The 56,981-nt window shown below is 41.5% G+C and overlaps 1 protein-coding gene across 2 annotated transcripts; it reads left to right on the top strand.

The window, feature by feature from the left end:
• The first annotated feature begins 20,970 nt into the window (after window positions 1-20,970).
• Window positions 20,971-38,824, top strand: HACD1 (3-hydroxyacyl-CoA dehydratase 1). 2 transcript variants are annotated; one of them, XM_074157753.1, is made up of 7 exons: window positions 20,971-21,273; window positions 25,139-25,256; window positions 26,523-26,541; window positions 26,623-26,711; window positions 29,409-29,530; window positions 31,804-31,982; window positions 33,428-38,824. In XM_074157753.1, the coding sequence occupies exons 1-7, from the start codon at window positions 21,146-21,148 to the stop codon at window positions 33,508-33,510; spliced, it is 738 nt and encodes a 245-aa protein (XP_074013854.1). In that variant the 5' UTR covers window positions 20,971-21,145; the 3' UTR covers window positions 33,511-38,824. The 2 variants fall into 2 exon arrangements, with proteins under 2 accessions (XP_074013854.1, XP_074013855.1); XM_074157754.1 differs by having other exon boundaries at window positions 21,006-21,273; window positions 26,629-26,711; window positions 33,428-36,133.
• The last annotated feature ends 18,157 nt before the right edge of the window (window positions 38,825-56,981 follow it).

Below are 56,981 nucleotides of genomic sequence, written 5' to 3'. Positions count from 1 at the left end.
TCCTTATAAATGAGTTTCTCTGCCCTACAAATTGAAGTCAGGTTACAGTTAATTAGTTTCTTATTCAGAACAAAAATGCAGAAAAGCAAAACTCTGTGTTTATGTGCTCTCAAAGGATTTCTGCCATATACAACTAGAATGATAACACATCAGTTGTACTGCCTGATGCAAGGAAAACAGCAAAAACGGAAACCCTAAATGGAAGTTAGTTACAATTCTGTATGTTCTCTCAGATAAAGTAAAAGACCACTGCCTCTTCTCTCTAAACTGAATCTCTTCTTTCTGAACTGGGGTGTGTGTGGAGAGAAGGAAAAACCCATAGCAGAACCACGAATTATACTTTTCATGCTTGTTATTTATCATTTTAATATAGCCAGCTCTCAGTCCTCTGCAGGCAGAAATCTTGTGCCACCTGTGGCACGACACCTGAACTGAATGCTTTGCGTAGAGCCATCACAGGCCAAGACAGTCTTCTGTAATCATAGTCCATGAGCAGAGCAGCTGCACTGCTTCCAAAGCCAGCCTCAAGGCTGAGGCATTGAAACTGCTTTTTTGAAACATGGAGCCCAACAACATGGAGTTGTACCTGAGCTGAAGGTGTGCCTACAAGACATTCCCAAAACACAAAAAACAGACCGCATGGAGGCAGTTTAGTTCCAGGACTCCACTGTTTCCATTCATTGCCAGTTCTGTTGGAGCTGGACCAGCTCCAGTCCAAGTGTGTCTGCATGATGCTCTCCAGAGCCGCAAGTTCCCACCAGGTTCAGAGCTCACACGCAGCCTCGAAAATCCACACCATTCACTCACGCCTGTTGTCGTACTTCAGTTAGTACATCCTTCAGCAGTCAGAACTGAGAAATCCGATGGAACGGAAACGTTGACTTTTTCCATTGTTCTACATAACAGACAGTTGTCTGTACTTCTGGCAACAATTGATCCTTCTTTCCTCACAATGTCATCAGAGAGAAATGGCATGGCAATTGGTTATGTTTTTACAAACCAAAAAGTAAACCAATGGATGCTTAAGGTTTAAAAACAACAGCTTTCTCTTCTGCTAATTTAAATAGCTTGGCTAAAAGTAAAAATAAGATGGTGATTGGTGAAATCCCCGATCCGTATCAAACACACTGATTACAACCTTCATTTTAATTCTCAGTGACAATATGTGGCAAATTCATCTACAAGTACAATTACAAGTTTTCTATCACAGCCACATTCCCTCTTGGAAGTTGAACTTAGTCCCATATAAAAACTGCCATTTCCTTGCAATATCTTCCCCCTTGGTAGTCAGGATGTTTCCTCTACCAGCAAACACTAGATAGCTTCCTCCTAAAATTTCAGTCTGAAACCCAGTTTCATTGTGCATTTTCTGTCTTCTGTAGAAACAAGCATCCATCAGTTCCCTTGGATAATAACATTAATTGCAAGACATGAGAAAAAAAGAATTGCCTCTAGAGTTTTAATTGAATTCTGTCTCAAACAAGGGCAGTTAAAAGTTAAGGCATACTGTGAATGCTAGCAGTACGCTATCTGACATTGACTGTCCACAAAAAAGGCCACTATCTCTGTCATAGCATTAGTGAGTGACTATCACCTTTCACCACTACGGGAACGAGAGCACCAAAGACGCTTTGACAAAATTCCTATGTTGCATCAGTGTTTTGTAGACAAAATTATGACTTAAAGCTACTTAAGTTAAATTACTTACACTATTATCACTTAAAATCCATTCATGGTCTCCCTTCTAATGTGAGGCACACATTCACAGCCAAAAAAAACCTTTCATGTACATTGAGTATTTGCTTACCCTGACTAACAGCTGGCACCATACCAGCCTTCAGGTACAGCTGACATGTCACTGTCAGACTCTATCTTAGTTCCAAAATGGACTCTGATAGGGAGGGAAAAACAGACATTCATATTTAAAGTCTTAGGGTAGGTTGGCACAGGAGAGAGAAGATAAAGTAGATATGTTCTTCATCTTGCATCTCTGATCAAAAATAATTCTGCCACAGCAATATTAATGTTTACTTCAGACCCTATCTCTCCACCTCATCATTGCTACAAAATCTTATTCAACTTAGTGAATGCCAAGCCAATTTCAGATAACATTTTAGATTTTACTAAAACAACTTTTAAAGACACCACTGGCTCCTTCGTGAAATCAGCGTTCTTTAAAACTTATTAATGCCATATCAAACACAAAGGAAAACAGGACTATGTGACATAGAGGTATACACAATGGAACTTTGTCTCTAGCTTTCCAAAACAGCTCTCTCCCATAAAGCTGTATCACTCTAATTTGAGGCATTGTTTTCCTAGCACAAGCAAGGCATACAAATCAATGTAGTAACTTTAGCCAGTGCAAGACTATAAAATCTTACTCAGATTGTAATTAGTAGTTTTCAAATTTTACAACTGCTTTTTCTTCCCTTTTTTCATGCCAGGTCTTCAACTTTCACCTTTATTTTTCTAGGAGTTATTTAAAATTCTTTTTCTTACAATTAATTCCACAAAGACAGACACACAAAGTGGTAAGCGCCGCCATTTCAGAGGAAAAGGATACTCAGAACTATGGCTTCTTTGGACAACAAAAATAACAGCGATTCTGCACAATATGAGAATATCTTTCCAAATAACTTCAACAATTTATTGAATTCCTAAAACAAAAGCAAGACACACAAAGCAAATATATTGAATTTTCAACCACATTTTTTCAGGCACAGAGCATGGGATCATTAGGCTTATAGAATCACAGACTCATAGAATGGTTCGGGTTGGAAGGGACCTTGAAGATCATCCAGTTTCAGCCCCCCTGCCATGGGCAGAGCCTTCTCCCTTTATACTTCTTCTGTACTCAAAACACTAATCATATCGAGCCAGACCAAGTCCACCTTGCCCAACATTCAGTCTCTAATATATATTATACCTAAAGAAGCAGATGCCTAGGAAAACATAAAAAATAATAAGGTAAGCATTAGCTGTACTTCCCTATAACACACCTTTCAGTGACCAACTATTTGCAGCTTCCTGACTCCTGAGTCAGAAATGTTGCATCAACTGCATAAACGTAATCATAAAATCACGTATAAAACAAATTACTAAGAAAGCGTTCTGAAGCAAAATGCATCTCTTCTGATAGAAATCTCAGCTGTGTCTGTATATTCAAAATTTCTCAATAATTTCTAGAACATAATCTCCTTCAAATAAAATATCCATATGGTGAAATCATACTTCCAAATGTATTTTCTATCTTTTTTTTTTCAACTAAACCTTTACATCAAATTTATACAAACCTGAACATCATCTGCCTTGTAAAGAAAATGCCATTCCTTAGTATAAATTGTGTCTAGTCTCACTGAAATACTGTACCAAAAACCCTGGAGACAGTGTTACGCCTACCGATCAGAAGCCAGGCCAGAAAGATCTAAATACACGAGTTACATTACTTACGCTTTAGTTGTGATGAAAGTACATGGGCTCTTTTGGGATACCTACAACCTCTCCTTGTGTTGTACAGGTTCATTAATATTTGTTGAGGCCCCATCTTCCTCCAATTTACAGAAACGTAAAGGCTTGGAGCATCAATAAAATTCTTTTTTCTCCTTTGGTTTTGTGCATTATTTAGAAATTATAACCTTAAACTTAAAGACTACTCATACTAATAGCAGCATTTCAGAGGGAAGTCTTGGCAGGTTTTAGCTTTAGATTTTACTGACATTTACTTTTTAAAAAATCAAATCTTAGAACTGAGCTATTTTTCTGCTACAAAGTCTCAAAGCTGTTAAAACTACCTAGAATTTTAAGAAATAACAAAACCAGACCAAAACACTCCCAAAGCCAACACTTAAAATGTACATGATTTGAAGCAGTTAAAATAAATGAGTAAAAATTGTCAAAATATTCTACTAAACTAAGGACATAATTCTATTTCCCCAGTGCACATCTCTAAAATGAAATACTCGAGTTCTCAGTCATTGAAGTTACAAAGAACAGAACGGCTACAGAAAGCCTTCAAAAGGACTGCTAAAGTCTTCACTCACAGACTAAAACTTCAACCAGTTTCCAGCATGTCAAAAAATCCTCAAAAAATCCTCAAAAAATCCATTATATCAACGTAAACACCATAGAATTAACAAAAAATTCAACACTCCCCTCAGCCTTCTCTTCCCCTCTCCCACTGAAAGTCTTGTTTTCTTCACAAGGCCAAGTGAGTTTCCCCCTCTCTATATAAATGCAAATGCTAAAATTCCAAAGCATTGTAAAAACATAAATTAACTACTTCATCTCTTCAATATAGTTTAAATAGTCCTGAAAGACTGAAAATGATTGCATGCTTTTCTTTCTTCTTGCAGTCACTCACCAAGAAATTCTGATTGCATATGGTTCCACATCACTGAAGTTAAAGAATTTCGTTCTTTTTGTCTTTCAAATAAAATGAAGAAATGCATTTGTTGGCCCATTCTACAAAAAGTACCACTTTAATATTAACCACTCTGCACTTCACTAGCTTGCTCAGAACTGCACAGAAGAATACGTCCAACCAGATTCCTTTAGACAAGATTGAAAATGACCTCTAACAGACAACGCCAACACAGAAAGAAACTAGAATTCCCTGTTGAACCATTAACTTCAGTAAAGCTATTAACCAACTTCTTCAGTTTAACCGTATCCCCATTTACAGTATTCCTAAAAAGTCCTTATGGGAGCACTTGTAGAAGGTGTCCTATGAAAGAGTCACTAGCTGATCCAAGGCAAAGCAAGCAGCAGGGACTGAGCCGACACGAGGCCACCTCGACTTCAGAAGACTACGTAGGATCTCACCATGCCTGAGGCAGCCTAGCCAAGATAGACATTGCTCAACTCAGTAAGCTGAGCAGAATGAAGACAAAAGGATTCAAAGTCTGGTAAGACAATGCTGAAAACAACAGTACAACAAGCGGGGCGAAAATAATTTAGATGTTTAGACATCTTACGGCAAACTAACACATCCATGGAACTCAAACTACCTTTCACCCAGAAATATTACAGCAGGGCAGGAAGGTGAGCACATTAGAGATGTGTAATAATGTGTAAGAACAGTAATAATTACTCTGTAAATAAGGTGTATCACAGGCACGTTATACTAATAAATGGTGCCAGGATCTATTTACAGAGCCCCACAAACCAAGCCACAGCAGAAGCTGCATTTCAGAAGGAATATCAGCAAGACACTTAACTTTTCAAATCAAATATCAGTCTTATTTTTATCTGCTAAAGGAACAGATTTTACATGTTAGAGAACTACTCTGATTCTTCTGAATTTTGATATTATAATGCACGCTGTCACAGCTGAAATGAGGGGAAGCACTTAAAATGACAGCTCTTCCCTGGGAGGAAAGAAAAAGAATTACTGGGAAAGTACAACCTAAAAAAACTCCTTTACCTATAGAACATACCATGTTGGCTTCAGATTGCCCAGCTGAACTCAAAGTCTGGTGTTTCATTTTCAGAAAGGAATACTGGAAAAGATTTTCTTGTTGGCTATTATACAGAAGGGATATTCCACTCATTTTTATCCTGTCAGCATCACTGTTTTTCAGGCTGGCAAAAAAGTGCCAGCCTCATGACAAGCTGAACCAATCTGGGAAATTCTTTCCTTGAAGCCAGAAGTAAACTCACAGTCTGCAGTCTGTACAATTAGCTGCGGTCAAGACTCTCCTCTGCAACAATTTTCCCTCCTTTTGACAAACCTGGCCTAAACAGAAAAAAGCCCAGCTCAGAGAGATGTGTAATTGGATTGTTTTGAAGATGTTGGCTAACCAAGGGGATAAATCTCAAGAATAGTGAGTTTAAATAGCAAGAGTATTTTATTACAAGAAATTGCTCCATGGGAATCACAGTCAAAGCATCTCTTACGTTCTAATACATCAATCTATATGCTGTCAAACCATAACATCCTTATTTACTCACATGTAATTCATGCATATTATTAAATATCCAAAGAGTCGTGAGCATAAAATGATCAGTAACTGCTATAGCCAATAAAACACAGGAAAAATCATTTCAAGTCACATCAGGTTGACAGTTCCACTACATTACTAAACTACCTGCTTTTACTTCCCTATTGCTGTTAAATAGTAAGCCTGAATCTTTCCTTTCTTCCCACTCCTGTGGTGCCTCAAACCACTACACCAGCTACACTTAGAACTAGACTAACATCCAAAGCAAATGTGAGAAGCGCCTTCATCCCTTACTGTGCATAAGCGAGAAAAATCATGCAAACCCCGCCCATGTTTCTTGAACACCTGCTGTTAATCTCATGTGTGATTTTATGAATACTCACACCAGAACCTGTATTTACCACAGCTTATAATACTTCAGAAATAATAAGCTTACAGCAGGAAGTAAAAAAGTTCTTCCAGTTCTTTTCTTATAACGTAGATTAAGTTTACAATGCTTGACATCCAGTTAGAATAAAGTATGCACTACATTAAGTCCAGAGTTACAGATTTTATTCTTGAGATAACATCTAAATGACACTTCAGAACTGCTTTAGCAGTAAATTCTTCATCAAACCAAGCCTAACCACCGAGACAGTACTAATTAGTCTGTCATGACTGATTAGCAGACAGTCTTTTGGTTCTTAAAGCATGTTTCACCATTACTTTGCCTGCATCAAACACAGATAAACCTGCATTTCTCAGAAACAATTCTCTGGGAGTAATTTTATTACTAAGGTTGTGAAATATGGCAAAAATAGACTTCCCATCAGACTAATAAGAACACCACTAATTCTAACTCCTTAAATGGAGAGTTAGAGTCTCTTAATTATAACCTCAGCGGTGCAGAGTCTTGAAAGTTTTTTTTCTTTTGTTAAATTCCAATATTATGTTCCTTACTTGGACATACTGTCAAAAGGTTCCCAGACTTGATTGTGAAAATCCACACTGACTTGTGTCACCACTGATTAGTATACCTTCCTAGGAATATCCCAGGAATATTGCTGAAATATTCCTAAATATGGTAAAAAGAGTGTTCAGAAAACAAAAAGTATCTGGAACTCACCAAGAGATTTGGACTCTTTGAGGATGACAATGGCTTACCTCCTCAGATCTCTGGGCAGATTAAAGCATTCTTTAATATTATTAGTTTAACAGTAGTCTTAATCAACATTCTTTTGCCAATCACACCTAAAGAAAAGGTGCACTCCTCAAAAACCTCTGTATAAAGTTGACACTAAATGGTAAGCTATTATGGATAACCAGGTTGCACAGCAGGAGCATGCTAACAGGACTAGCCAAATGCTGATGACGAGCCAAACTGAGAAATTTCTCCTTCTGAACTGAGAGATACTTACGCTCCTCAAAACAATGGAAAACAATGTAGTTCCAGATGTGTTCTCTGCAATCCATCACCCTAAATGGTTCCAAAATCATTTCTAACCATTACACAGTACTGATTAGCTGTCCAGCAGATGAGAATGCACAGCCATCACAGCAATGTCCAAATTTGTATGAAATTAAGAACAGCTTTTGACTGCCCTCCTGCTTCAGGAATCTGATTTTCAAAAGAAAACTTTCTTCCTGGGCAAGAACAAAAGCAGAGCACTCAACTTTTATTCTGAGAAAAGAACTGAAAAATAACACTACTGCTTGACAACTTTTCAAAGTTTCCCGAGAACATAAGAGCTTACTTTACAACTGACGTTATCATATGAAGCCTGCCAACAAGTTCATCCAGATAATAGCACATCCCCAAGGGGCCTCAGGGAAGAAGGGCCCAGGGACACTTTCTGGGAGACTTCTTCATTCCCGTCTCCCTGGCACAAATCCAGTTAAGTGATGGATAAAGGCAGTAGGCTCCTGAAAGTAGGCTGCCACTAACTGAACAGCCTGCTGCTCCTTTAGTCTCCCCTCAGGACACCACAAAAGGGGCTAACGGAAGGAATTTGGTGAAATTTGGTGAATGTGGTGAAATTTAGCCCGGTGCTCACTATCTTCCTTTCCAAGAACAATTTGGGATTGACTGGTTATTTCCCCGTGCTCATACAGAGTCATACTTTTGAAAAATATCTACTGGTGATCCTACTAGGCAAGCACAGCAGGTATGGTGCTGGCATCCTCTGCACCTAGAAAACAGCAAATAACCCACTGAAGTAATGGTTGGGTGCTACCACTGCATTATGAAACTTGCAGTGCTAACAAGCACATCTATCGGACCAAGCGCTAGAGAAACCCACTCAAGCAGTCTGATCTTCACCGCTAGACAGTGGCTGTAGAAAGTAAAAAAGTGAACACTTGCCAGAAGCTCAGCTATCACTTTTAAATCCTATTAGTTCAAATAATTCTCACAGATAATATTACCAACATTTCAATCCTCTAATGGCCCATGGAAAATTGGCAAGCAGTGCCATCTCTTGCTCATTTTCAACTGCTAAATTACACTAGCAGAGAGCAAAACAATTAGGAAAAATTACTACTTTTCAAAATAAGTCACTGTCAACTTTGCCACCAAGAAAATCATAAGTTGAAGGGCAGTCTTTAGCAGAAAAGTGTTCCTAACTGTTCAAAATTGGAAGAAAAATGTTATGCATTATTAAGATACAACAGACTAAGAAATCCTGTTAACATACATACAGAATTTGTGTCACAGTCCTTCATTTAAGCACTAACCCTTCCCCCTTGAAAAGATACATACTTTTCAACGTTTTGAGTTGGTTTTTTTTGAAGAGCTGGAAGAATTAGATTGGAGCCCTGAATTCTAAAGTTGGATCAACATTAAGAAAGAAGCAATGTATTTGTATTTGAAAGCTACAGCAAGCATAAAGAAATTTGTTCCAAATAAATACAGTGTTACACTGCTAGAAGAAAATAATTCAGGGGAGGGGGGGAGGGAATGTACTTATCCAAATATGAGAAAAAGTCCCTTTATATTATGCTGTTCCGCAGGCAAAGCTTCTATCACTCAAAGTAAAACAGACGTCAGCAGCAGGTAGGAGACAAACCTTATTGCACAATCACAAATCAGACGTGCAAAACACATTGTTAACTGCCTATACATTATTTTACCTTCAGCTTGGACACATAGCATTAAACATAATTTTTGTCAAGTAAAAGCCAGACATTTCCTCTCCATCTAGTTGGGCCTTGGAAGGAGCAAGGTGGGGATGAAACCTGATCACAGCACGTCAAGTTTGACTTGAAAGGGAAAAAGAAAGCTCCCGCAGGAATTCACTTTAAAGCACTGGGTACAAAACGCTTTGACAGGTTTCTCATGCCTGTCTGTGAATCAATTGTGGATGGTGCTTTTACTTTCCATCCCTTCAGCAACGCTCCAGCATCAGCTTTTCTCACTACTTGTTTTGCTATGCGGCAACGACACTTCAGCTAAGCAGGCCAGCTTGACTCCCACAGGCATCCCCGTACTCGCCCCCCTCGCCCGCAGCCCCACGAAGCCAGGCAGGGCCCGCAACACCCCCCGTGCTGTCACCGACCAGGCCGCAGCCATCGCCGCCCGCTGCCAGGAGGCGCCCCCGGCCCGGCCGCTCCCCGCCGCACCCTGACCGCCGGCCCGGCCGGGCCGCCGCTGCTGCTGTCCCCGGCTCCCCGCCACAGGCGAGGCCGGGCAGCAGAGGGCTGTGGGGGGAGAGCGGGCCGGCAGCCGGCGGGGGCGGCGCGGAGGCGGGAGCGGGGTCGGAGAGAGGGCCGGCCGCGGGGTTACCTCAGGGGGAGGCCGGGGCGCAGTGGGAGCCACTCACCCACATCCTGGTCGAAGGGGTTGGTGGCGAAAAGCGGCATCGCGGGGCGTGGGGGGCGGCACGGCCACCCCTCCCCTCCCGGCAGCGGAGCGAGAAGACCTCGGCGGCGGGGGCTCCTCCTCCTCCCGGCCGCGGTACCTCCGCCGCCGCCTCCTCCTCCCAGGGCCGGGGAGCCAGCCCGCCGCACAGCATGCTGGGAAAGCGGGGCTGTCCCCCGCCGCCGCCTGACGGCCCATGGCGATCCCGCCACCCGGCTCCAGGCCCCGGCCCGCCCGGCGGCGGCAGTGGCGCGGCGGTCGGGGAGCGGGGCACGGCGGGGAGGACGGCCCCTCGGGCCCTTTCCACAAACACCCGAGCTGTGCCTGGCCCTCGCTGGGCCCAGCAAGTGGGTGGGTGGGCGGGCGGCCGGCCCGTACTGGCCTGGCCTGGCCTGGCCTGGCCTGGGCTGCGACCTGGCTCCCTGAGGCACCTGCACCGTACCCTGCTGCCCCCAGGCCCGGCCCCGCCGCCCCAGGCCAGGCAGCTTAGGGTCGGCAGGGTGGCTCAGTTCTGCCGAGCTTCTTCGTGCCTCCCTAATTAGGAGGTGAGTTGGTTCCGTGCTGAGACACGTTCCCTCCCTATAGGAAATTTTCAGAGCAGCCCTATCCATGGGGCTGACCGAGTCTTTTCATTGCTAACGCGTCATGCTTCTGAAGGAGGTGGCCTGACAGCGAAGGTGCACGGTGGTGGTGACGGCAGCACCTTTCACAGCATGGCATGGGAGCCACTAACCACTTCTCCAGGGTTAGATCCTGTTGAGACCAGTAGCTGTGTGTTGTTCACAGGGCCATGAATACCTCGTGGCCTTTGGCTGTGCAGTCGTATCTTCTTGCTTCACTTTGTACGAGTGTCGTCTTGGCTTTGATGGGATGTATCCCACGTTAACAGTTTGACTCAGCATACAGAATCATGGAATAGTTAGAGTTGGAAGGGACCTTAAACATCATCTAATTCCAACCCCCCTGCCATGGGCAGGGACACCTCCCACTAGAGCAGGTTGCTCAAAGCCCCATCCAGCCTGGCCTTGAACCCCTCCAGGGATGGGGCATCCACAGCTTCCCTGGGCAACCTGTTCCAGTGCCTCACCACCCTGACAGTAAAGAATTTCTTTCTGGTATCTAATCTAAATCTCCCCTCTTCCAATTTAAAACCATTACCCCTTGTCCTGTCACTACACTTCCTGACAAAGAGTCCCTCTCCGGCTCTCCTGTAGGCTCCCTTCAGATATTGGAAGGCTGCTATGAGGTCTCCCCGGAGCCTTCTCTTCTCCAGGCTGAACAACCCCAACTCTCTCAGTCTGTCTTCATAGGAGAGGTGCTCCAGCCCTCTGATCATCTTCGTGACCCTCTGCCGGACCTGTTCCAACAGGTCCATGTCCTTTCTATGTTGAGGACTCCAAAGCTGGACACAGTACTCCAGGTGGGGTCTCACCAGAGCACAGTAGAGGGGTAGAATCACCTCCCATGACCTGCTGGCCATGCTTCTCTTGATGCAGCCCAGGATGCAGTTGGCCGCCTGGGCTGCCAGCACGCACTGCCGGCTCATGTTGAGCTTCTCATCCACGAGCACTCCCAAGTCCTTCCTGCTGCCGCATACAACTCAAGTCATTAACCTTAAGATTTTTAGTACTGTTTAATTACTCTGAACTAGTTGGGTCACAAATTAAGCAAAAAAGGGCACATGCACACACATGAGAGAAGAGTCATAGACATCTAAAACAACACAAGTGCAAACAAGAAATGAAAAAGATACTGCTCGCAGAGCAGAAACACTAGATGCAATCAATAGCACTAACCATGCTCAATAATGAATGTGATTGCATGCATTAGGCAGAATTCTGACACATCAAATGAAAATGGCACACCAAGCCTCTTCCCACAGGGATTTACAGTCATTAGGAACTTCCTTATTTTACTAAATTTTTTTCCAGGATCTCAAGTTCTGCTTTTTCCCCTACTCACAGCAACTGTTTTCAGCAGTTGATGTAGGGCAGTATTGATCTACTTCTTGGGACTGACTATTTTTAAGGAATTGCATGTTTTCTTTGGATTCAGCCTCAGTTCAACGACATCTGCTAGATATTCTCAAAGGATGCGTTACCTCCTCACCATTCATCATCCCCCGTTATGTTCACAAAAGACATATGGTAGGTGTTCTCAGAGCCTGTTTTATCCGCCCTTTTTCATCCCTTCCCTCTGATGGGTTTCAAAATGAATTGTAAGGATCCTTTCAAAACGGGCAGAGCTTTTATGCAGTAGTCCTGAAGTTAGAGCAAACCCAAGAGATAGATGTGGGGAACTGGGGTTTTAGACTGTCTTCAGCCTGAAAGGATTACAACCCAACCTTACAACCTCATTTTGAAAAAGGTAATCTATACTCAGGCAGCACCGTAAGGATATGTTGTCATGGCTCATGTTTTGTTTCTGTAACAATTTTTTTCTGTTGAACACTGTGAAGTACAAGAGTCCTTTGAATACCCTGTATTATATTGTATCTCCCTCTTTTCCCTGTCCCATGGCGCTAGCATTCTTCCATGCCACAGCAGTGGGTGGTGGTTAGACCACTCTTCCACAGAGCGTGGGGTTTACCCTCTCTGGCACAGATGGCTATGGAAACCAGCTTTTCTACCTTACGTGTGAGTAGTATAATGTGTATGCTATTAAATAGAGGTGTATTAAACTTCCTTTGTTTTGTAATATTGAAATAATACAAAATGTTTGTATTATTTCCTGCTGTATTTGAAATGGGACTCGTGCTGCCTAGGCTAGCTATCTAAAAGTAAGGAATATAGTTCAAAGGTACGGTCTCAAGTTGCGTCTAATTTCAGGGTAACTACAGCTGATAGAGAATGTAGCAACACTGCACTCCCTGTGCCCACAACTATGTGCTGCCACCACATTTCTCATATTAGGTTTGGAATTTGATCCAATTCATTTGTGGCTGCACAATCAGCTGAAAACTACCTCACAGTGGAAAGTTGGATCATGTCTCTCATCTGACTCACCTTGCAATTACATCCCAGGCAAGAGAAGAGGTGGGAAGGCACGGCTGGGGACTCTACTTCACCAGACTGGGTCAAGAAAAACAGGCATGTCCAGGGGATTATTCATCTGTTCTGTTTCAGACTTCCTGCCAAAGATGGCCTCCGTAAGAGTCTGACTCTATGGATTTCACAGAGGAGCTCATCTGCCCAAAAGTACTCTGACTAGGGATTTGTCTCCAGACAGACTTATAGCAAGTTTTAGGTAGGGTGCTTTTCAAAAATATTTGCTACTTTTGTCCAAAGTGAACAGTCTCAGATGATTGGTACGGGCACTTCTTTCTTTGCACACTTCACTTTATTTATATAGTACTGTTGTTCAGATACTGCTAAGTGATAAAGGCACGTATTCAGTTAATTGCCAGGGCAACTCGTTTCCTGGATTTTAAAAATGTGACATACTTCGGAATTTGCTTAAGTAACTGGTTTATTTTTGTTGTTTGATTATATAATTTATTACTTATTTTTTACATTATGGCAAGTGTTTATCCATACAAACGTTAGTTCCAGATTCTGATGGCATACAATAAATCATTTCCTTATAGTCTTCCTGTAGGAAAGGAACTCAGGTACAGCAATTTATAAATGACAATCTGCTAGAGAAGTTCTGATGTTTTTTACAATCACTCAACCGACACACATCTGCATCAGAGAAAGACAAAACCATTAATGGCCATGGAGGGGAAGTCCACTGCAGTTCCAGTTTACTGAAGGAGTATTATAGTTGGCATCCCTGTTTATTTGAGCACGTATTAGTTTGCTGGCTGCTGCACTGTGAAGATAAGGTGTGTAACTCTGGGAAGAAGCCAGGCCAGTACGCTTTTAGCAAGGAGGCATATATGAAGACCAACGGTTGTCTCAGGGATCAGTCATGCTGACCTCTATTTTAACTGCATTTTCATTATAGTCCATGGTGTACATTGCTTTCAAAACTGGAAGTTGGGCAGAAAATAAAATCAAAGGAAAAGAGGAAGGTTCAGAATAGAGAAAGTGCCAGCAGTCCATTTAATCACAGCTTTTGCCTTTGACAGGGCAAGTACAAGATGTTTTGGATGGCACACAAGATGCTGTAATGTATAACAATAGAATGATATGACTAAGACAAAATTTGTCGCAGTCCACAGGCCACATCTAAATGTTCTAAGTACTGGACTACAGTGATTTACTCCCTCTCTATAATTTTATTATACATGTCCTAAGATTTTGCAAGTGTCCCAAATTGTATGGCTTGCTTACAGCACTCTATTTCTTTATATAAAGAGAATATATGAAACATATCAGTTCAGTGAGTCTGATGTCCTCAGTTATACAAGAAGGCAGGCTAAAATTATTTGTCTTTTTTGGCCTTAATATTTATGAAGTATGCAAGTAGGATTATATGAAGCATGTAGCTGGAGTTCCCTCAAATCCATGTAACTTTAGAACTAGACAAGTATTCAAATGAATAAACTTTATAAACCAATTCATTTTGTGCTGACCACACTAAAAATTGTAACACGGAACTTTCTAGTTATTATTTGCATATATAGATGCCAGAAACCAGGCTTTATATCTTCCTCAGTCTTCCTGTATTCAAAGCACTACTTGCAAAACAGCTCACATGAAGTAATATTTCCAATGTTACACTGCAGTTTTGTTAAATGATTTTGGATAACAAGTTCACCAAAGTCAATTGCATAAAAATGCTTTTATTACTATTTGCTTTAGTAAGCTTATAGTGATGTATTGTGATATACCTGTAAAAAGAAGGTAGTCTGGGAGCTGCTGGGACCTCTGGGTGCCTGGGCTTCCCTGGCGATGCTGGCGGCAGCATCACTCTGTGCCAGCTTCTGGACACTGCCATGGGGAACCACTTGTCCCAATGCTTTTTTCGGCACAAACACCTGCTCTCCGTGTGGCCAGACCAACTACACCCAATATGGTCACTTTTCCTTGCTGGTAACTCAGAAACAGTTTTCAACCAATGATGAGGTTAAAATTAATCTTTTCATTCTCCACCACTCTTCTAATAAGGAAAATAGAAATACCCCCACTGACCATAATGGGAGTTAGATTGGCACATTACTTTCTTGATACAGAGCCCTTTTTAACTCAAGTCCTTGAAATAACACTAAATAACAAGCAAAGATTGTGTGTCCTCTAAAACTAATAATGGAAGCAGCTTCCTCTATAGAGATTGTAGTGCTCACACAAGCGAGCTACAATTGAAATACACAGAAAATCAGAAGGTATTTTTAATATTATTGAAGTGTGTTTTGTGAAACTGAAAAATCTGCCCAATGTCTGTTGGCAAGGTAGCAAAGCTTCTTTATTTAAGAAAAATATTACATATTGCATAATATAGGGAAGGGAATTTATATACACAATATATACAATATTGCATAATACAAGGAAGGGAATTTAAGAATATCTTGTGCTAGCAATAAATTTTCAACATGTACTTTATTTTACTCACATGGACAGTACCATTGAAGGTAATGGTAGTAATTTTGAGTTTTGAGTATTTTATATGGATATCTATATAATTAGAACATTAGAGGGGAGATGATAGCTTTGCGATACAGCCAGTCTGCACAGCGTGCAAAAGTACCGACAGCACAGATCGCAGTCTGGTTAAACCAAACTCAGATGAGCAGGATAATCATCTCCCTTTAATATCTGTGTGTCCTTTGACATTGCAGTTTGGGTTACAACTTTGCTTCTGAAGAGGATTAAATGGAACAATACACAAAGCATCTCAAACTGGTGCTTTTCAGAACATGAAACAAATACACCGGTGCTTTTCAGAATCAATAGTTTTCATATAGACTTCTAAATTTTCACACCAGAATTTTGTATTTTTATAAAAGAAATATAAACTTCCACTTCAGCCTGGGTTCATGGCACCTGTTTTCTTTTGCTGACTACTGAACTCTACAGTCAAAGGTTTAATATGAGTCATTTATCTTCCAGTGGCTGTGCAAAACTCCAACTGCTTCAGATGTGCCAAATCCAAAGACATCTTCTGGTTCTTCCCACAACATTTATGCAATCCATTCTACACCACACCTTTTGAAAGCATCTTCTGTCCTATTTCTAGAGTAGTAAATAAAATAATAGATATGCACACCCGGATGAATACACAGAAAGTGCATAAACACTGTGTCGTTCAATTTAGACATAGCTAAATTCTGTTTAATTGCATTTATCCTTGAATAACTCACTGATTACTACATGCCATAAACCTAAAATAGTGTCCAATTACTTTATATGTCTGTTGTCAAAACACTTCACTCTTGCAAAGTGTGTTGGGAACATGAAGTGAGCACAGAGCAGAAGGACACACAGAACTTCAGTTGTTATTTTTTTTTAACGAATTCTCCTTCCTCGGGATTTGAAGTTGTCATCTGGCATTTAACTGTTCTGAAGTATAAAGGTAATCTCATGATTCTGCAGGGCTAATATGAAGTTACTATTGCAGCATTTCATAGTAGATTACCTTCCCCTGTGAGAGAGGAAAAGTCATATTATTTTCAGAACAGTACAACTTTTCATTTCCTAGAAATGTTCCCGCATTGGATAAGTAAATTTTGTAACAAAAACCCCAAACCATTATAGAACACTGCATGAGAAAATAATTCTCATAAGAGCTTCACCTTGTATTTCTGGAAATAGATTGGAAATAAAACCCATTCATAGCTTTATAAGGCATTGACTATCTACTTGTGCAATAGGAACCTAGAAGATAAAATATACATTGATAACATCAATCACAAAGAAAGCCAGGAAAACCATTCACTTTTGTAGTAACAATATAGCAAAGTTGATGGTTTGGAACTAGTGTGAGTAACTGAGAAGAGCCAGTGGAGGTTGAGAATGAGTATGAAACATTATGATGCGCTCAGCTACAACACAAAAGGCCTTGACCTGACTCTCTTACAATTTATTAGGAAGTCTAATTTCAGACTTTACTTGAGTACCAGCAAAGCTGAGCTAAATTGAGAAGCCAGTCATAATTGTTTTAAAAAGCTGATTTAGATAATGCAATTAATGTATCAGCCTACTCAGTTCCATTGATTACATTTCTGTATGTAGACAAAATCTGTTTTACGAATCATTTTGAGAATTTTGGGGCCAAAAGGTGCTAGCCAAAGTTAAAATATTAGATGAAATAATTTTGCCACTATAAAAGTTCAGTATTTCTAATTAAGCACATATTCGGTGCTTAGTGCTTTGAAAATAGCTGACATTTTATCAAATTTAAATAAAAGCTTTTATAGTACCCAGAAAATATCCAGTAAATCACAAATATATATAAGGTAAATTGACAGAAATCATGATTAAAAGAATAACAGTAGAAAACTTATGAAAAGGAAATTATGTTTCAACTAATTTTTTGCAATTCCTGGAACATGTAATTACAAAAAACAGATTAAAAAATTAATCATTAACACAACAAACATATTTTGAAAACACTGCTGAAAAATTACCACACAGGAACTACCAAGGATATGAAATAGTTATAGGTTAAGGAACAAAAAATACCTTCATGGATCAAAACATGGGAAACGGAAATGAAGAGCAAGTTTTCTTTATTACGGCAAAAAGGAATCAGTGGGGTGTTTATGAAAGTTTTCTGCTTAATATGTTCATAAATGATCAGGAAACACAGCCAAGTGTGAGATGGCAAAACTTGCAAATGACACAAAATGTTTAGTTTCTTCAAACCCAAAAAGGATTATGAGGATATTCAGAAATTTCTCATGAGTTGGGTGAACAGGCAGTGTGACAGCAAGAGAAATTGTATGCCCATAAATAAAATCCACAATATTAGAGCAAAAATGTTGAGCTACTAATCCTCACTAATAAGTTCTTAATTGGCTAAATGAAGTAAAGACAAACCTGGTCATCATTACACATCATTTGTCCATCCAAAATCAGTAAGTCTGAGTAAATAAATAGTGAGAAAGAAAATAATACAGAATTCTAATGACAATATAACAAACATTGTTTGTCAAATTTTTAAAGATTCTGCACAAAAGCATGGAGAACATCCAAGGAGGGATTTAAAAATGGAAAATATTTACTTCAGAAATCAAATAAGATTCGTTCCCTCAAACCTTCTGTGGAAAAGTCTCAAGAGAGAACTGGCAAAGGATAGCTAAAAGTATTAAAAAATCACACCTAATATTCAGAATTGGGATCAGGTCATGCCTCCCTGTGGCGGTGTGCTCTCCCCCTTTCCCCCGTCCCCCTCCCATGCCGGCTCCTGCTCAAGCCATAACCATCAGTGGGAGCTGTGATGGGTTGAACCTGGACTTTGGGGGATGGCTGGCAACACAGCCAAACCCTGGCTGGAGTGGGGACCTAGGTATTTTGTTCGCACGCAAATGTGACTATAGGTCAATTATCTTACTCTATAAATAGTGGACAGCCCAAGAGCCCTTTGAGCTCTCCTGCACGGTAGCGGCTGCACGCCAGGATCTCCCCTTGAGTGGGGACACCCGCTTAAGGTTACTCCTCGAGGTTTAGGGATTCCTTGCCGCAACAGATTCTTGGTGACTAATAACATGATGAACTTTGAAATCTTAGCTAAGTGATATAAAGGATTGATTGCGCATATAAGATTGCGCATATAAGATTGATTGCGCATGTCCTTTAGACATAAACGGTTGGCCAAGTCTGGGACTAGGATTGGATCCAGCCGCACCCAGACTCTGCTCTGGGAAGGGGTTTAGAAAGCCAGGGGGTCCTTTCTGAACCTCGTGACTCAACGGGAGGGTCTCCCTGACAGCGTGTCTGACCCTGTCCTCTGGGCAGTAAATAACAAAGTGTGCCTTGCCATCGAATCTTGTAAAACACTGTCGCATTCACTACCAACTTTGTGAAATCACCGTTTTATATTAATAAATATTTCACTACTTCTCTCTTATGAGTGAAGTTAGTCAATCACTCCGCCCACGACACATCCTCCATGCATCCTAATTTAAAATTAGAAAGTCTTCATCACTTAATGAAGTCATAAATTGACAAATTCAAATGAGACAAAAAGCACTTTAACCATAGTACGTGGTTAATTTGTGATACCCAGTTCAACACTCCATTGACAAAGCCAAGAAGCTAGAAAGGACTGAAGAGAGATTTGGGTGGGAAAAAGGTGCAAGGTAGGTAGCGGGAATATCCAGAATTCAAATAGTAATTATAGAGAATATTTTGGAAAGCTACAGAGTTTAAATCGACTTATAACTGTTGCATTGAGACGAAATTTAGGCTCAGATTATCCCATATTTCATAGATTCATAGATTCATAGATTGGTCCAGGCTGGAAGGGACCTCCAAAGGTCATCTAGTCCAACCTCCCCGCAGTCAGCAGGGACCTCCCCGCAGTCATCAGGAATTTGCCCACTATATATTTTCTTGCACTTTACTCTGAAGCCTAAGGTTGGCAAAAAGCTTCTGAATTAGGTTGTTCAATCCTGTGTGTAAATTCTTTTATCTAGATTTTCTAACTATAGGATTCCCAAATTGGTTTATGTTTATGACTACTTGAACAGGAAAAGTGTCTCTGTATATATATAATATTGGTACTTACTATAATCTTACTAGCATATACATGGTGCCTTTTTGCAACTACTCATTTTGCACACACACATTACACATTTGCTGTTGCCAGTGGGTGAGCATTTTGGGGCTGGAAGCTGAAAATCTGCTTGTGTGCTTTGGTGAAGAGAGGGAGAGAGAGACCGAGTTCTCCTATGGCACATCTTGCAGCTGAAGGCTCGCGGAGACCATCTAGTTGTTTTAAACATTGAGATGACCTATCCCATCCTAAAGGAGGTAGACTTGGACTCTTGAAGTCTTTTAGGACTGAAAAAGCAGCATCCCAAAGATATATCCTGGCCCACCTCCGTAGGGCTGTCTCACACCACCATAGCTCACACCAAGGCTGCTCCCCATTCCATGGTGAGCCCCAGCAACGCTCCTGGTGCCGGCAGACTTACAAGACAACATGCATGTTCAAATGCCACCCTTCAGCCTGGCAGCTGGGTTCTCTTCAGGCCCTGGGAAGAAATTTCCACCCCCATCTCAGGTGTGGGCCTTATGTCTGCCTTGTGTATCAAGGAGGGGTATTTATTGGGTCCTACCAGGCTGGGCAGTGTCCTCTCCCCGAGGAGGTAGCAGTTGGTCATCTGAGGTGGGACCCCTCTGGGCATATTCCCACCAGCCGGTCTCCAACCAGACTCCTACATGTTCACCCTCAGACACACATTCAGGAACAGCGTGGCCAGCAGGAGTAGGGCAGTGATGGTGCCTCTTTACTGGGCACTGGTGAGGCCTCACCTCGAGGGCTGTGTTCAGTTCTGGGCCCCTCACTACAGGAAGGACATTGAGCTGCTGGAGCGTGTCCAGAGGAGAGCCACCAAGCTGGTGAGGGGTCTGGAGAACAAGTCATAGGAGGAGAGGCTGAGGGAACTGGGCATGTTTAGTTTGGAGGAGGCTGAGGGGAGACCTCATTGCCCTCTACAACTCCCTGAAAGGAGGTTGTAGAGAGGTGGGTGTTGGCCTCTTCTCCCAAGGGAATAATGACAGGACCAGAGGAAATGGTCTGCAGTTGCGGCAGGGGAGGATTAGATTAGATATGAGGAAGAATGACTTTACTGAGAGGGTGGTCAGGCACTGGAACAGCCTGCCCAGGGAGGTGGTGGAGTTGCCATCCCTGGAGGTATTTAAGAAACGTGTAGACGTGGCACTTCAGGGCATGCTCTAGTGCCCAAGATTGTTGGGTTGGGGTTTGGTTTTGGGTTTTTTTTGTGTGTATGGTTGGACTCGATGATCTCAAAGGTCCCTTTCAACCATGAAGATTCTGTGATTCTGCAAAACATTTTTGCATTTTTCAAGAACCATGATATTTTCTGTCACTTTTGTCGAGATGGGCTGTGTCCGTCGCTCTCGCCTGACGGCCACCACCAAGGCTGGAGACGCGATACCAACCCACAGGGGGTCCTCCTGCCGCGGACGCGGACACCGCCACGACGTCGGGGCGCTGGCCGCGGCCCTGCCCGCCCGGGGATCCCGCCTGAGGGCCACCGCCAGGCTCCCTGCCCCCGCCCGGGGGGGCCGCGCCGGGCCGCCCCCGGAGGCTCCGTCGTGGCCCCAGTAGCCCCTGCCAGGCGGAGGGAGGAGCGCGCAGCGCCACGTGAGCGGCTGGCGGCGGGCAGCGGCCCTCGGGGAAGACGGATGGGGTGAGAGACAGCGCGAGGCCCGGCTGTCAGCGCGGCCGCAGCCCCGCCGCGGAGGGAGCCCCTCCTCCCCGCGGGTGTGCGCCTCTCGCCTGGCCGGGGGGAGGCATGGCGTCCAGCGAGGAGGACGGAGGCGGCAACGGCGCGGTGGAGGAGAAGGAGAACGGCAAGAAGCGGAGGCTGGGCGCCCTGGCCACGGCCTGGCTCATCTTCTACAACGTCGCCATGACGGCGGGGTAAGCGGGCGCGAGCACGCCGCGGGCCGGCGGCGCGGTGCCTCAGCGGGGCGGCGGCAGCCGGGTGCAGGGCGGCCGAGACGAGGCGGGGTGCCGGGGACCCGGCGGGCTGGAGTAGCCGTGGGGCAGCCGGGTGCGAGAGCCGGGGTGGCAGGGGAGGCCTTGCCTGCCGTGCATTGCCTAATACGGTGCAGCGCTGCCGGCCGTCAGCGCGTCACCCCGAGCCCGCCGCGGAGGTTAAGTATAGCCGGCTGAGGAATGCCGGGCGGGGGTGCCCCGCAGGCCGCGTCCCTACGCCGCCGCCCCCCGGCCGGCCCCCGCGGCCCCCCACGCCTGGCCGGGAAGGGGCCGCCGGCCGCGGGGAGGCGAAGGCGGCCCTCGGTGGTGGGGTGTCGGGGCGGCGATTGCGGGCGCTGGGGGCTCGGGGCGAACTGTCCCAGGTGCCCGCCTGCGGCTAGCTCACGGCCCGCGTCACCGTGTGGGGTCGCCCCTTGGGGTCCGTGATTCACCCTGGAGCTAAGGGACCAGAGCTGCCACCGGCTCCCCGCCAGGGAGACAGCGGGCATTTAGTGATGGGAGGGAGGAAGGAGCTGTGGTAACCCCGGGGGCTCCTTTGAGGTGGTGCTCCACAGGGCCATGCTTTGCCTTGTGGCCATTTCTTTTGAACAGAAGATCAAAATAAAGATCAAAAAAGAAGAGCGCTCATGTTTGTGTTAGTGCTTGAAGCACATACTTTCACTTCTTCAAAACTTGTCCTGTTCACTAACTCTTGGGAAAAAAAAAAAACCAACCCTATTAATTTCCACACACGTAAAAGAAATCCAAGAATGAATAATTTCATAATTTCTAGGCTGACATTCATCATGAGAACAATTTTATCTTGGTTAGCAGTGGGTGGACTCCCTGCCATTTGAATCCCGTAGAGCAAAACTGATAACGCAGCGGTTGAAGCAGGAGTTCAAGCACGGATGCAGGAAGCCAGGAATATGATCATAATGGCTTTCTTCTCACTAGCATCTGTGGGTCTGGAAGGCGTATACAAGTCTGTTCATATATTGCAGCAGCACCTTTCGAAAAGTGCTTTCATTCACTGTAAATTTTTTTCTAGCTGGCAGGTTAATGTCATCTTGTTGAGTTCCCCGCCTCGTGCTCCATGTGTGAATTTGCGAATGAACACTGACTCCTGCCACTGACTTTTATACGTCTGTAGAAGATAATCTGTAGATTATCAAACCATATTAGTTTTGACTTTGGCGCTGATTCAGTATCTCCTACTTCCTTCTCTCCCACCTTCCATTAATATCCAAAGGGATCAAGACATGCAAAATTGCATATTTTATGTGGAAACAGAGAAATAAGTTTTAGGAACAAATTCTTATAATCTTTTACAGACAAAATGTAAGAGAAAAATAAACATTTGACATAGAGCAGTACTTAACTGAGGGGTTACACAGGATAAATACGTGACAAGAACAGTATATTTGTCTCTTTGTCCAGACAGTGCATTATAGCAAAGTGTTTCTAGAGTTTTAACAAATTACTACATAATCGCATGTTAGCAATCATTCTAATAAAAAATTGTAGTTTATCTTTCTTTCTAACAAAGGTTTAAGGGATTAAAATGACAGATCAGTGCCCAATCTTACTGATAGTCCCAACTGGAAATGCTACCTTTATCACGGAAAGTGTATTCCGTTTCCTGGTGGTTTGCAATACTCAGGATAATGGCTTTCCTGAGACCCAGAGTCAAAGCCACTGACAATTAAATAAATCTATCTACAGAAATTTGTGTCCAAATAAAAATTTATTTAAGAAAAACGTAGTTTGCAGTCTTTGCTTCTGAGTGTAGCCCAAGATTACTTCTCTCTGCAACCCTTTTCTTACAGAGAAAATGTGTTGTTAGATCAGGTGTATTATGACTCCCTAGGCTAGGGCTAGGACAGAGCTGTTGCTGTCACCATTTGTGCTGCCAGCTGGATGTGAACTCACTGTCACCTTCTTGTCAGACGCTTCATTATAAAACAGCAGCTTTACTGTGAAGGACTACCAGTGATATTCCAGTAATTCCTCGTTTCTGCTACCTCAAATTAATGCACTCAGATTTAAAATCCATTATAAAATCTAAGTAACACTTGTGGGGGCAAATTTTGGAGCTCTGGCAGATCAGATTCATGGGCTTAAAGCAGAAGAGATCAAGGAGGGGAATCATTCCTACCGTGTGGGGAGGCCTGACTGACTTCATGTGAGTTTGAAATGCTGTCACGAAGTGCTGGAATGGGCCGCAGCAAGTGGCTGCGTAGCAGTAGACAGCATGTGTAAGAGTTGTTAAGGGGCTGATACTGAAGTACATGCCATCCGAGGTGAAGAGAGAGCTGTTACAATCCGTGCAACTCTCATGCTGTTACAGCATGATGGGTTTGACCAAAGATCAGTATTTCGTGGGGCCCCGTTTCCAATGTTATCCAATACCTTATGCTTAGGGAAGAGTGTAAGAACAGATGTGTTAAATCTTTATCCAAATGTTTATATAAATATTTCTCTGGATGTTTATGTGCTCTCTGAATGTGCCTCTGAGCGTTTCTCAGACCCCTCTGCTTTGTCACTTGGTCCCTTCCTTTGCCAGAGCTCATGTCTCTGGAGAGCATGCTTGTTTTGTGTAGAATGAGAGGACTGAGTAACTGTTCCCAGTATCATCAGACAAGAAGTTAAAGTTACTGTAATTTTTGTATTTTTATTTTTATCTCTCAAAATAGCCATCCATAGCTCTGGTTATGCTGTTAAGTCTAGAGTTTTTGTACTTTCTTAGTCTTTGTGGATTGAAACCTGGAGTTTCAAGGCACCTTGCTAGCATGACGTTTGTAAGAATGTGGCATGGCTCTGCATTAAGGGTGGAACATATAGTACACTATTTTGAAAAGCTTGATTATATAAGCATGGATTAATTATGTGGACAGAGTTGCGCATGCCTTAGATTATTGTACAGGGTCTGGGCTGGGTGGTGGTGGTCAACCCATCACAGTTTAGAAGTTTATTTTTTTTAGTCTCAATTTCCATTTGAGATCTCAAGTTTTATATGAAATTCCAGTTTGATTAAAAGATACTGTTACTTTCTTTCTTTTACATTGGAAGGGTTATCAGTCGGTAGCATTGCTCAGTTTCCTTTAAAAAAAAATTAAAAAAATAGCCAACACCATCAAATGTGCTAGTTAAATATACCTGCCTCTGGAAGCCAGGTGCATAGAGCACCCATCTTTCAGCACTTTGGAGTATGATTTTCAAAGATGACTTCTCAACACTTTTGAAAACTGAATCGTAATGGTAACTTCAGTTGGACAATCACAAGCAGGAACATTCAGATCACTAGTCAGTTCTGAAAATTACAAGTTGAGGGGCCATGAAAAACATAAAAATGATGTGCATGGGTTCCGGTCCTTTACTTCTACAAACATCTGACCCAAAAGGGTGACTTCAGTGCAGAGTTCATCACATGTTTTCACATAACAGTAATTCACAGTAAAGATCCATAAGGATTTAGTAGTAAAAATATATAGTCACTTCTAGTGAAAAGTCTGATGGATCCGTGGTTTTGGGGGGTCCCCTCATTTCAAGTCAGTCCTCTGAAGGTCAACAAGTCCTCTGAAAGTCATTCTCTATCCTTTTCCAAGTAAAGAGATAAAAGAGTGTAATGTTTACATAACATTATGTAATATTTATGTCTAAAGATATTTTTAATAATCTCCTAAAAACACCGACAAGCGAAGAAGCAAAGATACTCTGTGAAGAAAACATAATAATAAATTATTTACCGTGGATGGATATTTTTAGAATTCTAATTTGAAATGTATCCATTCTCTTTCTTTTGTAGGTGGCTGGTATTAGGTATTGCCATGATGCGGTTTTATATACAGAAAGGAACACATAGAGGCTTATTCAGAAGCGTTCAAAAGACGCTTAAATTTTTCCAGACATTTGCTTTGCTTGAGGTAAACTTTAAACATTAGTTTGCTTTACTGGATGCTGCATATCATAGGCAAAACACATTAATAACCTGAATTTAATATCAAAATATTATATTAGTACTTGAAGTCTTTTTAACTCTATTATTCGGAGAAGGTTCTTTGGGAGGCAGGGTGACTAGTTGAAACAAATGGGCACATTTTTTCAAAATTAATCCTAATATTTCTTTAAATCAAATAGTGCCTGGGAACTGCTTTGATTTGAGAGTCTTTAACTCAAAAGGCAAAATCTCTGAAGGCATTCCAGCCAGCAGATCAACCCTCTAGCTTAGTAGATATCTCATCTCCATGTCCAGAGATGATAGCTTCCCTCTTATTCCTTGTACCGGACTCATTATCCTTCTGTGCCTTTCCTGCTTCTGCTTATTTCCAGACTCGACTCACATGCCCCACCTAATCCATTACAACAGGGTCTGTGCAAGTTGTGCGAAGTATTCTTTAAATAATACAGTGTTTTGCTTACTATGCACTTGTGGTCTCAGTTTACGGTATATCTATGGAATGAAACTTTTGCGTGTATTGAGCACTTACAGTTCTTTCCCAGGCACAAAAAAGAGTGCCTACCTACCTTTTAACTTTCTTTCTCAATCTGACTATAACATCTGTAGTTCAAGCAACTATTAAAATCATGTGGCCAGCTGTGTATAGACTTTTATGCTATTAAACTTTCACAGTAAGTAATTCTACTCAAATCTGTCAAAAGAAGAAAAGCACTGTATTTGCTAAACAGTACTGACCAGAAAATACAATAAATCTGAAGCTTCATAGCTGTCATTGGCAAAATTATAATAATGTAATGAGTAATGTGTAATCTGTATAATAATCCGTGAAGAGTACAGAACATTTTGTAATTGCTATCCATTTAGCATCCCTTATACGACTCCCTCCACACTGTCCTGTAAAAAAAAAATAAATAAAAGCTTCCTTTCCCTGTAGGGAAGCTTACTCATTGAAAAAATAAATGCTTTGTCAGTATCTAAATATGTAAGGTATATAGTTAATTAGGAAAATACATCTATTTCATGTGTTTGCACAGATCAGATGCTGAGCCCATCACAGCATTAGTTGCCAGGGCTCTAATGTGTATTCTTTTAAAGGCTGTTAGTTGGAGACAGAAAACCAGTTCTCCTTCAGAATTCAGCCTAGGTTTATATTAATATCAAAAGGCCATGATTATAGTATAGAGAGTAACATACTGTACATCATTAACCTCTAACATATTTTTATTTACAGGTAGTCCACTGTGCAGTTGGTGAGTTCTTCGTTTTAGTTTTTCTTATAACTAATTAAAACATGAATTGAGGAACAGAGATAACATGTTTCTCTTTTTAAGGAATAGTTCGCACATCTGTGCTTGTGACTGGGGTCCAAGTGAGTTCAAGAATCTTCATGGTGTGGTTCATTGCACATAGTATAAAACAGGTATGTGCCTGAGTAAGTCACGTTTTGATTGTTTTTGAGAAGAAGCTATTAATACAGTTCTCACTTCACCGGGAAGACCAATTTAAAAAATTAATGCCATTCCTCCAGAGAATACTTACATACTTGAGTGTGATTTTGGAATTTGGTGTTACAGGATGGAATTTATGTGCTTCTACCCAGGAGACTGGGTCTAGGTCTTAACTGTGAATCAGCCCTCTCTTCGGCATCGTGCCGGCTGTGGTTTGCCTAAATGAGATCAATGACCACTGCTATTACTTACCAGCAAATCTACCACAGCGTTACTGGTTCCCTTTCAAAAACTTAAATTAGCACTTACTGAATTAATCTAAATGAAAATATGTCTTAAATTGAATTTACCTGGATAAACGTGGTTGTGATTTTGCAATCTATTTTAGCAACCTTCTCAAGATTTTAATGTTATGGTAATATTAATATTTGATGGCATGCATACGGCACTGTTTTCTTTAAAAATATATCAAGTCATCCAGCATGCCACAATGATGCTTAAGGTCCCGTGTAAATGACGATAGTTTATTAGCCTGGCTGTAGGTGGTTATTGTAAGTCTAGTGATTTGTTAGCAGAATGAAGCAAGCAGACTGCTTACAGCTAGCAGATAGGACATTCAGTTCAGTTTCTGAAGTCTGTTTTCTGTGAAGGGCACATAAGAATTAAGTGATAGATTTTGAGTCTATTCTCCTGAATTTCTTTAAACGTAAAAAGCTGAGCCATTAAACTGTTTCACCAGCAGATGGCATATGCCTTGCTGCTGATGGGATATCATAGCACCTGCCTCAGTTTTCAATTCTCTTTGTTTCAGTTCGCAGAGGACTCGTTTCCTACACTTCATCTTTTCCTTTACTGTTGCTTTTCTTAACACGGAATGGGATTTTCATAGCTTTTTTTTTTTTTTTTTTGGTAAGCTAAGTGTTTTCATTTGTCCCTTAAGGGAAAATGTTTCAAAGATTAGCAAGTTTTTGTATTGAATGTTTACATGAATGCTGGAATATACCACTGCACTGCATTTTGCCACTTTGTTATTATCTGCAGTGGATTAAATATTTAGCATATCCAGTCACTTTTTTTGTTTCCTCTATCTTCAGTACAGTAGGTCAAAGTATGTCCAAGAGAAAAATACATCTGAATGTATGTCTGATTGTATTTCACACTGTTATTGCTTAGCAGGCATGAATGTTCAGGGTCATTTTAGGTGGTGAGAGACTTGTTAGTGACAATAGCCAGACCCAGATCTCTCTACTTGACTGGAGATTTGCAAGGCAGCAGATAGGAATTCTCTGCATACTTATTTAAAGCTCTTCTGCTTGGATTTAGCACCGTGACGTGGATCCAAGTTTGGGTTATCATTGTTTGTCTCTAATTGCATGAGGCAAAGAACAGCCTAATTCTGTCTTTTCCTTTGCTTACTTGTTTGGGTGTCTTTGCACTTCAGTTGCTATTTGTTTGTGAGTTTGGCAGTATTTTTATATCTCCTTTTGTTTTGTGATGTTGGTGAGATCCTTTCACTAAAAGTGCAGCTTCTTTGACATGTTGAGGGCGCGATTTTATGAGTTGATGAGCACTTAAAATTCTTCTTGACTTTTGACAGAGTTGTGCATTTGCAGCATCTTTGAGATGTATTAAGCTTTGTCACCGTGTTGCATTTTATTTAAAAAAAATCATTTCCCTTTTTTGTAGTTTTAACAAAATTTGTGTTACTTTATTTTATTTCACAGACATCCCTGGAGCTTTTCAGCCTTCAGGCATGGAACTGTATTACAAAATTCCTCCCCTTTTAAAGAAAAGAAAATTACTTGCTTGTAATTCTTCTTCTCAGAAGGTAGTGTTTGTAATAGATCCCCACATGCCTTCTTTGTATTTGGGGACTTTTGTTTATTTGTTCACTCAGAATGAAAAAGAACTGATGTTTTGAACCAGCAGAGAGATGTGCTACCTACTGATGAGGCAGTTTAATGACTCAGAACTTAAAGCTTAAACAGGATTGTTGAGTGAGTTTACTCAAAGCTCCCGATCTGCCAACTACTCTTCATTTAGTGATCCATCTGTGTTCCAGCTCCTTAACTATCTTACAGCTCCCTGAAGTCTGCTAAATTTGATCTTCTGTGACCAAGTTCCAGTTAGTAGATTATACTAAGCAATTCCTTTTGTCTAAAGTTTCATGGAGGCGTGCATTATATGGTGAGGAAGAAGCTAGATAAAAAGTAAGAGAAAGCCTAGGAGACAGAGTAGTGAAATGCAAAATGGGTAAAAACTCATTATGAAAGGAGCATACTTTCTGTAGCGTTTTCTTCTTATGGTTTTGAGGAGTAAGAAAATAAACAAGTAAATCAACCACAAATAAAAAGAGGGAGACAGTTACATAGCATAGTGAAAATGCAGGCAGAAAATAAGAGGGAGGAAGAAGCTTAATTACAAGGGTTTATATTTTGATATTTGCATAATGGCTAAAGATTTCTCAGTTTGTAAAGTGTCTGTTTGTTAGTAAATACATACAATAAATAACTGTACATGGTAATGGTTTCAACATACCACTTTTGTGGCAAAATTTTCTTTCTTTACAAGATGTTAGTCCTGTTCTATCTTAAACAGAAGTCTGTTGCAGTTTGCACAGAAAAGAAGCTTAAGGATGAAGAAAGTGTTGGTTCTTTATACTTCTGCAGATCCAGAATGAGGAGAGCGTTATTCTTTTTCTGGTCGTATGGACTGTGACAGAGATTACTCGATATTCCTTCTACACATTCAACCTGCTCAACCATTTGCCATACTTCATTAAATGGGCCAGGTGGAGATGTCTTGCACTTTAGTTTCTTACGCTTCTCTGCATGTTAGTTTCACGCATGCTGAGCTAACACACAGGAGAGCAGATGTTTGAGCTTTGGTTATGTGTCAGCAGAGTACAAGTCAGTTGCTTTCTGTACTTGGGATCATTTTTACTTGGTTTAAAATGTTAAAAAATATTTTAGCTGGGGTTCCGGGGTGTGATTTGTTCTTTGCTTTCTGTGTCTCATAGTTTGAACTCTGCTTTAATTTACTTTATTTTTTTTTCTTTATCCTTGGAGTCATCTTTTAACTTACAGTATGACTCCTTAAGATGCTTTTGAATACAATGTCCAAAATTAAGCTCCTGTGCTAGTCTTTGTGGATTTCAGGTCCTTGAAAATGTTGGAGTTGTTGTGTGCATATTACTACTTAATAAGAAGTTCTGCTTTATCAGAGCTTTTGTAAGGTTATATCCTTGTAGTGAAGCTACATATTGACTTAGTTTAGTCCACATAAAAAGTGTGTTCCATATCAAAACTGCTTTGATTTTGAAGTATGCTTGAGGTTGGCCACTAGATGACATATATTACAGAGACTGCATGTTTATCAGGAGACTTAACTGGAAGAATAGTATTCTCTGTAGTCATTATTTGGAAAATACACGTAAGACAGACAGAGTTACACTGTTAGAAGGAAAATATATAACCTACATTCAGCACAGGTGACTCTTATTTAAAAGAGTGTGTTTATTTTCCTTTGTTTTATAGATAATGCAGTTCTGAAGCTTCTAATGCACTTCTTTGATATGTCTGATATTTATGTCCATTCTTATAATACATTATCTTTCTGCTAATACCTAAGGTGGTAGGCTTGGTTATGTTTAAGCACTAAATGGCAAACTTAAAAATAATCAGGTCTGGTTTCATTAATAACTTTTTATTTAGGCTTCAGAAAGAGAAATGCATTCAGAAAGTACTACATTGACAGATACACTTTTGGCCATCAGGTCAGCGTGTCTTGAATGACAGGATTTTTGTTTCCTTGTAGTAGACAATAGGGAAAACTGAGGTTCTCACAGCAGAGATATATGGTGAAATATACTATAAACAAAACATTTGAAAATGTGTTATCTTTTCATAGAGTCCAAAATACCTATCAAGATTTATGGATAATCAAATAGCACAATTGGGCATAAATTCAGTACTCTAAGGGAGCTGGAAGTTTTTGATCTTGAGCTTATAATTGTATAAGATTTGTCTCTCCGTGGCTAATGGAATAGGAGTGCTCTAAATTTTAGTTCAGAATTTTTACTTTTTTTTTTTCTCACTGCATAGAGACAAACTGTGTGTAGGTCATGGCATCAGCTCCTTCATATACCTCCCTTCGTCTGTTCTGTGACTTGTGAGTCCTCTAAGCCCGGCTGCTCCTAGGACAGTTGCATGTTTGGTTGCCACAGTTTTGGATCTCATCTCTTTTGGTCACGGGGTGCACACTGTACCTTTCTCTCTGTGCGACAGCTCTCATTGCTGTTCCCTGCACGAACCTGGGAGCTGTTCCTTAGGAGAAACTGCTTCTCTGTGGTGCACTGAGTAAAGGTGGCACAAACCCTATTGATTACGTTTTTCATTTTGTCACCACCTGTGTGGCCTATGGCATTCAAACCACATTTAATTCACCTTTTATTTGAACATCTTCTTCCTATTTTAAAATGGATCTCATGAGTTTCTGGCAGTCTCATTTTATTTTATTTTTTATTTCCATTTCCATTAGTGGTAAATGTAGTATTATTTGGATTTCCCATGTGGCAGTGGGTAAAACAGGCTTCTGTTGTTTCTCAGTGTTTTCATGATCTTCAAAGAAATCATACTACATTGAGTTAACCCAGTGTGCGTGCACTGTGACAAGGATATGTAGAATCATCTGAATTTGGGATCCAGTCCTGGTCTGAATCCTGTCAGTGGTAACAGGAGAAAGATCAGTGAATTTAAAAAAAAAAAAAAAAATCATTATTGGAGACTACAAGATTGCAGATTCTTTTATTCTTTAGTATTAGAAAGGAATACAAACATTCTGATACTTCACTGTTTTTAAATAGAAGGACTGAAGAATGCATTCTCTGTAAAATTCAGCAACGCTATCCAGAGTAACTGAAACTGGTATTCTGTGCCAAGTCAGGATGTGGTCCTTGATTTTGGTGCAGGAACTACTGTAATACATTGCTGTGCCACTAATAATAACAGGAGGAAATTTCAACTTCATGGGGTGTTTCTCACAAGGGTTTTTCTTTTAATGCAGATACAACTTTTTTATCATTTTGTATCCTGCTGGAGTTGCAGGTGAACTGCTAACCATATATGCTGCTTTACCCTATGTGAAGAAAACAGGAATGTTTTCACTGAGACTTCCCAACAAATACAATGTCTCCTTTGACTACTATTACTTCCTTATTATTGTCATGTTCTCCTATGTGCCGTGTAAGTATTACTTAACTGTAGTAACGCTAACAACATAATAATCAATCATCAGCAGTGCTGGAAATACTGCCTGTGGTTAAATTTGCTGAACGCTTTCTTCTATCAAAGCCCGCTTTCTGTTGTTCCAAGCTTTGCTGTGCTTTAATTGGTTAGACTGAAATTTTCCATCCTGTTATCTGCCTCAGAACATAAGCTGTCTTTTGAAAAATTTCACTGAAAATGCTAAAAACTTTGCTAAGACTTGGACAAGGTAAAAAATCTTTGTGCTGTAACTCTGTTGCTGAGAATGGCTACTGCCCCTGCCACTTTGAAACAATAGCTGAAAAATTGTCCTGCAAGTTGTGCCAGAGATTTGCTTTGCTTTTATTGCTATTAATATCCATTTACGTATCACCTCTGAAAAACACCATTTGAGCATGCTCAGGAAAAACTTGAAGCAATATTCTCCAATATTTCGTTTTCACAGAAATCCACCCCCAAACATCTCTGAACATGCCTCAGTCCTTGGTTTAATCAGATTGTCCTTGTACTTCTGGATACTAGAAGCCACAGATCAGTTGGCTAACCAGAGCTAAGATTAGAGAGACTATCTGTCTTTCACTTCCAGTGTTCTTTCCACTGGTACCTAAGCAGTGTAGACAAGGAGAAAGCAACCTGATTCAGATACGGGGCTAGACCAAACTAGGCAAATAGAATATTTTAGATAATCTGGACAATGAGGCAAGAGATTAGGGAGAGGCATTGAGAAGAAGGAAATTGAAGTTAAAGGGGTCTGTGATCTGCATCCATAAAAGGTATTCAGTTAAGAAGTTGACCTTAAATGTGGACTTTCACAGTATGCACACGTGCTGTGATTTTTTTTGCCACAAGAAATCATGAAGGCCAACAAGAGAGATTTATATAAGTGAAAAAATGTCCTAAGCTATCATAACTTACTAACAGTTTTACAATTGTTTATATAACATAATGCTTCAGGAATAAATCCAATTTCCTATGCATTAAATATAAGGATCAAGTGTATCAGCAGGGCAGTAATATCATAGGTAACAGAGAGCCAAGAGAGAGGGAGCTTCTGTCCTCACTTCAGACTTGAACAAGTCAGGTAATTTTGTGTCCTCCTCATAGTCTTAATTCAAACATGCTTACCTTAGCACAATTTTGAGGACTGCTGGAACGTGGTTAAGTCCTGTTTATACAAAGAAAGTGTGGAATGGGGGTTCCTTGAACACAGGGTATACATTCAGGGGACTGTGTCTGAGTTTTGAGTGATTACTGTTCTGTAATTCATTGCAATGTTCATGACTTCCTTTTACTTACCTTAACCAACTCTAGCGCTGTGTGCCATAATTTTTCCTCAGTTCATTATTCTGCAAAATTACATTTTTCCATTATCTGACCTCTTGAATTTTTGCATCTAATTTGCTTTTTTTTATGCTTTGATCAAGTATTTCCACAACTCTACTTCCACATGCTGCGGCAGAGAAGAAGGGTGCTTCATGGAGAAGTGATTGTGGAAAAGGATGATTGAATCAAGACGTGTAGCTATGGTGCTTTTAATGGAAAAAAAAAGGGTAAAAACCAAAACTTCCTGTGATTTTTCTGAGTCCAAGTTTTAAAACATGGAACAAGAATAAACAACTGTGCATTAAATAGCATGGACTGTATTATTTTTATGTTTAATATATCTTCAGGCTTACCTTTTAATCCTTGGTTTCACTTTGATTTTTATTTGTTCATTTCTTCAGACAAATTATTTTCTTATTTTTAATAGGTTGGCAAATAGCTTTAAGAATTGGAATAATTGGCTACTGTGCTTTCTGCTCTGAAAGTTCTGTTATGATCTGTAGTCATCATCAAGAACAGAAGGAGAGTTGATTAAGTTGTACTGAAAGTGAGTCTTCTGGAAAACAGAGCATAAATTAGGTAATGGTATTTTTCATAGACTAGGTGTCTTAAATGTTACTTAAGCTTTATATTAAATAATACCTTTCCAGTTATAAGTACTGTTAGCATGTTGTTCAACATTCTTTGGATCACAGGATTACACTGTAGAATTCCAGAAGGACTTTTGAAAGGAGCTGAATTCTTGTCAGCGCAACTTTAGAACCCTCTGTATTTTCATTTGTAATTTTAAAGACATGTAGAATAATAGATATAATATTAACTGGTTAAAAGCTTGTGCTGAGGAATAGACTTGATGTGCTTACCTTTCTCTGATCAGTGGCTGGAATGGGACTCGTTTGCAGAGGAAGACTGATTGTCAGCTTGTTTCCTATTCTACACTGAATTATGTATGCAGAAAAATTATGGTATCGCATTTAGAAACGGTAGCTATAGTGAGCTAATTAACTTCTTTTAAATAGCTAAGTGGGATAAAATGTATTTGAAATAGCATCTTAAAATATAAATCGTGCTTTGAATCATCCCATCATGCAATTTTAATTGCTCCCTCCCCATTAGTTGTTTATACTGTGTTTACCTAATTCTATTTAATGTCTTCAATAATCTGCAAGAAGGATCTACAGTATATTAATAAAAGCTACAGATGATAGTACGCTATATAATACCTGAGTGGGAGAGGTCCAGCGAATTAGACACAGCCTAAGAGATTCAGAGAAAAGGTAATGCATTTGAGGAAACTTGGATACTTAGAGAGAGAGAGGACTGAAACGTAATAATGTAGTAAGAAGCCTTGATAATGTAGGCAACAAAGTTGTTTCTGGCATTACTAATGTCAAAAGAAGAGTATATATGCAGAAGAGCTGCATCAGGCAGCTGGAAATCGGAATATTCCTTATGACTGCTGAGGTCATTTCTGGAGGATGGTGTTATATTTTGGGTAGCTCAGGGAGGAATTGAGTCAATCTTCTGAAAAGTCAGAGAACAGTAACAAATTAGTTAAAGTGAGAAAGAAGTCAGAAAGGTTGAATTGTTAAGTGTGTATAATTTTTTGTTATGTGACAAATACATGTAAAGGAAGAGGCTTTCTAAGTATGAAGGTGTAACTAGAACTGATTATGTGAATTTGAAACAAGGTAATATCCAATGAGTTTCAGGAGGAAGATCCTACCAATGAGATCAGTTAGGTTATGGAATGACACAGTAGTGCTTATCAATACACATGATTTCTTGGAAGGTTTTCAGTTAGATGTGATGCAGTAGTGCAAAATAATCTTCCTTTGGCAAGAGTTTGAACTACATACTTGAATAGGCAGTTTCCATTTTTAGCTTCAATAATTCTGTGATAATACAGCTCTTTTGAAAGTTGTAGATACACCTTTTTCTGGTGTGTCAGGTAATTTGATGAAGAAGCAAGGATTTATTAACTAACTTTCAAATTCCATTTTGTGCCCCGAATTTGTGATATTTATGCATGTCTTCATTACATGTAAATTTGTTTCCTTTCAAACGACAGGTGCATAATGGGCTTGAAATAGAATAGTTGTATTTCTTACCATTTTAAAAGGTATAATCTTTGTATTTTTTAGAACAAATTTCATGCAAGGTGCTATAATTTATTACTTCTCTGTTTTTTATGCAGCTAAAACTATTAAAAGTTTAAACTATAAATGACATTTACAACACTGAATCACAAAACAGTTGTGTTGCACATGTTCAGACTAGCAGTTGTATTTGTCCAAAGTTCTTAGAGTACTGTTTTATAAACTTCACTTGCATTTTGATCCATGAGGAACATCATGGCAGTTTTTAGAAATAATTCTCAACAAGCAGAAGAGTGGGATGAAATATGAGTAACAAGATTAGATTAAGTTCTGTGTCTCTTTTTACTGTCAGGGCAGCTCACTGAAGACCATGACTATCAATTCATTGAAAATGCATTGGATACTTTAAAGATGTGAGTTTGAAATCCTTCATCAGATGAGTGTATCTCACAGATATTATTCCTGTAATAAAAGGAATATCTGTGCTATAATACTGTATTATATTTGTTTTCATTGTGGCCTGAGGATATTATCGTATGTCAATCAAGGAGCTATTTTTATATCCTTTTGTATATGTGACATGAAAAAATACAGCACTGTTTGCTAAAATCTTGGGTTTGCACTTTCATAAAGCAACAGTGTACAAGGTGGTGATACAATTTTAAAAGTGATTTACAGCTACAGAAGAGTATTGCTAAACGATAAATTAATAAAAATAAAGCTAAAAATTACTTACAGTATTGCATTCAATGTTTCATAGACCAGACAGATTGCCATGTAGATTAGTTTACATGGCATGTGCTTTAAAGAAAAGCAAGCAATGTGTTCTTTTCTTTCTCTTCATTTTGATTGAAGTATTTCTCTGAAGCCTCAATGTATACCTTTTGTTTTAGTATCTTCTCAAAGATAGTGAGAATTGCAGGTAAAAGTCCCCTTTCCATCAATTTCAGATGGGCCAGGATTTTATCCTAGGTAGCTTACTTAAACTTCAGTATAACATCATGAGACATTTAATTAGCCTGTTAAATGGACATCAGAAGTTAAGTATGATTTTCATATGGTGCTCCCTTTCCAACTTCTTTTTGACACCTATCTTTTTTGTCTTCCTCTCTGCAATATTCATAATTTTCTAAAGCATTGACATCCTCCTGTTTATGAAAGATTAGAACTGTTTTCAAACATCAGCGTCTTTAATGTTTTGATGTAGTCTTCAACAAACTGTTCATATAAAGGTGTTTTCTTACTTGTGCTTTATCTGCCTTCTGGAATGGATTAATATAGAGTATGACCCTATGAGGCTTTTTTTAATGACAATGCATAGGAATAGGCATTTGGAAGGCGATTCCTATTCATCAAGTGACATTTCCTACTATTGGTAGTAGCATAAGCACACTGTTCTTTTTATAAACTCCCGCTGAAAGCAGTTGGATTTCTTGAGGTTCCCCCCAACACTCACACACTGTTTCCACTGGGAAGGGCTGTTCGAGGACAGATGGGGTGAACCACCTCGTTTCACAGGTCTGCCCGGAATGTCGAGAGACCCAATCCTGGCCTCAGGGCATGGGCAGTACAAAGGAATATGATGCTGAGAAATTGCATCTTCCACATTAGCTGCCAAGAAGGTCACTAGGGCCATTGTGAACAGTAGTTAATTGATGTCATTTCTCTCACCACGCAGGATGTGAGAGGAGAAGCAGCTCAATGTGCTCTCATACCTTCTGCCTAGGGAGCTCATGAGATCAGCTGGGAGGATCTCTGTGCACCAAGGGGGTGAGGCAGAAGGGGTTTTTTGCTCCACTCAGCTATCTTACTATCTATAAGTCTGTATTTCTTGAAATACTGGTACGCCCAGATGCAGTGTGCTGCTTCTAATTCCCTCTGAACGTAACATTTAGCCAGGTTCGGGTCAATGGACAGATTGCAGTGACTAGTTAACAGGGAGGTGCATGGAGATCTTTTCTGTGACCAGAGGGAACTTGCCTTTTCTTATCCAGAAATAAATAGGTCCATTTTAAATCTAGGTCTAGCTACTACTCTGACTGTGGTGCTTGCAGTCTTCACAGTAGCTTACTTTAGTGGATATTTGGACATTTATATGTACTAGATAAACTAGAATGAAACCAAATTACAACCATGGCAATAAATTAATTTAGGGTAGTTGCTACATTAACAGTTTTTGTGAATTCAGCTCTTACTTAATCTGCCTTAAAAAAAAAAAGAATGAAAGTTAATACAAATAAATGTTCTGCACTAGGCGTGAGTGCTTCATAAATCAAAATTTTCAGGCAGGCAAACAGGCTGCAGTTGTTTATAAAGGATTGGTTAAATGTGTTTTTGAACAAAAAGATTGAAAGCTTTTCTGAAAATTAAATTTTATTTCATAATGTATAGTTTAAAATGTGCTCAACGATACTGTATTATTTATTGCTAGCTCATAATTTAAATTCATGCTGAACATACACTTTTTATAGATGATTAACTGTAGCCCATTAAAGTGTTTTATTCTATGTTTGTTACAATGTCTGTTGAAGAAACAAACACCTCCTGTTTCTGCAAAGCTCTGTGTTCTCTTGCTCCAGTGAGTTGCAGTGTTGTTAGTGCCTACTGAGCTTTGCAAGGCTGGTAAAGTGGCAAGTTAATCTATTTGCCAAGGGTAGCTCCTTAATCTTGCTCTCATGAGGGCACCCCTTAATAGCGGGTGGTCCTCTTGGTGCAGTGTCTCACTGTCCCTCACCGATGCCGCTCTAGGGGTGTTGAGTGCTTTCAGTAGGACTGAAGGCTTTACCGGTGTCAGTAAGTGATTCATCCTTATGAATTGCCAGATTGAGAAGACCCGTCTTGTGAATTCTTAGGTCACAAAAGTGACAAGTCTGACAAGCGAACTCAAGTCTGTACCGAGACAAACTGTGGAGGACCTGGATGTTGGGTAACTCTAGCCCTCTCACAGGACCTTGCTGTCAAGCTCAGGCTGGCAACTGGTAGTGGATTTTGAGTGCTAAAATGTACTATACTTTCTGTGTCATGTTGTATCAACCAGAACATGTTGTCTTTTTATTCACAGCTCTCTTGCTTCTCTGTTCAGTCTTCAATGTATTTTATGTCCTTTCAGTTGATGGCTTTGTAAAAGTGTGAGTACAGAAATCTAAGTGTATCATGTATAGAATTGTACTTAAAGATTCTTAATAATGTAAATGCACTGCAGCTGCTCGTTCTTGTTATTTTTTCTGAAATGCATTATCATTAGCAGTTTACACAGGAAAACAACGCAATATGATACTTTTAATAACTTATTTATTTGCAAAGATTCTAAGATTTGTTGAGCTATAGATTCAGATATTTGTTTTAGATATTAATACTGTAGCACTGTAGAAATTCATCATCAATTAAAAGACATGTTTTAAACTATGTTCTATTTGATTTTATTTTTTTCATAGCACATAGAAGTCAGTTCATACAAATGTTCTGCATATTACACCAGACTGCTCTCTGTTTACAAATGCTGTACTTTTTTTATCTGGAACTATTTCACAAATTAATCTTTAGGTCCTCTGTAACATATTTATTATTAGCCAGTCTTCCTTTTTATATTTTTTAAAATATATTCTGTTAAAAAGAGGTAGATTTGAGTAGTGATATTGGGTTATCAAACAAGAGGGAAAAATACAGGGCACTAAAGAGAATGTGTAACATCTATCCACATGTATGAAGACAATTGCATTGCAGTGGTCCTGAAATAGGCATTACAATAGTGGGTATTTCAGTGTTTTGGAACAGGGCTTTTTTGTGGTATTAACCTTTGAGGGGGGTGGAAGCAGTGAACATCCTCTGGCTGTCCTTTGCTACGTGACTAACAATGACATTGCAGCTCTGAGGATTTTGTTGCCATGACAGCTCGATAAAGCAATATGTGAGTGTTCACACCTACTTCTTTTGAATCAGGAATCAAGTGGCTGTAACCCCAAGGAGCTTAACTGCATACAGAGGCTAAATCCTGTTAGTCAGATGTATTATAATGGAGACGAAGACCTCCTAATCTGAAAGTCGCAGAAGTGGTCTAGTAGTACATTCTACCTTCTTAAAAGTACATCATTCTGATCTAAATTTACAGGACAGGGTTTACTTGTCCTGGCCCTCTACCAACGTCGAACCGGTCAGATTTGTATGGAAGCTAGCGGAAGAATATCCACTGCTCTCAACGGGAGTATGACGGGACGTAGGCATTCATGTATTCTGCCCTGTGGAAATCTGGATTTACTAGGAAAAGAGTAAATTCTGTTCTCCCTCTTAGCACTGTCTGGGGGAGAGCAGATGCTTGTTGCGTGGTGGCTTGCCTGCCTCCCAGCTGCACCCAGCGCTGCTCCCCGTGGAACACGCCAGAAGACCGGGAAATTGCCAGCCTTGCACTGCTGTGGCATTATACTGATCTGAATTCAGCGGAGTCACAGAACTCCCTTCACCTATCTGCAGAAGTATCTTTTATTTCTGAATTTAATTTAGACGCAGTGACACATCCCATTAAAAATAGGCAGGGTAGATCAGCCCTCACAGCTGCTTGGACATCGCTAGCTTGGAATGCTGCTGTCACTGAGCAACTGCCATTTTCATGTGTAGCCTCTTGGCGGTCTCTGGTCATACCACGCTCGTAAAATGGCACTTTGCCTGCCCTTAAGTGGCTAGTCCAGATTCAGTAGAACAAACTGGAGAGCCACCAAGCTGGTGAGGGGTCTAGAGAACAAGTCATATGGGGAGAGGCTGAGGGAACTGGGCACGTTTAGTTTGGAGAAGAGGAGGCAGAGGAGAGACCTCATTGCCCTCTGCAACTCCCTGAAAGGAGGTTGTAGAGAGGTGGGTGTTGGCCTCTTCTCCCAAGGGAATAATGACAGGACCAGAGGAAATGGTCTGCAGTTGCGGCAGGGGAGGTTTAGATTAGATATTAGGAAGAATGACTTTACTGAGAGAGTGGTCAGGCACTGGAACAGCCTGCCCAGGGAGGTGGTGGAGTCACCATCCCTGGAGGTGTTTAAGAAACGTGTAGACGTGGCACTTCAGGGCATGCTCTAGTGCCCGAGATTGTTGGTTTGTGTCTGTTTGTGGGTGGGTGTGGTGTGTGGTTGTGGGTGTTTGTTTTGGTTTTGGTGTTTGGTGTTTTTGTTTTTGTTTGTTTGTTTGTGTTTTGTTGGTTGGACTCAATGATCTCAAAGGTCCCTTCCAACCAAGAAGATTCTGTGATTCTGTGATTCTGTGAAATTGCAAATGAGGAGCAAGAAAAGATTGAGATGGGTGCACTGCTTCACGTGCCAAGCGCTCTCCTGCGCTCTGGAGAGAACCCTGGCTGTGCCCTCAAATCTTTGTGCCTCTTCATTTGCCAGGTGTGAAGCTGCACTGTATCATAGAATATTACACAATATTTCTTTCAACTCGTGAAGGAAAGAAAAAAATTTGAGTACCGAAGGCAGCAGGTCACAATGTTTTGTGTAGATTAAGTCCGGGAAGACCATGAAGACCTGGTGGGATTCACCTGGTGCCAAAACAGAGAGGGAATTGTGCCTCTTGCAGCCAACTGAAAGCCAAGTATTGAACATTGCTCCCGTTTTTGTTCCAAGTGAGGTGGTGTTGCTGAGAATAATAGTCTGGAATTCTTGTCAGAAGTAGTCTTTTACAGTGATCATTTCTGCCTGGGCCTGGATTGATTTAACTTTTGGATCTCTCCATGGTATTAAGGACAGGTTCTGTCCCAGGAAACAATTCCTCTAGAGGTTCCTAAATAGGAAACTTACCTGAGAGTTCATGAGATATAAACATTTTTGAGCATTTTCATACTCCTAAGGAGAAATAATAATTTAAATCATATCAGGATTTATTTATTTATTTTGTTCTCTGTGCTTACAACAATAATACAGTGCTTGAAAAGGAGCTGGAAATCTAGAGAACAATGCCCAGATACTAACTATGCTGGTACCAAATCTTTAAAAAGATGGTAATATCTTAGGGTTAATGGCAAGAAAGCGAGGCACGAACTAACTTTTCTCAGACTGAAGGAGTAGCTCAAATCTTGAGTCTGTCTCTTCAGCTCTAATCCGTAGGCAGTGTCTCCTGTCAGCTATTACGTTATAAATTTCACTGGGTTCATACTTGATATAGAAGGGTGTGGTTTCTCTGTTTCTCAACCTTTTAAATTGAAAGATTGTCTTAAGAGCCATATTAGACAGCGTTGCCATATTTTTTATTTGCCATGAAACCAAAATGAAGCTACTTTTCAGGTTATCAGTTTCCTGCCATTTTTTTTTCTTCGCTGTACAGAAAGGAGTATATGGTTTAGATGATTTTCTCGGGTATCTGAGAGCCCTGCTGTTATAATATGAGTCAGCAGTAGTCCACAGTCCACAGCTTTCGAAATAACTTCATTCTCCCAATAATTGCAGTTATACTACTAGTATACACTAGTATTACACTAACATACATTACTGTTCCGCTAGTAATACACTAGTGCTTTGTAGAAATGTGATTGCCTCCTGAATAATGTCTGTTACGTGTGAACAGGTTTGGGGGGGTTGTTTCTTTCTTTCTTTGTTTCTGCCTGTATATTACTTACTAACTAATTACATCATTGCCTGCTGAATATGACACCCGGGGGGCTTTTGTGGTTGGCATAAACGTTGAGTTCCTTGAGTCTACGTTGGGTTTGTAGTCCACTGGATCGTTAGCTTTAACTCTTAGCTGCAAATGTTTGTGGGAAAGAGAACAGTGATTTCACTGTCTGAAGTGAGCATTATAGGATATCTTTCTATAGAAGATAGCATTCAGGATATCTTTCTCAATGTGTTCAGTATTTAAGCCCGATTCCCTTTCTGTCTTGCTTCCTTCTGATCTGTGCAGGCTTCTGGTGGAGAGGGAGCAATCACAGGATCTCTTGTAAATAATGTCAGGTTTGTGTCAGTTCTCGTTTCAGTACCCCGACACCTTTGAACGCTCGCTGCAATCCTCGAGCTGTTAAACAGCACTAAGTTGGAGATAACTCGGTGGCCTTCCTGTGGGCTGTAAAGTATGAAGGGGCAGAGCGTGCAGAGTATGGAAAGCCAGCAGAGAACAGCAGAGCTAACATTTCGTGTTAGATGAAGAGTGGGTGGCTTTACCCACGTGCTGAGGGTAGTGTGAAGGATATATGTTTAGGGAAGTGAAAAGGAGACTGCTTCTGAGTCAGTCACTCCGGGATGGCTGCTGTGCTTGTGCCTGGAACAAGCTTGCAATTTAGCCCTTGGTATTGAGAAGACACATGAGACGTGCTTCACTGATGAGTGGTACCATTTATATATCTGCTCTTGTTTTTCGTTTCTGGGCACACTATGTGCCTGCAGTTGCACAGATGCTGCTTTCTACATGTTAAAAGAATTAACACCTTCCTCCAGTGTTTCAATGTAGTTTAATTCTGAGATGTCAAGAACTTCTTGGAAGAAATACCGCTTTTCTTCTGATTCCTTCTTGGGAGCATGGATGTTTCAAGCAGTAGAAGTAAATCCATTCAGGGTTTTGGATGCCCTCCCTAAATAGTTCTGGCAGCTAATTTAGTCCTGTCTCCCATCTTTCTGATGTCCTCTTTTCCAGCATAGCCTGTATCTTCTAATTCATTCTGCACTATGAAATCTCATTACACAAAATAAAATATGTATGAAAGAGAAATACGAGGTGGGCCACCGTGCCTGAAATCTCCTTCCTTACTGCAATCTTCCATGGCAATTGTGTGAGGAATGTCAGACCAAGAATGCTGAGGAACAGCAAAAATCTTGTTCGCTAACAACGGTCTTAAAGTTTCCTGACTGTGAAGCAGTTTGAGGGGAAGCTGCTCAGGGATGGGGTTTTTGTCAGTGTCACGGAGAAGCCAGTCACAAGCTCTTTTTCCCAAGGCACGTTGGTGTGGTCTTTCTGCTTTAAGTTGACTGCATGTGCTTCACTTTAGAGGTGATGCTTAAACCTTCAGGGTGCCTTGTGCTAATACTAAAATCTCTACCTTTCAAGGGGCTTTAACCTTTCTGTTATTCATTTATACTTCCATTATAGGCCCATAGCATCCCTTCACCGACGGTCTTTCTTCAGTCTATGTTTCATATTTTCCTGGGAGGCTATGAATGCTGCACTCAAAAATGTTCAGAACCCAAGTAATATTATCCAGTATTTCCTCTGGCTGAGACAGGGTATTACCTTTGTTTTGGTAATGGTACGCCTGGGGGGGGGGTGATCAAGGAATGCGTAGTTTCGAAGCTGTGAGATCTACAATGAAAACTTGGAAACCTCAAGTTGGAGAAAGGCGTTAAATTACTTTATTTAACAGGTGCATGTTGAATGAGGTAATTAGGCATGTTTTAAGGTCAGCTTAATATTAATTAATATTAATATATAATAATATATAATAAATATTTTTTATATATGAATATATTAATATTTCAGTATTTCTCTCTCAGAAACCACAAGGAGAGAGTTACGGGTCTCACGATGATAGCAAATGCCCTCAGAGCGCTACCCAGGCTAGACAGCATCATTTCCCGTTGCAACCCCTGTTCCACGGGAAACTGAGAAATAATTGCTAAGGACACTGAGCTCTAAGTAGCTGTTATTCCTTAGGTATACTCTTTACCAAGAGGTTTCATCTGCAAAAATACATTTTGAGGTGGAGCGTGGGAAGGATGTGACAATTTAGAAAAGCATTTAAGAGATCAGGTTTTAAAATGTCGGAGCTGGGTGGGTTTGCAGTTGGCAATGGGTTTGGAGATGTGGATCATGGGACCAGATCCTCTACTGCTCTGCCTCAATGGCATTATGCTGACATACAAATTTGAAGGTTTGATCTGAATATTCTGATACTGCAAAAAATGAAATTTTCTGTTAAAAATGCATTATTTTCAATTATATTTCATTATTTTCAATTTTTCATTATTTTCAATGCTTATAAATACTTAAAGGGTGGGTGTCAAGAGGATGGGGCCAGTCTTTTTTCAGTGGTGCCCAGTGACAGGACAAGAGGAAATGGGCACAAACTTGAACAGAAGAAGTTCCACCTAAACATGAGGAGGAACTTCTTTACTTTGGGGGTGGCAGAGCCCTGGAAGAGGCTGCCCAGGGAGGTGCTGGAGTCTCCTTCTCTGGAGACATTCAAACCCCACCTGGACACATTCCTGTGTGGCACGTTTAGTTTGGAGAAGAGGAGGCAGAGGGGAGACCTCATTGCCCTCTACAACTCCCTGAAAGGAGGTTGTAGAGAGGTGGGTGTTGGCCTCTTCTCCCAAGGGAATAATGACAGGACCAGAGGAAATGGTCTGCAGTTGCGGCAGGGGAGGATTAGATTAGATATTAGGAAGAATGACTTTACTGAGAGGGTGGTCAGGCACTGGAACAGCCTGCCCAGGGAGGTGGTGGAGTCGCCATCCCTGGAGGTATTTAAGAAACGTGTAGACGTGGCACTTCAGGGCATGCTCTAGTGCCCGAGATTGTTGGTGTGTGTCTGTTTGTGGGTGGGTGTGATGTGTAGGTGTGGGTGTTCGTTTTGTGTGGGTTTTGTTTCTGTTTTTGTTTTGGTGTTTGGTGTTTTGGTTTGGGTTTTTTTTTTGTTTTGTTTTGGTGTTTGGTTTGGTTTGGGTTTTTTTTGGTTTTTTTTTTTTTTTTGTGGTTGGACTCAATGATCTCAAAGGTCCCTTCCAACCAAGAAGATTCTGTGATTCTGTGATTCTGTGCAACCTGCTCTGGGTGGACCTGCTCTGGCAGGGGGGTTGGACTAGATGATCTCCAGAGGTCCCTTCCAACCCCATATCATTCTGTGATTCTGTGATTCCAAGGAAATCCCTGGCTAGCTCACAAGTCCTGAGACTGAGGGTGCAGGCATAGGGAGCAGGGTGGAAGAAGGTGAATGAAAAAGCTGTATTTCCTCCCCCAGCTGTGAGCAGCTGGCGGGGGTTTCCACACCGGGATAGCCGCTGTGCAGGACTGCAGCCCCGGCAGAACGGGGTCAGTAGGTGGAGAGAGAGGCAGCTGCCAGGGGCAGGCTTTACAGATCCCAGCTGAAAGAAGCTGTGGAAGGAGCAATTGGGAGTGAAGCTGTCAAGCCTGGGAAGCAGAAGGTGGCCACAGGGAGCAAGGGAGAGAAAGGAGCGGTCCTCAGTCACCTAACGCAGAGACGTTAAATCTAGAGGAGAGATTTCCTGAGTCTTCTGCCCTGAAGGAAAAAGAGGTAATGTTCCTGGAGGAGAAGAGGCTGAAGGACTAATTGATCACAGACTTGAGAAAAATAGAGTCACATTCAACGAGATTCCACGGTATTAATTTTGCCCAACACCATATAATCTTTTATCCTGAATCTGTTTCTTCCCAATATAAGCACTGGGATGGAAACATCTTCTGACATGTTATGGCATCTATTTTCTCTCCTGCTGCCTTTGACTTTGAATTTGGAGAACAGTGGAGGGAACTTGAACCAGCTAATTCCTCCTTCTCTGCGTTGGTACTGCATACCTCCAAAGGAGTATTTGGTTCGTTCTGTGCATCAGAGGGTTAACCCTGGTTCAGGAAGAGTGCATCAGGAAGAGTGATCCCCTGCATCAGGAAGAGTGTGACCAGCAGGTCAAGGGAGGCCATCCTCCCCCTCTGCTCTGCCCTGGTGAGGCCCCGTCTGGAGCACTGTGTCCAGTTCTGGGCTCCCCAGTTCAAGAAGGACAGGGAACTGCTGGAGAGGGTACAGCAGAGGGCTACGAAGATGATGAGGGGCCTGGAGCATCTCTCTTATGAGGAGAGGCTGAGGGACTTGGGTCTTTTTAGTCTGGAGAAGAGAAGACTGAGCAGGGATCTGATCAACACCTATAAATACTTAAAGGGAGGGTGTCAAGAGGATGGGGCAGGTCTTTTTTCAGTGGTGCCCAGGGACAGGACAAGAGGAAATGGGCACAAACTTGAATGTAAGAAGTTCCACCTAAACATGAGGAGGAATTTCTTCACTTTGAGGGTGGCAGAGCCCTGGAAGAGGCTGCCCAGGGAGGTGGTGGAGTTTCCTTCTCTGGAGACATTCAAAACCCACCTGGACACGTTCCTGTGCAACCTGCTCTGGGTGGACCTGCTATGGCAGGGGGGGTTGGACTAGATGATCTCCAGAAGTCCCTTCCAACCCCATGTGGTTCTGTGATTCTGTGATTCGCCTCAGCTCTATAGTGAGAAAATTCTCTAGGGTACATCTGAAACACCTACACAGCCACTTCCCTTTGGAATCCACAGCCTTTGGGAATCCCTGAAGTAGTCAGAGTTTTGCTAGCACTCCAGCAACTTGAGGTCCGCCTCTGCCGAGGTGATCTGTTCTGCAGGAGAGAGGAGCCAGGAGGATCTGGCTTCAGAGTCGGGTAGCCTCTAATCCTCTTCTGATACGGGGGGCAGATCTTCAAAGGAAACCCAGCCACTGCCGTGCGTCTGGACTCTTGCAGTAGTTCATCGCGTTGAGTCTGGGAGTGTAGATGGCATTAAAATAATCCCTGTTCTAACAGTTCACCCAGCTCATTTTTTTATCACTACACCCTCTGGGAAGTGTGACTGGCTGAAAGAACTAGATTTTGTTTTCAAAAGCTTAGAAAGAGGCTTAAATGTTGTGACAGAAGAGGAATTGGCTGAGAAAACAAAGGATGAAGGGACAGCAAAAACTCTTTAGAGAGTAGGAATGTGGGATTTAACAGTAAAAACAAGCTAAGTATAAATGCTGATCTTGCATATCTGAGGTAAACTGGGGAGGTTTCCACGTTTCCCAGATTTTTCTGACACTTGAAGAAGACCAGAAGGTCATTTGGTGGGAATAGTGTAGTGCCTTGAAAGTTAAGCTGCTGGTTAACACCGACTGATATGTGGCCCCTTATGTTTCGAAAACACATCATGTGTATTTCTCTCTTTTATATTGCTTTAAGTTTTCTAAACTACATCTCTCTAGATTATTCTTTGGAAAGCTGCAAGAAATTCAGCTACTCTCTCTCTCACTCGTGGTGCTAGGCCTTTACTTGGTTTAAGGCTGCGGCAAAGACTTAATTTTTCCTCTTCGTTATGTGTGAGTCCCTTCTGACTCCGAGAACATTATATTGTCTTCACAAAGGATTGATGCTGTTTATTGGACATAAAACTAAAGGGGGCACTAAAAACAATGATAATAATACAGTATCTGCAGACAAATAGCTTTTCTGACACAAAACAACAAAATGAGTTATTGCTGTGACAATTAATGCTTTTAAAATGCTTTAATTGCACAGTATCTATTTCAGAATATTGAAATGAAGAGGTAATTTGGGCTAAAAGAAGATATGATTCACAGTCAAGATGTAAGCTGTGACTTGACAAGGGGTTTAATAGCTGCCTCAGGCAGATCAGAATGTGCGATAATGAGAATGTAGCAGAAAAACACATCGTGGAACTGAACTTCAGAGTTTGCCAGGGTAAGTGGTGTCAGTGACGAGCTAGTAATGCTCCTTGGATGAGGCAAAGAGGCAGAAGTGGTCACTCTTGACAGCGGTGACTGCTGCAAGCTTTTGGCTAGTTACAAAGTACTCATTTTTGAAGGAAATACACGCATTCATATATAGTCGTATCCATATATACATGTCCATACATCTATATATAAACATAAAACCTACTTTTGTGGCATACAGTTCAGTGTCGGAGAAGTAGGTTCATGATAAAGCCTTCACCAATGTACTGTGAGCTCTGTTGCCTGTCCTCTGCCAAGTCCTTTCTGGGAAGCTGTAAAAAGAAAATTATTTGCTGGCTTAGGGTTGGACTTGACTCTGTTCCCTTCATTGCTACTGTACTCTTCTCTGCAGGAGATCATTTTACATTTTCTTAATTGCAGAGACAGCTCATGGTGTTGGCAGTGGTTGTATGGAGAAATGGATTTTAATGAAGTGCAGTTCTCTTACTCCACTGGAACTTCGGCATTCGCAAGCTGCGTGATAGCATCCTGTCAAGATAATGCTGACTACTTTGTCACCCAGAGGACAGATTTATTTGGCACCTATGCATTTTATAGCACGATTGTGCTTTAAAATGTCTTGCCATGTTGCTTTATGTTTGCCTGTATTTTTCTGTTTGAGAATATTTTGGAAGTAAAATGAAAGAGAATTTACTGACTGGACCCTAAGGTGAGGTTTGTTTCACCTAACTTCAGATTTTTATGCTGTAGATGTTTGTGGCCAAATTTCCCTTTAGAGTCAGGAGGGAGAAATGGGCATTTGGAGGGTTCAGTTCTTTTAACCTTTTGTAGACATCTAATTTGAGTAGAGGTGAATCCCACTCTAGGCTCTTTGGCTGTAGAGGTAGCATACTGTAGCTGGCTCTGCAAACAGTATTCCTACAGGTACACTGGATGCCTCCTGCATCCATACTGTTCCCATCAGAAGAAACTGGTTGTATCCCTGCTGTGTAACACCTTCACCATGAGAAACTCTCCCAAACAGATCATGCTCGGGGACTTCTGAGACCTACTTGGAACAAATGGAGGAAAACATCGCAGATGATCTCTAAAGGGGGGAAATCAATCCCACATTTTTGAAGGTTTTGTCTACCAGAAGGTTCAAAGTCTTGTATCTCTTCTAAAGTGTGATGCATACGTGGCTGTACTTTCAGTCCATGCCTGTACCTGCTTTCTCTCCGATGGCTTTTCAAACCGGTTGTGAACTTCAGCCACACTGAAAAGAGGCAGTAATGTCGCAAAGACATTGTATTCCTAAAAGGTGGGGTTTTTTTCATTGGTGTTTGAATAGAGAGAGAAGTGAGTGTCACCATAAAAGAAAGGTGGCAGCGTCAGCTGGGCAGGTTCCTGCTGTGTTTGACTTACTGCTCTACCAGCACCAAGAGGCTCAGGACAAGCCACAGCACCCTGCTGCCACTCTGGGACCTAGGGGATGCGGAAGAAAGCAAGGGTTTCAGGAACGTGAGAGCAGAAACTGGGGGTACTAGGGCAGAATGGCAAGAGGGAACATCTGGGTCTGTGGTGAAGTGCTGGCTGGATAAAAATCCATAGGAACCCAGGCTAAGACTGTTAATCACATGTCCTTCCTAATCACTCATAATGTTGTAAATACCATTAACTTCTAAACGTTGACGAAAGACCAGGAGAATTTGAGAGAATAAGATGGACACACCGTTCAGAAACTAGAACAAATGATTGACTTGACTTTACCTGCAGCATCCTTTTCTGCAATCCCCAATTTCCAACTGTGAAATCCTCTTAGCACTCCCCTGTTTCAACTTAAAAGTCTAAAGAAAATTGCTCTCTGTCTGCAGTTCTGTTTAGCTAACAGAAAAGAGGTCATTTCTGCTGCCTGGGTATTGTCCAAATGCTATGCTTAATCTTAAGTCTACTGAAGTTAAGAGTCTACTTAAACATCTTAATGAGAGAAAAAGATATAGAAAGGCTGTTCTTCCAACCAATTTATCACAGGAACTATGGAAAGGTCAACAGTGGAAATGCTGTGAGAAACACAACACAAATCCTGTGTGGAAGGGGATAAGCAGCCAGGCTCAAACGTCCGTCGGAAAGGGAGAAGAACTGTGTCCCCCAACCCGTCAGGCTGCTTGTAACCAACCTGATCAACTACTTAAAACCAGCATGTGCCTGTCGATACCACGGCTAGTCACTTAAACCTCCTCAGTCTTTGAGTTAGTCTTGGATGGGTGTTCAGGGCATCTGGCAAGTATTAGAGCCTGACGTGCTCCCTTCCTTCCCTGCCCTGCTCTGCTCAGCCCTTACTCTTTGGCCCATCCCATCGACTGACTTCTCAGCCCTTCTGCTTGAGTCTTCATGGTTCAGGCGAACTCCTGAATCTCTGAAAGGAGCTAATCCAGTTTCTTTTTCTAGCCGTGTGTATTTTGTTATTCAGAAATCACCACGCTGGGCTAAGAAACAGCTTTGTAAGAGGTTACTCACTGTTATGCCTGTATATAAATTAGCCTTCCCATGACTATAAAGGCTTTGGGTCATATAAGCTTTGTCATATAGATTTTCTGTTTGATCTGTTGTTTTCTCATTGCATTTTAAGGGGTTTTAGTGCCCTGATTTTAACATCAGGTAAGAAGGTAGTGTCTGTCTGTTAAACAAGAAGTCACAGTCCCAGTCCCACTGGTCCCACTGGAACCCCAAGTCCTAGATTGCTCCGCAATCTGGTAGGGCTTTACCCACTAGTCTTTTTAAGTGGCCTTTTGGCAATTTCAGTATTTTTTTTCCAGGAAATCTTTAGGCTGTGGCTGACACTATTTTGAAAAGCATCTCAAAGTATCATAATATCATATTCTGGCTAACCAACGAGGTCCCAGTCGACTGGAAGTTAGCAAATATGATGCCCATCTACAAGAAGAGCCGGAAGGAGGATCCAGGGAACTACAGGCTTTTCAGCCTGACCTTGGTGCTGGGGAAGGTTATGGAGCAGATCATCCTGAGTGCCATCACACAGCACGTATGGGACAACCAGGTGATCAGGCCCGGCCAGCACGGGTTTATATGTCTTTATGCTTGACAAACCTGATCTCTTGCGACAAAGTGACCTGCTTAGTGGATGAGGGAAAGGTTGTGGATGTTGTCTACCTAGAATTTAGTAAAGCCTTTGACACTTTCCCAGAGTATTCTCCTGGAGAAACTGGCTGCTCATGGCTTGGATGGCTGTACTCTTCTCCAAGTAAAAGACCAGCTGGAGGGCTGGTGGTGAATGGAGTTAAATCCAGTTGGCAGCCAGTCACAAGTGGTGTCCCCCAGGGCTCGGTATTGGGGCCAGTCCTCTTTAATATCTTTATCAGTGATCTGGACAAGGGGATCGAGTGCACCCTCAGTAAGTTTGCAGGTGACACCAAGTTGGGCAGGAGTGTTGATCTGCCTGAGGGTAGGAAGGCTTTGCAGAGGGATCTGGACAGGCTGGATCCGTGGGTCGAGGCCAATGGGATGAGGTTCAACAAGGCCAAGTGCCAGGTCCTGCCCTTGGGTCACACCAACCCCCTGCAGCGCTACAGGCTTGGGGCAGAGTGGCTGAAGCTGCCTGGCAGAAAAGGACCTGGGGGTGTTGGTCAACTGTGGGCTGAACATGAGCCAGCAGTGTGCCCAGGTGGCCAGGAAAGCCTACAGCATCCTGACCTATATCAGGAATGGTGTGGCCAGCAGGACTAGGGCAGTGATTGTCCCCCTGTACTGGGCACTGGTGAGGCCCCACCTCGAGTGCTGGGTCCAGTTTTGGGCCCCTGACCACAAAAAAGACATTGAGGTGCTGGAGCGGGTCCAGAGAAGGGCAACGGAGCTGGTGAGGGGTCTGGAAAACAAGTCTTGTGAGGAGAGGCTGAGGGAGCTGGGGATGTTCAGCCTGGAGAAAAGGAGGCTGAGGGGAGACCTCATTGCCCTCTACAACTCCCTGAAAGGAGGGTGTAGCCAGCGGGGGCCAGTTTCTTCTCCCAAGTCACAGGCGACAGGACTAGAGGAAACGGCCTCAAGTTGCACCAGGGGAGGTTCAGATTGGTTGTTAGGGAAAAATTCTTCACCAAAAAGGTTATTAAGCATTGGAGCAGGCTGCCCAGGGAAGTGGTTGAGTCACCATCCCTGGAGGTATTTAAAAGACGTGTCAATGTGGCACTTAGGCACTTAGGGACATGGTGGTTTTGGCAGTGCTAGGTTAGCGGTTGGCCTTGATGATCTTAAAGGTCTTTTCCAACCGAAACGATTCTATGATTCTAGAAGCGCGTGGTAGTGTATTATTTATCATTAGCATAGCTGGTATGTGGAGGCCAATAGGTAAGAATGAGATTATGTCTTGCGTTGTCACAGTGCTATTTCTAAGTAGTGGAAGTAATAATCCAGATTCAGCATATATATATTTAGCATAAATAAGTTCATTTCACACTATATTGAACACTGCATAAAACATGAGACTCTTTTCTTTACATTTTTAATGGTAATGGTATTTTTTGTTATTTAATTTCTGTCCTTTGTCGGCTTGCTCAGAATTAAACGTTTTGTTTGCCATTTCTAGACCTTTATTGTGTCCATCATGCTTTTTACTTGTGCATTTGCTTTCTGTCTTCATGTACTCTTTTCTTTTACTTTTTCACATATTTGACCTGTTTTAGAACAGATGCAGTAGTCCAATTCCATAAAAATGAATTTTCAAGATGTTATTGCCTGTGAACACCCACCCTGGCAGCCGCCCTGCCTGTGCCCAGCGTGTCTGTGCTCAGCAGGATGAGCTTTTCTCTTTGAGATCTCAGATCAGCTCAAAAGCCAGTATCAAGCTGAGACAAACATTCACTTAACGAGGGTTCCAGTATTCAGTCTGATGTTCTGCTCATACCATTCCCTTTTGAAAAATTATTTTCACTGTGTAGACTGTGAATGACTCGTCGTTTCACCGCAGGTATATTAAAATCTGCTCTTCAAGCTTTTACAAAATGTTATTCTTTACAAAGTCGGGATGCTTAAAACACACACATCTTGCATAATCTTTCAGATTGCTGCGGGTGCACATTGATTCTGACTGTAATTTTCATTCTTTGGCATGTAGAAATCCTGGAATTCCTTAATTCTCTTGTGTCCTTCAGTGACTTAGGGTTTGGTCACCCTCCATACTGTAACACTCTCCTGTTCCTTCTAGCTCTTGCAATCAGATCCAGTTCTCTTTTGCTAATGCTAAATAATATCGGGTTAAATCAAGATTGTTGATTAGATTTTTTTTCCCCTTGATTTTGATATCTGATCCCCATTACAATTTGTTCTGACACAATGATTATAATAACGGTATATGATGTATTCTGAGTTACGACAATTTACATATCTGCTACATGTGGCTCAGAAGTTTTCCCCCTCTGATTGGTTTCTCTTTCAAAGCTTTTGCCTTTCAAGAGTAATTTTTTTCTCCTAGATGCAGTGTCCTGCTTCAGTGTCTTTCGTGCTGCCTGGTCACTGGGTCAGACTTCAACACTTCAACACTTTGCTATGCAAACCTGAATAGACGAAAATCTAGCGCCTGTCTCCTAGCAGTATTTTTAAAAAAATACCCACCTCAGAGCCATCTTTCCTGTTGCCTTCCCAGAAACTGTAAGGGTCACTTGAGCTTTTTCCTCTTCTCTGATATGTCTCTGGAAAATGTCACCTTTCTTGCAGTTTTTAACTGCCTCTCCATGAAACTCATTACTCACTACTTCTTTCTTTTTTCTAAAACATTCTCTCTGGTTTTTAATCTACTTTTGTTTATTCTCTCAGTGCTTGCATCAGGGAGGATTCTTTGATTTGGGAGCTCTGGGAGAATTCAGAATTACAGCTTTTAAGCTCAGTGAGTCATTATTGCAACAAAAGGTAAAAAAAAAAAAGACAATGTGAAGAAATAGTACATGAGGGAGGGGGATCCGTGTAACCCACTCTCAACCTGCCTGCACATCAGCTAGCTCTGCCGGGATTGCTCCAAGGCGGCATGTTTCAGCCTCTGTCATGGCCCCTTGTCCTCATGTGCGTGGCCCACACGGTCTGTAATCACCTGCACTCCAGGAAAAAACCTCACTGGGTCAGGTAAGTCAGAAACACATTAAAGAAATATTCCGGACACCGAAAAACAGTAATATAGCCCTCTGTACTAGAAAAGGCATAGATAATTATTTCAGCTGTTGACAGAAGAAGTAATATGATAGTTGTAAAATATGAAATGTTTCCCAGAATCACAGAATCACATGGGGTTGGAAGGGACTTCCGGAGATCATCTAGTCCAACTCCCCTGCCAAAGCAGGTCCACCCAGAGCAGGTTGCACAGGAACGTGTCCAGGCGCGTTTGAATGTCTCCAGAGAAGAAGACTCCACCACCTCCCTGGGCAGCCTCTTCCAGGGCTCTGCCACCCTCAAAGTGAAGAAGTTCCTCCTCATGTTTAGGTGGAACTTCTTATATTCAAGTTTGTGCCCATTTCCTCTTGTCCTGTCCCTGGGCACCACTGAAAAAAGACCAGCCCCATCCTCTTGATACCCTTCCTTTAAGTATTTATAGGCATTGATCAGATCCCCCCTCAGTCTTCTCTTCTCCAGACTAAAAAGACCCAAGTCCCTCAGCCTCTCCTCATAAGAGAGATGCTCCAGGCCCCTCATCATCTTGGTAGCCCTCTGCTGTAAGGTGATATTCTGCTGCAGAAGGTGATATTAAGTTGTTTGTAAAAATACTACTTGGAAGGAAAAAAAAAAAAACACCAGTAAAATTGAGCTGTAAGGTGATTGTGAAGAGGAGCCGTGCTTCTGGAGACTGATGCTTCTTAAATTCTGGTGGGGGGTGGATACGTGTATGCAAGACAGAGTTAAGCCCCACGACTCACATTAATTCAAGAAAAATTGCACTGCTACCCTAATAGCTGCTCCCAAAATGTGCTCTTTTGCATTTGCAGGATGAACCTGACCAGTGACTAGTGTGATGTTAGCAGCAATAAATAACTGTTGGAAAGGTTGTTATTGAAAGCCCTGAGACAATAGAGATGAAAGAGACAAACGGTTATTGTCCCAGTTAAGAATCACAGCGATTTTGAAAGATGTACCATGTCGAGCAGGGGAGATGGGGACCTACCAAAAGCTCCGCAGGCGTAACTGGCAGCAGGAGAGGAAGCGATTTAATGATGTGAAAGGCAGCCTCTAGAGGTGAAGGATGGGGGATAATGTGTCTGGGGGGGCAGGGTGCTTTGCTTTTTCGCTTTTTTCTTTTTCCAGTAGCTGACAACGATAGCAGCAGCAGGAGGTACCTGAGTGAATGAGAGCGGGAGAGCTGAGATTATCAGCAAATGACAGTAAATAAGAAAAGTGGCTTCAAAAGGTTCTGGGCCCTGAGTGCCTCTAAGAATAGTGAATTGGGACAACAAAAGCAAGAGTGCACTTTGAAAGAAAACACAAACGTGCTCTTCCTCCTGGCCGCATCTGAACTCTTTCTCAACTGATAGATCAATGCACAAAGCAAAGATGTGCTGCATCTTTCATGTGGCTGTGCTGTTCTATAATAAAACCTGAACAAACAGGTTTTGTTTACCAGCCTTCTAGTGAAGCCACATTTTTCAATCAGAAATCTTCTCATGTCCCATTCTCCAGCCTACTGAAGCAGAGGGTGAGACCTTTCCTTGACACTGATGAAGCTGTACCAGTTTCCATTGGAGAGCCTCCAGCCGCTCACTTCAAAAGTGAATTTTGTCATGGAAAAATGTTTGAGTATGAATGAGGAACAAAAATTTTTTCATCAAGCCAAGAGTTCAGTGAAAACCGTGTGCCACAATTCTGTGAAGTTGGCAACAACTTTTGGTGATGTCTGAATTTACAGATGTTGCAAACAGACCTGGATTTAGGTCATAGGCTTCAGGCAAATAGCCCTCTCGCCCCTTGGATAAACAGCTTCACAACTGTATTGTCCTACTGGTTTAGTTGGTTGGTTTTTAAAACTGGGTTTTGTCAAGGGAAATAATAACAAGTGAGGTGCCTTGTAAAGCACCTAACAAACAGCTTGCTTGGTTGAGGATGGATTCGTGCCTTGCTATCTGCCATTAGCAATCTCAGAAGCAGCTTGGGTCAAAGTACTGTAGGTCAGGAATTCTTGTTCTGACTCGATGAACATGCTTTTAAAATTATTCCTGATTAGCTAATTATTTATTTTTGTCTTCATATCACTGTCTTTTTAGCACCTCCTTAACTGGAGACTATTTTGAGGGTCAGCAGCAGCAAAGAAGTTGCCAGCAGCGTGGAGATCTGAGCTGACAGCAAAACTCTTTTCTCATCGTAGTGACCACAACTTGCTCACATCTGAAAACCTTGCCCTCGTTCATGAAAAATATAAACCCCTTAACTAAGACCTCCTATCACTGATAGTCCCTCTCTGTGCAGGCCCAGGTCAAGCCATGAATATTCTTTCTGATACATCCCTACTCTGTCTGAATATAATACCTTGGAAAATGAAATATGACGGTCAAATCTGCCAGTGACCGTGAGGTGAATAATAAGTCTTCCCTCTGCTCCCAGTAGGTTCGGTTTTTGTAGCACTGAGTTTGGCAGAGCTGCTGGGTCTGCTCATTTCCTTTACTCTGAGCCAACATTCCCAGTAGCGTCAGGACAATTTTAGAAGCAAGATGCACTCAACTGAACTTCATCTATGAAGAGACGAACAGGTGCTTATAGCTAAGTTTTCAAGTTCATATATTACCTTAATGGCTTTTTTTTCTGTTTGAAATAGAGCAATTTTTGAATATGGGCTTTTGGCCAATCCTCAGATTTCAGGAAACCATCTAATCCTAAATCTGTTCATTCTGGGGAAAATGAAAATGCAGAGAAGATAGAAACACATCTGCAGTATGCAGAGTAACTGAAATAGGTGAAATAATTGTTGAACGATATCCAGAATGCCTTCTGGCATAATAATGCCCTCTCTCAAGACTGCTAACTCAACGGATTTTAAGTTCTCTTGCTTTGCTACATTGCATGGCTTCAAATTATGTCTTGGGAAGGAATCGGGCTGAGTGCATCCACCGGTGTAAAAAAGTGATAAGGAAAGTAAAGTAAATATAAGTAAAGTACCTA

Source organism: Numenius arquata, chromosome 12 (genome assembly GCF_964106895.1).
Source record: "Numenius arquata chromosome 12, bNumArq3.hap1.1, whole genome shotgun sequence".
In the NCBI taxonomy this organism is placed as follows: domain Eukaryota; kingdom Metazoa; phylum Chordata; class Aves; order Charadriiformes; family Scolopacidae; genus Numenius; species Numenius arquata.
This window is presented reverse-complemented; position numbering and strand designations above follow the sequence as displayed.

What these genes read in the sequence shown, in the direction of transcription:
- HACD1 (XM_074157753.1), top strand. Translation starts at nt 21,146, where the DNA reads ATGGCGTCCAGCGAGGAGGACGGAGGCGGCAACGGCGCGGTGGAGGAG. An exon ending in TTGCACATAGTATAAAACAG is followed by an intron (nt 26,712 to 29,408) that starts GTATGTGCCTGA and finishes ATACTTCTGCAG; the next exon opens with ATCCAGAATGAGGAGAGCGT. An exon ending in TACTTCATTAAATGGGCCAG is followed by an intron (nt 29,531 to 31,803) that starts GTGGAGATGTCT and finishes CTTTTAATGCAG; the next exon opens with ATACAACTTTTTTATCATTT.